This window comes from Carcharodon carcharias, chromosome 9, assembly GCF_017639515.1.
Source record: "Carcharodon carcharias isolate sCarCar2 chromosome 9, sCarCar2.pri, whole genome shotgun sequence".
NCBI lineage: Eukaryota > Metazoa > Chordata > Chondrichthyes > Lamniformes > Lamnidae > Carcharodon > Carcharodon carcharias.
Genome location: NC_054475.1, coordinates 15,349,451 through 15,421,539, shown reverse-complemented (window position 1 = coordinate 15,421,539; position 72,089 = coordinate 15,349,451). Strand labels below are relative to the sequence as shown.

Below are 72,089 nucleotides of genomic sequence, written 5' to 3'. Positions count from 1 at the left end.
GCTGCTATGCCTGTGTTCTGTGATGTGGTGTCACTGGGTTGGAGTGGCTGACTGGGTCTGGTTGATGAGTTGTGCTGTCCTGTAGGCTGGCGCTCATGGTGTTAAACGCAAAGTCAACTCCTGCTTGAATGATTAGGAAACAAGAAGCCCAACTCTCCTGCGTTCTAGATGCTGGTTAAACAGACAGCCCGGGAGTTCCTCAGCAGGGGGACACTTCTTTCAAAGAGTGACCGGCTCCCGAATGGGATCCTTGGTCAATTGGTGTTCTGCTGCTTGCCTGTGCCTTCAGACGTGAACGTTGTCTAAACAGGGTTTGTCCATCCCAGCTGGCCCCAGACCTCACTCCCAGAAGGAAGCAGTATGCTTTCATCAAAGTGTGAAGAAAAATTCCAGCTCACAAAACACAACGGAAATGCTAGTTCAGCAACCTCTCCAGCTCTCGTCAGCCTTCCTGTGGAAGCCGTGGCCATGCTGGCAGTCATCCTGCATTTAATTCTTTCCTGCGCCGCAGAGATTTTTACATTAGGAAGTAAGAAATAGGAGCAGTAGGCCATTCAGCCCATGGAGCCTGCCCCTTGATTTAACATGATCACGGCTGATCCTCTACTTCAACCACACTTTCCCCTTATGCACTGATTCCATCTTTGTCCAAAAATCTATCGACCTCTGTCTCAAAAATATATTTCAGCGAGGCATAGGAACAGGAGGAGCACAATCAACCCTTCCAGCCAATTCCGTTAGATCTCAGCTGATCTGTATCTTAACTGCATTTACCCACCTTGGTTCCATAAACCATAATATCTTTACCCAACAACAATTTATCGTTCTCAATTTTGAAATTTTGTATTGAACCCCAGCCTCAACATAAATGAGGGTCTGTACCAGGGTATATCAAAGGGTCTGTACCAGGGTATATCAGAGGGTCTGTACTAGAGTATATCAGAGGGTCTGTACCAGGGTATATCAGAGGGTCTGTACCGGGATATATCAGATGGTCTGTACCAGGGAACATGAAGCCAGGATGGAGGTTTGAGGTTGTGATCTGTTAAGTAGGTGACATGTGGTAAGCAGTGATGATGCAAGAGGTATCTGTGGTGGCAGGGATCAGTGGAATCAGCAGAATCTTTGGGAAACTGGTTTGCAAACTCCCAGCACGCTAAATGTCAAATAACCTTGGGGCAAACATTTTTCTACCTCCCACACAACTCAGACTAAGACAGACTTTCAAAGTTAAGTAGAAATTGTGAAACTGTATTGTAAATCAAGGGAGGTAATTGCTCTGTTATCAGTATTTATGTTTTTTTTTCCATTTTATTCTTTTCAAATTGAAAAGCCATTTGGAAACATCTGGAAGCAGAAAGCTGGTTGAAATCGCCGTCAGCAGTGAGTGACCTTGCAATATTTATCTTCAGTGCAGCGAGTCAGCTCCTACGTCCTGGCCAACAATCCTAGTGCAAGACTGAGGGAGTGCTGCACTGTCAGAAGTGCCGATGATAAACCAAGGGCCTGCTTGCCCTCTCAGGTTGTAAAAGGTTCCACAGCACTAAGTTTGAGAAGACTTCTTTCTGGCATCCTGGGCAATATTTATCCCTCAACCAACATCACTAAAACAGATTATCTGTTCACTATCACATCGTGGTTTGTGGGATCTTGCTGTGTACAAATTGATTACTGCATTTCCTGCAATTACTACACTTCAAGGAAGTAATTTATTGGGCTGTAAAGTGCTTTGGGTGGTCCTGAGGTTATGGAGCATGCTATATAAATGCATAATAAATGATAAGCAGATGGGATACTTAGATTTGTGAATAAGAGAAATAGAATACAAAAGCAAGGAAGTTATGATAAACCTGGTCAATGTTTATCCCTCAGCTGATGATCTGCTCATTCTGTTTCATGTTGCTTTTGGGACTACTCCACAGTTTCCTACATTGCCATGTTTTCTTTCCGTGCCCCACGCACTGTAGCTGCTGGTAAATACCCGGTTTGGAGGGGAATGCACCCTCACAGCCATCCCCAATCCAGCAGCTCCTGCTGGAAGTGGATAGTGGGAGAGTGCGGGATCTGGGAGCTGGGGAAGTGGAGAGGTTTAGGCAAGAACTTTAACCAATCATAGCCGCCTAAATTAACACCCAGCTTTCCCACAACTCCCCACGTGAACGTCTCCAGTCAGGGTCCTGCCCCTACTACAGCCCTTATCAAAGTCACAAAAAGCATCTCCCTGAACCTCTTCACCCTCCCACCTCTCTCGCCTCTTTTTAGGATTCTCCTCAAAGCCCACCTCTTCGACTAAGTTTTTTTGTCAACATTGCTGTCTTGTCAAATCAGTCAAATTTTGTCTGATTACTTCCCTGTTAACCACCTTTTTCTCTATTAAAGATGTTATATAAATGCAAGTTGTTGTTGTAGTTATAAACTCCAGCTCCAGGGAGCAGACTGAGAGGAGGGGAATGGAGCCATCAGTTTATATTGAATTACTGGTGTGGGATGGATTCCTACATCCTCCCTCCTCCTCCCACCTACTCTCCCTGAACCCTCCCTCTGCTCTTCCTCCTATCCTGCCTTTCTTCCTCCTCGGACACTTCTCCATCCCCATCCCCATCTACCTACTCCCTCAATCCACTTTCCATTACTTACTTTATTATTCTGACCCATTTACGGAGGTATGTGTTTACGGATCTGCTGAATGTTAATTTGTGATTGCAGTTCGGGACATGTACATGCACATAGACTGGGGACATGTACATGCACATAGACACACACACACACACATATATATATATATATATATATATACAGAGGCACACATACACAAACATACACAGACACATTATGGAATGCTGCAAAGAGAGAAAGGCAGGAGAGAGAGGGACAGCCAGAGTGGAGAGGAGGAAAAGGGCTAGAGTGAGTGCAGAGACAGTGTGGGGGAGGGGAGATGGTGAGATACAAGGAGTGCAGGAGAGAGGGAGAGGAGAAAGAGAGAGAGAGAGAGAGATGTAGAAGAAGGCAATAAACCCTGATGGGTCACACTCACATGTGACACACAGAATATATATTAACTTGGTCACAAGGCTCTTTAATTAATTTGTATGAGACAGGCTGGAGGAGGGGAACTATGCTTCATACAAGCTCCTTGAGTCAACGTACTACCTGACAGCTGGTTGTGCAGGCCAATAGTTTTCAGTGTGTTGTCCGTGTTCCTATCACATGAACAGTTAAGGTGCTATGGAGCCACAGTGAGACCCAGTATCAGACTGTAGAATGTAACACTTCTCCATCCCCATCCCCAGCTACCTACTCCCTCAATCCACTTTCCATTACTTACTTTGTTATTCTGACCCATTTACGGAGTATGTGTTTACAGTGAGACCCAGTATCAGACTGTAGAATGTAACACCCTGTCAGATGATCATGGAAATCTCAGGATAAAAGCAAAAAACTGCGGATGCTGGAAATCCAAAACAAAAACAAAAATACCTGGAAAAACTCAGCAGGTCTGGCAGCATCTGCAGAAAGGAACACAGTTAACGTTTCGAGTCCGTATGACTCTTCAACAGAACTAAGTAAAAATAGAAAAGAGATGAAATATAAGCTGGTTTGGGGGGGTGGGGGGGTGGGACAGGTAGAGCTGGATAGAGGGCCAGTGATAGGTGGAGATAGCTAAAAGATGTCATGGAAATGTCAGGGTTTCAGCTGTAAGAATCTCTTCCTTCTGTGGTAAATCATGGTGCTGGGATGAAGATCTATTAACTTTATTGTAGCTTCCCTTGAATATAAAAGATTAAGGGGTGATCATACTGAGATGTTTAAGATGATTGAGGAATTTGACAGGATAGTTGTAGAGATACTAATTCCTGTGGTGGGGAAGTCCAGAACACAATCTTAAGATTAGAGTCAGGCCATTCGGGGATCATTTCCAGCAGCACTTCTTCACACAAAGGATAGTGGAAATCGCTCCTCCAAAAGTGGGAGAGCCCGTGGTTTGGGGGGGGGGGGTAACTTGAACATTTCACAAAATATTGTCACGCAAGAGTATTATACAGTTTTACAGCGTAGAAACAGGCCATTTGGCCCAACTCCTCCATTCTGGTTTTTATGCTCCACACAAGCCTCCCCCATTCCACTTCAACTCACTCTATTGACAGATCCTTCTATTCTTTTCTCCTTCATGTACTTAACTAGCGTCCTGTTAAAGATATCTATGATAGTCATCCTAACCACTCCGTGTGGTAGCAAGTTCCAGGTCCTTTTCATTCTCTGGGTGTTAAGGGTTACAGAGACCAAGACGGATACAATAGATGGACTTAAGATGAAGATCAGCCATAATGTAATTGAATGGTAGAACATACTCAAAGGGCTGAATGAATTACTCCCAGACCAGTCAAGGAGAGCAGGTTCCCTTCCTTAAAGGACATATGGGGAGTCATTGGGGATTTTCTGAAAATCTGATTGCTTTAACCTCACTCTTCCAGGTATCAGATTTTTATTTCCTGGTTTTTAACTAAATTAACATTGTCAAATTCCCAAGGAAATGTTTACTAGATGGATTACTAGTCTTGGGCTAGGGGTTACTCATTGGGCAATATAACCGCTCCTCAACCTTTGCTTGAACTGTATTGCGCCATTCGATTTTGCTGGCTAGAATCATGCAGGTTTAAGTAGAGGTTGCCAACCCTCCAGGAATGTCTTCATGTCTCCAAGAATGAAAGATAATCTCCAGGACACTGTTGCAAGGAAAACCTGGGCGGGTTGGGGAAATCATTGAGACATCATACAAAATGATATTTTTTCTTTTTCTTTGAACAATTTTGGTTTAGTTATAAAAATATTAAAGATGGGGGTAAAGGGCTTGTTTGACCAGGTAGGATGGTTGGAAGTGGGAGGGCAGACTCTTTCCCCTCTCCCTTCACTCCACCTTCGGCAGCCTAGGTTCCATTGTTCTGGAATTCCCTTCCTAAATCTTTCCATCTCTCTCTCTTACTTTAAGCAGCTCCTTAAAATCTACTTCTTTGATCAACTTTTGGACACCTGTCCTAATAGGATGAGGTCATGTAGGATGAGAGGAGGCTCAAGTGAGGCATTAACACCAGCATAGACCAGTTGGGCTGAATGGCCTGTCTCCGTTGTGTATACCTGTTGTAACTTGACGTAACGTCTTAATGACTTGGTGTCAATTTTGACCTGTTTTACAATCACATTAGGTGCCTAGGGGCATATTTCCACATTAAATGTCACTGTGTAAAAACACAAGCAGTAATACTCAGACAAGCCCTTTCTTTTTCCCTGAGCACTGATGCTTTTATGGGGAAGCTGGAACAGGACATGAGGGAGAGAGGAATAGAAGGAAATGCTGCTAGGGTGAGATGAAGAGGGCTGGGAGGAGGTTTGGGCAGAGCATTAACACTGGCACAGAACGGTCAGGCCTGTTTCTGTGCTGTTCACTTGACGTAACGTGATGAAACTCTGTGTTCGAGCATTGTACCTTTCTTCAATAACCCAGGGGAGAATTTACCCCCGTCGGTGGGGGGGGTTGTGCGGGGGTGAGCAGGAGCGGACGTGAACCTGATTGGCGCCCCCGATCGGGTCCATGCCACCATTTTAGGCCCGCCCAGCGTGATGCGTGCCCGGAAGCGCTGAGCGCTCCCTATATGGGTGGGGGGGAGGTTTCCTGAGTTGGGGCCTGCGCTGTTTCACGCATGCACGTGAATGAGTGCAGAAATATAGTTTAAGTTTTAAAAAGCTAAATAAAGAGAATAAAAAATGTTAAGACATGCCCCCTCATCTGGCAGTGTCACGTGGACTGGGACATGTCAATGAATATTTAGAAAAAAAATTTATTCAATTTATGAATAAATTGGATGAGGTTCCATGAAAAATGCGAAGGCCGCCTGGGCTCTTTGCCTGCCCACCACCAACACACCCCCCCCCGCCCTCCCCCACCCCCCCCCACCAAGTTTATTGGTTTAATTAGTTTTTGAATGGCCTTAATAGGCCTTTGACAATCCGGTGTGCACACAGCCAACTTGGCTGAAAAGCTAATCTGCCCGACGTCACCCTGCGTCATTTTACGCCTTGGCAAGGGGTGCCCCGCCCCCGCTCGCCGAGCCGGAAATTCCGGCCCTAGTCACATGTTCCAAGGAGCAACTCCATGATGCCAGATGTGGAAAACCCAACAGTCCCAACATCAGCCACACCGGGGGAGGCTATGGCTGTGGAGAAACATGGGGCAGCGGAGGGAACAGTTGGAGACAGCCAGCAAGTCTGGTGGAATGCTGAGCTCTTGTGTATCTCACTGCAACAGACAGGCAGCAAGATACACTCTGTGCCAGTGAAGGTTAAATTTTCCATCCTCGACTTCACTTCAGTTTAATGCTTTTTGCATCTTCATGCAGCGGCGTCTACTTGATCTGAAACCTCACCGTATGTGACAACTGCTTATCCTGTACAGACAGATCCGTGAACACGCAGTTTGTGTGGTTGCTGAGAGGGTGTGTTTGCTGCAGAGCCAATAAGAATGCCTCTCAAATAGTCCAACCTATCGTCATGTTTCTGGGGCCCTGAGGGGTACAAGCTCTTTCACTTCTTCGTGGTTAAAAAGCTTCTCAGAGTTATACAATTTCACTTACGTGAGTGGCTGCAGTCATGGAGGCCAGAATTATTAATGGAACAGTTTGCCTTCTCTTTTAATTTCCTTTGTGAGCTTGATTGGATCAGTAACAAAACCAACTGCTGCCTTGTGTTTATTGCAAACAAATTTCATTGGAATATTGTGTATAATTGAGGATTCCTTCACATGACATCCTGATTTCTAAGGATCACTCCAATCCACACCCTACCACACTGCCCCACACCCCCCCACCCCCTCCTCCACACCCCCACCCCCCACCCCCAATTTCCTGCCTGAGCCAGATGGTTGTGGGTTCAAGTCCCACTCCAAAAACTGGAATGCAAAAAAATGTCCAGGCCGACACTCCTAGTGCGGTACTGAGGGAGTGCTGTACAGTAGGAGATGTGTCTTTTGGGATGAGACCCCTTCTGCTCTCTCAGGTGGAAGTAAAACAACCCATGGTCATTATTTTGAAGAAGAGCAGGAAAGTTGTCCCTCAGGTCCTGGCCTTCATTTATCCCTCAACCAACCTCACTAAAAAAAAAGAGTAATTGATCATGTATCTCATTACTGTTTGTGGGATCTTGCGGTGCTGAAAAGATTTATCTAGCTGGCTATAGTTCCCCGTTGCTTTCTAAATGGCAATCAGAGTCGACTTGCCAACCAATCAGCACCCTTTTCTCCTGTAGTATAAATTGTTGTGATCGTTTGAAATTTGACATTCTTGTGTTTGCCCTGGTGAGCACAAGATGAAAATCTTCAGCAACATGCCTCTCTTCTCAGTAATATTTAAATTCTGTACTCCTGTGCACAAATTGATTTCTTTCAATATAACTGTAGATCTAAAGGTGCTTTATAAATGTAGGCCCTATCCTGCATGGCAAAGTCTAGGAGTCAGTCTCATGATAGACATGGTGCTTTCTGCCTGCCTGTGATATGATGAATTTTAACTGCAATTTGGACTACAAGCCAGAGACTGGGAGTGTGACGTTTGTTCCCAATGTGCTTCAGTTGGTACTGCCGAATCTTTCGTCCTCCTCTGGTTCTCTGCCAATCATGGTTTTTCTGTATCTTAACTCCATTTTCCCACCTTGATTCTGCAACCCTGGGTTCCCTTATCTAACAAAAATCTATCAGTATCAGGGCACCAGCTGGCAGTGAGACTGCTAACTGACCGGCCGTTGAAATCTGACCATTGAACACGTATGTATGCGTCCATGCAGTGAAGTTATTTGAGTGGTCATCCTTTCATCCATGACAGATGATGGACACACAGCAAATATTCCATTTAGGTGGTGGGGGGGTATTCATTGGGTGCCCCTTTCTGATGGATGTGAAGGCCAATGCTTGACAGGCAGGATCTGCCACAAGTGCCTCATGTGAAGCTGCCAAGTGATGTTGTGAGTTGTTGTTTTCAGCACTGGCGTATGTTGCCAAGCTACTGTAGCCCACTGGGTCATCGTGGTGACACACACCTGTCCACATGAGGTGTCCCCATTTCCGTTGTTCGCCAGCTAGTGACTCACAGGTGTAATAGTCGATGTTTAGGGCCTTCATGTCAGGTTTATAAGCGTCTTTGATGTGGAACCTTGTGTGGTGGCCTTGACAACTATAGGGAGCCCACTTAGTACTAAAAGGGTTAACGGAGAAATTGAATTAAATGCTAGGCCTAGGAGAAAAATACTGCAACCTTGAAGAACACTACCATCTTGTCTGACCACTGTGTAGAATGAGCCCTGAGACATTCCATGTCTCTCTCTCTCTTGGGCTGAATGTAATCAAAGTTGTGATAACCAAGTGCATAGGCACCGCACCTGTGTTGTAGGAATGGAAATTATCTAAAACATGGATTGGTCAGTTAACGTATGCAAATAAGTGGATTGAGATGTGCAAAATTTACTGATTGGTTGTAAAATGCTTTTAAGCAAGTGTTTGTGCATTCTGCTGGGAGGCTATAAAATAGCTCTCGTTGTATTGCTCTCCCTTGTGCACAAGTAATAAATGGGGTTTCTACATACGAAATGATGCCTCGGTGTGATTAATCTCCGACACTTTCTGGAGGTTCCACCAAGATGACTAACCCCTGGGGTTGAGTCACGGAGTGCCAGTGTTAGGACCTCGCGGTTCAAGGACTCCTCAGTCCGCGGCAGCCCCATTTGGGCTTCTGGGGTTCGTTGACCTGCGATCTGCCTTCGCCTGCCTATGGCTGACTCTTAGGGTAAGTCATCTATTTAAATATTTGGGAGATTAATTTGGCCAGGAATTTAGTGAAAAAGTAGTAGTAGTATACCCAGGGGTTTGAGTCTCCTGGAGGTGAAAAAGTAGCAGTAGTATACCCAGGAGTTCGAGTCCCCTGGAGGTGAAAAAGTAGCAGTAGTATACCCAGGAGTTCGAGTCCCCTGGAGGTGAAAAAGTAGCAGTAGTATACCCAGGAGTTCGAGTCCCCTGGAGGTGAAAAAGTAGCAGTAGTATACCCAGGAGTTCGAGTCCCCTGGAGGTGAAAAAGTAGTAGTAGTATACCCAGGGGTTTGAGTCTCCTGGAGGTGAAAAAGTAGTAGTAGTATACCCAGGAGTTCAAGTCCCCAGGAGGTGAAAAAGTAGCAGTAGTATACCCAGGGGTTTGAGTCTCCTGGAGGTGAAAAAGTAGTAGTAGTATACCCAAGGGTTTGAGTCTCCTGGAGGTGAAAAAGTAGCAGTAGTATACCCAGGGGTTCGAGTCCCCTGGAGGTGAAAAAGTAGCAGTAGTATACCCAAGGGTTTGAGTCCCCTGGAGGTGAAAAAGTAGCAGTAGTATACCCAGGGGTTTGAGTCCCCTGGAGGTGAAAAAGTAGTAGTAGTATACCCAGGGGTTCGAGTCCCCTGGAGGTGAAAAAGTAGCAGTAGTATACCCAAGGGTTTGAGTCCCCTGGAGGTGAAAAAGTAGCAGTAGTATACCCAGGGGTTTGAGTCCCCTGGAGGTGAAAAAGTAGCAGTAGTATACCCAAGGGTTTGAGTCTCCTGGAGGTGAAAAAGTAGCAGTAGTATACCCAGGGGTTTGAGTCTCCTGGAGGTGAAAAAGTAGCAGTAGTATACCCAGGGGTTTGAGTCTCCTGGAGGTGAAAAAGTAGCAGTAGTATACCCAAGGGTTTGAGTCCCCTGGAGGTGAAAAGTAAGTAATTTCTGTTTTTTGTGTATATTATTAAGTAAAAATGGGTAATATGGCATCAAAGAAACCCCAGGTTCCCCCTTTGAAGGGAACCTCAAATGCTTATATGTATGTCCATTACGGTCCTGAAATTGTCCAATATGTTTCTGATTGGGTTAAATGGACTCAAGATAAAGGAGAGACCTTCCCACCAGCTGGAACTTTTAATCAGGACAGAATTGAGCGCTTAAAATATGTTTTAAGGGAGGTAGATAGTCTGCTGCTGAATTTTCTGTAACCTAAAAAAAATGAATTGGTCTAAGTTACAAGAGCTGTTTGTGCTGAAGGGAGAGAGAGAGAGAGCGGGTACCCCTAGGGGAGCAATTGACCAGCAGCAGAGAAAATGTGAGCTTTCGTCAGTTTGAAGGTCCCTATAGGTGGTGCCTTCAAGATCCCTTTATTCCCCCCACTGCTCCTTGAAGCTTCGTTTAGAGTTAAGTAGCATATCACATGGTTAGAATGAACATGATTGCATCATTTCCTGTGATAATGTATACTGTATTTCACTAACATTGCAGTTAGAATTAACCCCTTCAACTACAAGTGCCAGCACACTTGGGAGCTCTGCCTTTGAGGGGACTGCCACTTTTGTGATTTTTGTCCTACCAGGATATACCCATAATGCACAAACAGTGAAGATGGAAATTATTGTGTAGGGAAGTGTAACAGATGGAGTGGTGTAATGTTGCTCTTGTGTGTAGCAACATTCCTTTCTGAGGCAGTCTGAAATTTGCATTCAACAAATTATGTAAACTGGTTCATCTGATACTGTGTGTAACTGGAGGCATTCTGCATTAACATATCCTTTTCTTGATAATCGTAATTTATGTGGGCGTTGCTGACCTTAATGATCATTATTGCCCATCCCTAGTTGTCCCTAACAAAAACAAAAATTGCTGGAAAAACTCAGCAGGTCTGACAGCATCTGTGGAAAGAAAGACAGAGTCAACATTTCGAGTCAGTATGACTCTTCAGAATCTGCTGAGTTTTTCCAGCAATTTTTGTTTTTGTTTCAGATTTCCAGCATCCGCAGTATTTTGCTTTTATCCTAGTTGTCCTTAGTTTTGTATTTTCCTGAGTTTACAAGGTTGACGGGTGATCTAACTGGAGAGTGGTGGTCCTCCAGGTGTTCTGCAAGCTGTACCATGCAACATGCGAGGCTATAGGCGAGAACAGCGCAGAACCCTCATCCACACTCATGTGGCGTCATACATTCGGATAAAGAGTCATCGGGACTGGAAACGTTAACTCTGTTTCTCTCTCCACAGATGCTGCCAGACCTGCTGAGCCTCTCCAGCACTTTCTGTTTTTGTTAAGGACCCTGGGGTTCCATCCCTTAAAGTGAACTATTTGGGTTTTTAACTTCAGTCCAGTTGCTTCGTGCACACTCTTACTGACGCCAGGGCTTCTGTTTTGCTATTTCTAGATTTGCACACGTATAAATTGCTGGCAGAGGATTTGAATTCGCGTCCTCTTGGGTTACCAGACCAGTCACATTGGCGCATCTGGTTACATCTTGAAGTCAATATTTGTGTATTTAAGACCGAGATAGATAGGTTCTTGATTGGTAAGGGGATCAAAAGTTACGGGGAGAAGACGGGAGAATGGGGTTGAGACACTTATCAGCCATGACTGAATGGCAGAGCAGACTCGATGGGCCAAATGGCCTAATTTCTGCTCCTATGTCTTATGGTCAATAATGTGTCAAAGCAGCTCTGATTCATATTTAGCGTGTTAGTGTAATGTTGGAGGTAGTGTCCAGTTTCTGCTTGTGTAAGCATTGAGTGACAGAAGTGGAATGTCTACTTGCCAAAACAAAAACAAAAATACCTGGAAAAACTCAGCAGGTCTGACAGCATTTGCGGAGAGGAACACAGTTAACGTTTCGAGTCCGTATGACTCTTCAACAGAACTAAGGAAAACTAGAAAAAAGGTGAAATATAAGCTGGTTTAAGGGCGGTGGGGGGTGGTGGGTGGGACAGGTAGAGCTGGATAGAGGGCCAGTGATAGTGGAGATAACCAAAAGATGTCATAGACAAAAGGACAAAGAGGTATTGAAGGTGGTGATATTATCTAAGGAATGTGATAATAGGTGAGGGTAGAAAGCAGGACCATCAAGGTAAAGATAGCCCTAGTGGGGGTGGGGTGGGGGGAAGGGATCGAAGTAGGCTAAAAGATAGAGATAAAACAATGGATGGAAATACATTTAAAATAATGGAAATAGATGGGAAAAGAAAAATCTATATAAATTATTGGAAAAAAGGGGGATTGGAAAGGGGGTGGGGATGGAGGAGAGAGTTCATGATCTAAAATTATTGAACTCAATATTCAGTCCGGAAGGCTGTAAAGTGCCTAGTTGGAAGATGAGGTGCTGTTCCTCCAGTTTGCGTTGAGCTTCACCAGGCCAAAGACGGACATGTGGGCATGAGAGCAGAAAATGGCAAGCGACAGGGAGGTCTGGATCATGCCTGCAGACAGACTGAAGGTGTTCCGCAAAGCGGTCACCCAGTCTGCTTTTGGTCTCTCCAATGTAGAGGAAACTGCATTGGGAGTAGCGAATGCAGTAGACTAAATTGAGTGAAGTGCACATGAAATGCTGCTTCACTTGAAAGGAGTGTTTGGGCCCTTGGACAGTGAGGAGAGGGGAAGTAAAGGGGCAGGTGTTGCATCTTCTGCGGTTGCATGGGAAGGTGCCATGGGAGGGGGTTGAGGTGTAGGGGGTGATGGAGTGGACCAGGGTGTCCCGGAGGGAAACATCCCTGCGGAATGCCACCGGGGTGGGGGGGGGGAGGGGGTGAAGGGAAGATGTGTTTGGTGGTGGCATCATGCTGGAGTTGGCGGAAATGGCGGAGGATGGTCCTTTGAATGCGGAGGCTGGTGGGGTGATAAGTGAGGACAAGGGGGACCCTATCATGGTTCTGGGAGGGAGATTAAGGTGTAAGGTGAATGTGCGGGAGATGGGCTGGACACGGTTGAGGGCCCTGTCAACAACCCTGGGTGGAAAACCTCGGTTTAGGAAGAAGGAAGACATGTCAGAGGAACTGTTTTGGAAAGTGGCATCATCGGAACACATGTGACGGAGGCGAAGGAACTGTGAGAATGGGATGGAGTCCTGACAGGAAGCAGGGTGTCAACTTGCCAAAATCACCATGGAAACCTGAGCAGAGGAGGAGGAGTGGGGCACGAACTGCATCGGCTCATGTAGTTTTAACAATGCATTGCACTCAGAATGGAGCCAGGAAGCCAGCGCTAGGTCACTGTCTAAACTCAACCCAGAGAAGGTTTGTGAACTACACCCTGCACTGAAATTTACTGTAACCAAATCGAAATTATTTCCTGCATCTCGGTTTGTCTGTCACTGTACATTTCTCTCTCTCTCTCTTTCACCTTTTGTTTTTCCCTCTTTTGACTCTCTGCTCTGTCACTCGCGTCTTCTCTGGCTGCGCAGAGTTGGTAAAGTTTTGTTGCTGCTGTTTGGAGGCGATCATTTACCGGAATAGTTCCTGGGCTCCCTCCTGTCGGTCGCTGTGAAGTTTCAATCTGTGAGCTTTTGTTTGAAAGTCCGGCTGAGAGGGACAAGCAGTCGGTTTGGAGTGGGAGAGTTGTCCCGCTCCCTCTCTCTCAGACCCAGAGCCTGATGCTTTATGTGCCATTCGGAGGATCCCTTAACGTTAATATACGGACGAAATAAGTGGACTCCGTTTGCCTGGGCTGTTCTCAGGAGCTGTTTGGATCAGACCGGGATTTCAGCCTCTCTGGCTGATTTTTGCTGGAACCCAGTGGGAATGAAACCTGTTGCCTCACGTGGGCCACGTGTACAATTCCAGATACCGAGAATTAGAGACTCGCTCAGCAGCGCTGAGAGCCATTGGGAGAGAGCTGGGGGACTGGGGACAGTTGGTGCTTGCTGGAGGGTCAGGAGTAAACATGTTGGGGGTTGTTGGAGAGTCACATGTAATTGTCAGAGGGGCTGGAGGTCAGGGCTAATTGTGGGGGATGTTGGATAAGGGGATGCATCTCAGGGGGCTGGTGGATTGGGTTTGTGGGGGATATTGCAGGAGAGGGGGTGAATGTTATGGGCATGTTGAAGGAGAGGGGGGTGACAAAGTACAAAGAACAAAGCAGCCCTGCTTGATTGGCACCACATCCACAAACATTCACTCCCTCCACCATCGTCACACAGTGGCAGCAGTGTGTACCATCTACAAGATGCACTGCAGAAACTCACCAAGGCTCCTTAGACAGCACTTAACAACCTCACGACTACTGTCATCTAGAAGTACAAGGGCAGCAGATATATGGGAACACCGCCACCTGCAAGTTCCCCTCCAAGTCACTCATCATCCTGACTTGGGAATATATCAGACATTCGTTCACTGTCGCTGGGTCAAAATCCTGGAACTCCCTCCCTAACAGCACTGTGGGTTCAAGTGGTTCAAGAAGGCAGCTCAAGGGCAACTAGGCTCGGGCAATAAAGGCTGGCCCAGCCAGCGCAGCCACATCCTGTGAATTAATTTTAAAAAATGTTTGTTTAGGGAGGGTCAAGGGTGTTTATTTTGAAACATTATGTTTTCCTCTATTGTGGAGTTGTGATGATCTTTGTATATTTTGACAAGCGGTGAGAGTGCCGGTCAACATTTTTCACAAACCTGAGGATTCAGTGAACTAAACCACTTTCCCCAGGCAGTGGTTGGTTGAGAAGTAGTCCAAGAACACCACATAGGAAAGATCATTGAACAGAAGTTGGCCATTCAGCCCCTCAAACCTGTTCCCCTCCCCATACTTGAAGGCAGGTCTGACCCACAATGCCACAGCCCCCACCACAGGTAGGGTAAGGAGGCAGGTCACAAATCCACCCCAGCCAGACCATATCCCATGGTGGATCATACCCCATGGTGTTGGCACCAATCTGATCCACACCAGCTGGCCTACCCCTCCCCCAAGCAATCCAAGTTGCTATGGCAACATACACTTTTACCTGCATGTTGTAGCCTGGAGTTATGGAGGGTGATGGTAGAGGCTCCAATTTCTTTCCATCACACGGCTGACCAGCAGTCTCTTCCACTCTTACTTCCTGCCATTGGCCTGTGTTGGAAGCATTTGCAGGGTTGATAATCAGCCTGTTTGGCCAAGTTATAAACACACTTTCCTTGGCTATCAATTCCTGGAATGGCATTTGAACCCAGAGATTCTGGCTCAGAGGCAGAAACACTATCCACTGCGTCATGAGACCTCCCCATCCCTTACCAAACAAAAATCTAATGGTCCCATTTTTGGTGGAGAGAATTTCACTTCCCATGGTGAGGAAATGCTTCCCAACACCATTCCAGGTTTCATCCCTGATCTATGCTGAGAGTATGGATACGACAATTAATCAAGTTCTTCTATATCAGGGTTTCTGCTCCTGAGGGAATTTTTTTATTCTTTCATGGGATGTGGGCATCACTGGGTAGCCCAGCATTTATTGCCCACCCTTAATTCCCCTGAGAAGGTGCCATCTTGAACCGCTACAGTTCAAGTGGTGTAGGTACACATACAGTGCTGTTAGGGAGGGAGTTCCAGGATTTTGACCCAGCGACAGTGAAGGAACGGCCGCTTTATTTTCAGGTCAGGATGGTGAGTGACTTGGAGGGGAGCTCGCAGGTGGTGGTGTTCCCATCTATCTGCTGCCTTTCTCCTTCTAGATGGTAGTGGTCATGGATTTGGAAGGTGCTGTCAAAGGAGCCTTGGTGAGTTGCTGCAGTGCATCTTGTAGACGGTACACACTGCTGCTACTGTGCGTTGGTGGTGCAGGGAGTGAATGTTTGTGGATGTGGTGCTAATCAAGTGGGCTGCTTTGTCCTGGATGGTGTCAAGCTCCTTGAGTGTTGTGGGAGCTGCACTCACCCAGGCTAGTAGGAAGTATTCCTCCACACTCCTGACTTATGCCTTGTAGTTGGTGGACAGGCTTTGGGGAGTCAGGGGTTACTTGCCACAGGATTCCAGCCTCTGACCTTTGATGGCATTAGGTCTTCGCTGTCATTCATGCCATGAGGGGTAGCCCCCCACAACACTTGGGCCTGTGCTCCCATGTGAACCATATCATTTTAGTTGAGGAATCAGAGGACAGCGAGAGTCCAGAACCAGAAAAGAAAGCTGAGGAAAGTTATAACAATTTCACAGTCTAAATTAACAGTAATATAAAGGGCTATAAAGCTGCAAGGAGGGATTAAGTTAGACAGATCTTTATGGCCAGCATGGACATGATGGGCTGAATGGCCTCCATCTTTCTCATAAGTCTTCCTATGTTTTTATATATTTTTAACTTGTGGCCAACAGATATTGTAGAGTAATGAATGGTGATTGTGGGGTCACAACATGCACTTTAGTATGGGTCACTCTGAAGATTGGGCTAGGGGCCACGCTGAGTATTGGGCTGTGAATCATGCTGTGGGCTGGCCCAGGGGTCACAGTGAGGTCAAGGCCAGGGGTCACAGTGAAGTCTGGGCCAGGGGTCACAGTGAGGCCCGGGCCAGGGGTCACAGTGAGGTCAAGGCCAGGGGTCACAGTGTGGATTAATAAAGGATTTGCAGTGACAGTTGGAACCATTTATACTGTGTTGTTTGATGCTAATCAGTGGGTTGGTTGTCGGGTGGGAAACTGGAGCTGAGATAAAAAATCAGCTGTGACCTTATTGAACAGTGAAGCAAACTTAAGGAGCAGTATGGCCATCTCCTGCTCCTATTTGTTATGTTCTTACAAATATTCCCAGCAAAACTTAATAATTCTTGGCTCCAAGACAGAGAGGGTGAAAGCAAAAAAATCAGTCCGTAGCTAAATGTTTCTTTTGCTCCCATTGGTGAAACTGAGAGTGTACGATTGGGAAATTCACTCAAAACTCACTCACTAGAAATCTCAGACATTTCATGCAAAAACTATACCATCCAGTTCTTATATAATAGAGAGGACTGGTAATCTCTTCATTAAGAAATTGTTCCTGTTGCGTGTGGAAATAATTTTCTAATGCGTAACCTTGGTGGATATTTCTGAATGACATGGGCACACCCCCTAGTCCTGCACTGCTACAGTTTTAACTTCCAGATGAATTTATTAGACTGAGTCTTAATGCCTGTACCTAAACAAACCTGTTTAAAGTGTAACATGCTCTGTAGCTGTGAAAGTGAATCATTGTGATGCTTTAATGGAGGGTTGTCAGTTTTAAGCTATCACAGAAGGAGTGAGGACGAGAGTTCAGGAGAACATGATGTAGTGTGTGGGAGCCTGGATTACTTTACCACAGGAATGTGTTGAGAAAGTGACCGACAGATCCTGTCGGGCAAATTATATAAATATTTGAAGCAGAGAAAGGCAGAGCTACAATAAGAGGAGTGGAGGAGTGAAAGTAGTTCTGGATTGCTCTAGCAAAGAGCCAGCACAAATAGGCTGGGCTAAATGGCCTAATTTAGCACTGGAAATTCCTTTGGTTGTTCTAAACATGGTAGCGCACAGCCAGTTGGAATTTCCCACTCTCCTGTGCAAATTGCAGATACTGCCTAGACTGATGATGCAGTTCAGGCCTGAGGTTTACACCTGCATGGCACCAACATCTTCTCCAACCCCCTCCACAGCACACACACCACTTCTCCCCTGGGCAGGATGGGAAAGAAGCTTCTGCAGCATTTCTGCTGCCCAGACTCAGAGAGAGGGAGAGAGAGAGACAGAGAGGGAGTGAATAATGGAGACACAGAGACAAAGGCAAGGAGAAGGACAGAAAGAAAGACACACACACACACACACACACACACACACACATATACACAGACAATGAGACTGAGATGGAGAGATACACCATCAGAGGGACAGATCGAGACAGAGTAAAACAGTGAGAAGTGCACACAGCAACACACAGAAAGGCAGAGGGAGAGAGACAGCGAGATACACAGATAGTGAGAGGCACACACAGAGGAGTGTGGAATTGACGATTGAATAAGGCACTGGGGAGAGCATGGAAGATTCACAAGAATGGTCCTAGGGATGAGGAACTTCAGTTGTGAAGATGGATTGTAGAAGTTAGGACTGTTTTCCTTGGAGAAGGGAAGGCTGAGAGGAGATCCGATGGATGTGTTCAAAATCATGAGTGGTCTGGACAGATTAGATTGGGAGAAACTGTTCCCGCTCGTAAACAGATCGAGAGCAAGAGGGCAAAGATTTAAAGTAATTGGCAAAAGGAGCAAAAGCGACATGAGGAAAGCTTTTTACATGCAGCGAGCGGCTAAGGTCTGGAATGTACTGTGAAGGAATAAGGGTTAAATAATATGGAATTAATACATGAATATTATGTTAAAAATTACTTTGGGGAAACTCACAGTAAAACATATTTTAACAGGAGTCAAAACAACATGGTTAACTCCTTTCACAGCAATGTGAATTCACCGATAAGATATGCACAGACCTAAAAAGCAATATCCGATGGGTGTTGTTATTACACTAGCATGTAAGCATACAGTGGTTAGCCCTGATAATTAAAACTGCAATCAGATAAAAGAATGCTGAGCCTCAAATCTTATTATCTTGCTGGATACTGTACCTTGACTAAGCAAAACTGACCCACATGACCATTACTTAAGGTTTAATTTTCAAGAATAAGTTCAAAGCTATATTTCTTACAAGTTGAACGGGCATTCTCATTATAATAGTTCGACCTTTCACCAAATATGGGATATTAATTAAGGGTGGTCTATTATTGATCAAATACATATCTTCTATGTAACCACTATGTAATTGTACAACCCCAAAATTCATTAAAATTATCTCAACCCAAACTCGAATAATTTCAGATTTGTTAGACACTTTAGATTGTCTACAGATCTATTCTAATGACGCACTCACACTCAGGGATTAAGGTAATTTTACTTTAATATTTGATGGATACCCTTGCTTTCACTTAAGAATCTCAAATCAGTAACAAGTAAAGTCTAATGCTTGGGTTGCCTTATAGAAATAAGAACTAGCTATCTTCTTTTTTGGATTTATCTCATGCTGTGATTTATGCTTTTCATACGACCATCAATTTGCACTCTTTCTACTTATAATAAATTTGTGTGTACCTGAAACTTCAATTGTTTCATTTAGTCTTCTGTATCAAAGGCTCATGTATCTGATTCCTGTTCCCTCATGGTGGAGGAGTATTTACTAAGGAGTTTCACCCAGACCCTAACAATTTCTGGGAAAATTACAATCTAGCTAAAAACTAGTTGGAAATAAGTCTATCAGGAACCTTGGCTGGTTTCACTCCTTCAGCTGAGATCTGAGTAGAACTCAGAAAACCCAGTTAAGTGTATTTGAGTCTGGTTCCCTCCAGCTGAATTTGAGGGGGAATTAGTTAGGAGGTACACTGGATCTTGAAAAAACTTCAGGTAAATAGTCTTAAGATTGTAGTGTACCGCAGCACGGCCTGAGAGCTTGATGGAGGGAAGTTCAACTGAAGCATTCAAAAGGGAATTAGACTGTTAGTTGAAAAGGAACAAATGCGCAGGGTCACAGAGAGAAGGCAGGAGAATGGCACTAAGTGAAATGCTCTTTTGGAGAACCAGTGCCGATGTGATGGGCCGAATGGCCTCCTTCTGCACTGTAACCATTCTGTAATTCTGTGATCACCTAGATAGAGCTGTAGAGACATTGCCAGTCACTGAGCAATGACCCCTGATTGTGTGAATTTACCAGATTGTGCTGAGTTACCTCATCTTTCCTGGGACAGGAGTAGTGTTGCCACAGTGAATCTCAGTACCCTTGCTCTGGGATTTGGTGGGGAGTAGGGGGGCGTGGAATGGTGGGGGACTGTGAAAGATTAGGCTGAGTGCTGATGACCACCCCCGCCACCTCCCCCCCCTCCCCCCACCCCCTACTCCACCCATGACCAAAGAGCCAGGTGACACCCACTGTCTAGACCAACAATCTAGAGAGGAGTCTGACTGTCTCTGAAGGTGCTTGGGCCTCTCAGTAACCCTGTGGCAGGGAAGGTACGGCAAAGAGCTGCCTTTGATCGTTAGACTGATTTGAGATGATTGACACATTCTGCAGTTAGCTGCTCTATGCAATGACTAATTTTACAGAATTTTGGAATTACACCCTTGTTACTACTTAATGATTGGCACAGCTCACCTGAAACTGTCATCAGTGTTTAGTTTACCAGGGTCAATGGGTCTATGACAGCAATGCCTTACCTGAACTCAGCTCCTGCACTGCTGGGCCAGTGTGACGGGTGTTTAGAAATACCACAATAAATATGCATGCAAAACACCTGCTGACAGCATGTTCCTGTAGGAATAATCCCTGCCCATATCCTTTCCCACCCTTACCCTCTCAGTGATATCACTGAGTTCCTTTTCCTGTTTCTCTGTACTTACCTCACTGTTCCTGCATCATTGACTACCTCTCTTTGCAACTATTATGGGGTCGGTCATTGTTCCTCTCTTTCTCTCTCTCTCTCCCCCTCTGTCTCTCGCTCTGTGTCTCTCTATCTCTTGTCTCTCTACCTCTATTGCTCTTGCTCTGTCTCTCTCACTCTCTCATAAGAACAGAAGAACATAAGAAAAGGAGTATGAGTAAGCTATTTGGCCCCTTGAGCCTTCTCCACCATTTAATATGGTCAAAAATTTGTCTAACTCAGCCTTGAATATATTCAATGACCCAACCTCCCTCCACTGCTCTCTGTGGAAGAGAGTTCCAAAGATTAATGACCCTCTGAGAGAAGAAATTCCTCCTCATCTCCATCTTAAATGGGTGAGCCTTATTTTGAAACTGTGCTCTCTAGTTCTAAATTCTCCCACAAAGGGAAACAACCCCTCAGCTCATCCAAAACTCCGCTGTCCATGTCCTAACTTGTACCAAGTCCCACTCACCTATCACCTCTATGTTCACTGACCTACATTGGCTCTCGGTCCTGCAATGCCTCAAATTAAAAGTTCCCATCCTTGTTTTCAAACCTATTTCTGTAATCTCCTCCAGCCACATAACTCTCCGAGATCTCTGCACTCCTCAATTTCTGGCCTCTTGCGCATCCTGATTTTAATCCATGCCTTCAGCTGCCTGGGCCCTGAACTCTGGAATTCCCTCTCTAAATCTCTCCACCTCTACCTCATTTTCCTCCTTTAAGACCCCCCTTAAAACCTACCTCTTTGGCCAAACTTTTGGTCAACTGTCCCAATATCTCCTTATGTGTTTCAGTGTCAAATTCTGTTTGGTAACCGCTCCTCTGAAGTACATTGGGATGTTTTGTTGTGACAAAGGCACTATATCAATTCACATTGTTGTGAGTGCCAATGCTGACTGCCCTTATCTGTTAGTTGCAGTCTGCCCAAGCCCCCTTGAGACCCTCGGAGTCACAGATCCTGTCACTTCTGCCCTTTGATAAGGGACGGTAGGTGGAGTCTTCTGCTCAGGCCAGGAGCCTCAGTTGGAACCACTTCCTGCCCTCAACCTCACTTTGGCTGTCAGGCTGCCTGCATGGGAAATCCTCCTGGAGACAGCCAATTAAGAAGCTGCCCTGGGTCTGCCATCCAATTAAGGATAGTGGGCAGATCCCTAAGGCTGCAGGCCCAATCAATGGGACAGCAGCCCCTGCGGGAGAGGTAGAAGCTGCCTTGGAGAAGAAAGGCTAGGCTGCCTCCATCTTGAGGAACACTCTGAAAAGGTATAATGGTTGGTAAAATAAATGGTGGCCACAGCTGTGAGATCACCCCTGTGGCCCAGAGTGGGGTGGGGGAGGGGGATGGGGTGGGGGGGAGCGGTGGGCGAGGGTTAAAACAGGAAGCCTTGCCCCCCCGGCCAGCCACCAGCAACCTGTCACCTAGCACCTGGCAGGTTAGGCCCTAAGTGGGGACCTTCTCGGTGGTGACCCCAATCAGCCCAAAAATGGGGAGTTCATTAGGCAGGTTGGCTACCTGTCTCTGCCAGCGCTGACCCAGAGACGCGAATGTGTTGGGCCACTGATCCAACGCACGTTTCTCTAAAATTCTTCCTGGTCCCACCTTGAGGCTTGCCCTCCACGGAAGTGGGAAGAATCTGCCCTGTGTATCTGACCCACTTGGCAGCGAATGGGGTTATTGTCAGAGCCTGCAGTTCTGGTGCCAATGCCTGTGCACATTCTGTTGTGTTGGCCATTATTTATATAACGCAGCAGTCAGAATGAGGAATAGTGTTTTTGAGTTCAACGTTCATCAGATTCAAAATGGGGGAAATAAATATTTGTGTAAGATTGTACTTCAGCTTCTGGGAAATAAGTCAATATTTGAGTTTTGTAATAACTCAGGAGTGCAACACAATGTTGATTCTGCATGTCGGTGGAAAGGAAACTATGAGGTACAATCATAACTGATGTCTGCAGAATGTGACTTTCTTCTGAATCATAGGCAGTATCTACTGACAAAAATCAAGGAAAGTTATCCAACACTGGTTGGTCAGTATCGGCATTGAGCACTCCCACATCACAGATTATGTGGAGAGTAGAGCTCTCTTTACACCGTCTCCATCAAACACTCCCAGGGCAGGTACAGCATGGGGTTAGATACAGACTAAAGCTCCTTCTACAATGTCCCCATCAAACACTCCCAGGACAGGTACACACAGGGTTAGATGCAGAGTAAATCTCCCTCTACACTGTCCCCATCAAACACACCCAGGACAGGTACACATAGGGTTAGATACAGAGTAAATCTCCCTCTACACTGTCCCCATCAAACACACCCAGGACAGGTACACACAGGGTTAGGTACAGAGTAAGGCTCCCTCTACACTGTCCCCATTAAACACTTCCAGGACAGGTACACATAGGGTTAGATACAGAGTAAAGCTCCCTCTACACTGTCCCCATCAAACACACCCAGGACAGGTACACATAGGGTTAGATACAGAGTAAATCTCCCTCTACACTGTCCCCATCAAACACTCTCAAGACAGGTACAGCACGGGGTTAGATACAGAGTAAAGCTCTCTCTACATTGTCCCCCTCAAACACTCCCAGGACAGGTGCACACAGGGTTAGATACAGAGTAAAGCTCCCTCTACACTGTCCCCATCAAACACACCCAGGACAGGTACACACAGGGTTAGATACAGAGTAAAGCTCCCTCTACAAGTGCATAATGGCAACATAACACTGATGTTGCTGCTACCGCTTATCTAGAGACCTGGAATAATGACCTGGGGATATGGGCTCATATCCCACCAGGGCAGCTGAGGAATTTAAATTCAATTAATTTAGTAACTCTGGAATATAAAGCTTGTCTCAGTAATGATGACCATGAATCTAATGTTCTGGCAGGCGGATGGTAAATGCCAATCTTCTCAAATCCCAGACTGAAACTTGAAACAGCTGCCACAACTATTTGCAATTTGTATTTATTTTGAGATGCAGGCTTTGAATTCAGTAAAAAGAAGGCCACTGAGGCTTAGAGTGTTTTATTACAAAACTAAATTAAACCTTTATTAATAAAAAGGAAATGATTTTAAGCACATACATAGTTTTGCAAATTACTACTATAATAACTCCTAGCTCCCCTGGTTAATTTAACTCCCAGTTATACCTCCATTAAGGCAACAGTAAAAGCACAGATTTTAAAAGACCCAGGCAAAGTAACACGATATCCTGAACAGTCGAACTCAAAGTGAGTTTTCTTAACTTCTGTTCTTGCTGACAGCAGTTTGGGTACAGAGGCTGGAGGTTTTTCACACTTGTTAGATCTTAGAATGTCTTCCCTTGCACACAGCCTTCTCTCCTTCATATATATTCTCCCCTTTGAATGCAAATTCCCATTGTTTCACTATGCCTTTGGACTTTATCTCTCTAATGATAAAAATCTATCATAGTACCAATTTTACCAGTAATCTTTGGGAAAAATAAACAGTTTCTTAACTTCTCCTGGCTAGGTGAAACATTTCACCCTTCTTTTGAATTCAAGCTAGTCTAGTTTACTTAAAAATCCAAATGTTCCCATTACACCTCACATTCTAAAACATTCCCCATGTTTACCTATTTAGCATTTCAACCCTAGCTTCTCTTTTTACTTCAAAGCCTTCAGACCAGCTCTCTCTAATTCAATTAAGTCCCCCACGCACAGACACACACGCAGACATAGACACAGACCCCACTATTACTCTACAATAAATTCCGAATAACATTATGAAAATTATTAAAAGTTCCTGATGCTAGCATCAATTGTTGTAAAAACCCATCTGGTTCACTAATGCCCTTTAGGGAAGGAAATCTGGCACCCTTACCTGGTCTGGCCTACATGTGACTCCAGACCCACAGCACTGTGGTTGATTCTTAATAGCTACACAATTGCATTCAAGAAGGCAGCTCACCATCACCTTTTCCAAGGCAATTAGGAATGGGTGGGAAATGCTGGCCTAGCCAGCGAAGCCCACATCCTATGAATGAATTAAGAAAAACACTATCCCATCAGACATTCCCGGTGTAGCTTGGATTTCACCCATGCTGTACAGGCCTTGATTTTTTAAGGTGGGAATTATACCATTTCTCATATTTACGTTCTTAACTTTGGTAAGAAAGAAGCTCTCCCTTGTCTGGAGACTGGTTTCCGTGCTTTTTTTTTTGCCTTTGCTAATGTTTCCTTCACCTTTTCTTTTTCAGTCACTCTCAGCTCCAGTGATCTTTGAGGTACGAGGATGCCTCCGGCAGTGGGAGGGCGGCAGGAGCACACTCCCCCAGACGGTGGTTGGGGCTGGGCTGTAGTGCTGGCATCCTTCATTTCCATCGGATTCTCTTACGCTTTCCCCAAAGCCATCACCGTCTTCTTCAAGGAAATCAAGGACATCTTTGAATCCACCGACAGCCAGGTGTCATGGATTTCATCTATAATGCTGGCAGTGATGTATGCTGGAGGTGAGTGTGATTGAAGGTGGAGCAGGTCCTGACTCACTCAGTGAAAAGAAAGACCCTGTGCCTATATAGAGCCTTTCACTACCTGGAGCTCTTCCCAGCCACTCAAGCGCTGACTTTTTTGCAGGTTAGTCATTGTTGTAATTTAGGAAATGGCAAGCTATTGGTGCACAGCAAGCTCCCACAAACAACAATTAGGTCAATCTGTTATTTAGTGTTGCCACCTGAGAGATGAATATCGGCCCTGGGCACTGTGGAGAACTTCAACTTGCTCTTCATTGAAGAGCTGCTGTGGAATCTTTCACATCCATATGAGACATTTCTCCAGGCCCCAGTTTCACATCGCATCCCAAAAGACAGCACCTTCAACAGTGCAGCACTCCCTCAGTGCTGTTCCTCTGACAGTGCGGCACTCTCTCAGTACCGACCCCCAACAGTGCAGCACTCCCTCAGTACTGACCCTCCGACCGTACAGCGCTCCCTCAGTACTGACCCTCCGACAGTGCAGCACTCCCTCAGTACTGACGCTCTGACAGTGCAGCACTCCCTCAGTACTGACCCCCGACAGGGCGGCATTCTCTCAGTACTGACCCCCGACAGTGCAGCACTCCCTCAGTACTGACCCTCCGATGGTGCAAAGTTTCCTCAGTACTGACCCTCCAACAGTGCAGCGTTCCCTCAGTACTGACCCTCCAACAGTGCAGCGTTCCCTCAGTACTGACCCTCCAACAGTGCAGCACTCCCTCAGTACTGACCCTCTAACAGTGCAGCACTCCCTCAGTACTGACCCTCCGACCGTACAGCGCTCCCTCAGTACTGACCCTCCGACAGTGCAGCACTCCCTCAGTACTGACGCTCTGACAGTGCAGCACTCCCTCAGTACTGACCCCCGACAGGGCGGCATTCTCTCAGTACTGACCCCCGACAGTGCAGCACTCCCTCAGTACTGACCCTCTGTGTGTGCAGTACTCCCTCAGTATTGACCCTCCGATGGTGCAAAGTTTCCTCAGTACTGACCCTCCAACAGTGCAGCGTTCCCTCAGTACTGACCCTCCAACAGTGCAGCACTCCCTCAGTACTGACCCTCTAACAGTGCAGCACTCCCTCAGTACTGACCCTCCGACCGTACAGCGCTCCCTCAGTACTGACCCTCCGACAGTGCAGCACTCCCTCAGTACTGACGCTCTGACAGTGCAGCACTCCCTCAGTACTGACCCCCGACAGGGCGGCATTCTCTCAGTACTGACCCCCGACAGTGCAGCACTCCCTCAGTACTGACCCTCTGTGTGTGCAGTACTCCCTCAGTATTGACCCTCCGATGGTGCAAAGTTTCCTCAGTACTGACCCTCCAACAGTGCAGCGTTCCCTCAGTACTGACCCTCCAACAGTGCAGCGTTCCCTCAGTACTGACCCTCCAACAGTGCAGCACTCCCTCAGTACTGACCCTCTAACAGTGCAGCACTCCCTCAGTACTGACCCTCCGACCGTACAGCGCTCCCTCAGTACTGACCCTCCGACAATGCAGCACTCCCTCAGTACTGACGCTCTGACAGTGCAGCACTCCCTCAGTACTGACCCCCGACAGGGCGGCATTCTCTCAGTACTGACCCCCGACAGTGCAGCACTCCCTCAGTACTGACCCTCTGTGTGTGCAGTACTCCCTCAGTATTGACCCTCCGATGGTGCAAAGTTTCCTCAGTACTGACCCTCCAACAGTGCAGCGTTCCCTCAGTACTGACCCTCCAACAGTGCAGCACTCCCTCAGTACTGACCCTCTAACTGTGCAGCACTCCCTCAGAACTGACACTCCGACCGTACAGCGCTCCCTCAGTACTGACCCTCCGACAATGCAGCACTCCCTCAGTACTGACGCTCTGACAGTGCAGAACTCCCTCAGTACTGACCCCCGACAGGGCGGCATTCTCTCAGTACTGACCCCCGACAGTGCAGCACTCCCTCAGTACTGACCCTCTGTGTGTGCAGTACTCCCTCAGTATTGACCCTCCGATGGTGCAAAGTTTCCTCAGTACTGACCCTCCAACAGTGCAGCGTTCCCTCAGTACTGACCCTCTAACAGTGCAGCACTCCCTCAGTACTGACCCTCCGACCGTACAGCGCTCCCTCAGTACTGACCCTCCGACAGTGCAGCACTCCCTCAGTACTAACCCTCCGACAGTGCAGCACCCCTCAGTACTGACCCTCCAACAATGTAGTGCTTCCTCAGTACTGACCCTCCGACAGTGCAGCACCCCTCAGTACTGACCCTCCAACAATGTAGTGCTTCTGCAGTAGTGACCCTCCGACAGTGCAGCACTCCCTCAGTACTGACCCTCCGACAGTGCAGCACTCCTTCAGAACTGACCTTCAACAGTGCAGCACTCCCACAGTACTGTTGCTCTGATAGTGCTGTACTCCCTCTGTACTGACCCCCCCGACAGTGCAGCACCCTCTCAGTAATGCACTGGGCACGAGGGCTTAGATTTCTGTGCCCAATTCCTGGAGTGGGACTCAGAGATGAGAGTGCCACTAAACAAACCACCACTGACAGCTGTTGTGTGCCAGCAGAAGGCAGAAGCGTTTGTTGATGGAGCAAAACTGATTTGCATAGAAATTCAGATGTATGTGTGTAAAGCACTGAACCACATTTCTGGAAATAAATCTTACTTCTGCTTTTTTCAACAGTTAGAAACACAAGATTAATCCTATAGCCTCAAAGGAGGCCATTCAGCCCATAGTACATCTTACCAGCTCTTTAATAGAGTGATTCAATTAGCTATCCCTCTGCTCTTTCCCCATTGCTCTAAAAACATTTCCTTTTCCAGTTTTTATCTAATTCCCTTTTGAAAGTTATTGAATCTGTTTCCACTGCACTTTCAGGCAGCGCATTCCAAATCACATCAACTCAATGTAAATAAAAAAATTTGTTATCACTGCCCTGGTTCTTTTGTTGATTCTCTTCAATCTGTGTCCCTCTGGTTACTGACCCTCCTGCCACTGGAAACAGCTTCTCTTTATTTATTGTATCAAAACCAGCTATGATTCTGAACACTTCTATCCAATCTCTCTTTAAGTTTTGCCACTCTAACGAGAACAATCCCAGCTTCTCCAGTCTCTCCACATAACTGAAACCCCTCATGCCTGATATAATCCTAGATTTGTATTGAATTTACTGGTTTATATCAATGTTTTTGCTCCACTTGAGCCTCCTCCTGCTGTACTTCACCCTAACCCATTTGACGAATGGTAGATATTCTTTGCACCCACTCCGAGGCCTTGACATTCTTCCTAAAGTGTGATGCCTAGAATTAGACATAATCATCCATTTGAGGGCCAAACGGTGGCCCCTAAAGGTTAGCCTAATGTCCTTGCTTTTGTACTCTATAGGAATGCCAGTGGTCTTTTAGATCGAACCAGGAAAGCTAGCGGTGCTGGAGACAATGGCTTGACATCGGAAGAGTTCTGACAGAGAAACATTAGGGGAGTGGGCGGGCCCTCCACCGTGCTTAGAGTTTAGTGGGGTCCTCTCCTGTGCCATCAAGCGAGCCAGGGAGTGACTAGAGTTGCCAACACAGTCGAACGAACTTCAACAATGATGCCAAGTGAGAGCCCAAAGCCCCTGAGCTGCTTAAAGCGATTAGAATTATTTCAAGCTGATTCTGGATCGTGCCAGCTCTGGACGGATTCAGATCCCAGCCGCAATCCCCTTAGTCAAGTTGGAGCAGGGGGAGGAGTTGCTGACAGGTTCACCGTCACACTTGAGTTCCCAGACAGCACACGCCTGCTTGCTGTGTCTTCAAAAACACTATTTCTGGTTTTGTTTTTTTTTTAATCTTTAATTACATTTAACAATGTTTCTTGTTCTATTTTACTTTGGAAATGATGTTTTGCAGTGACCCACAGACGTCGGTCACTGTTGTGATTGGCAGCTTGCCATCTTCTATGGTAAAATTCCACAGTCCAAATTCTTCAGCACAGATAGAATGATCAAAATATAGAATGGCTACATCACAGTCGGAAGCTATTTGGCTCATCAAGCCAGTGCTGTGTCTTTGCAGGAATAAGATCTCTCTGTTACATGCTGTACAACAACAGGCCGAAGTCCCAATATGAGAACTTCTACTTCTGTGACCTTGATAAAATGTTCACTCAAAATTAACACCGATCCCCCTATCACTGTGCATGTGTCTGTACTCACGTGCATGTCTGTGTTTGTATGAGTGTGTCTGCCTGTGTGTGCTTGTTTGCTTGCGGGCATCTGCGTGTGTGTGCCCTTGTCTATGGGTGTCCATGTGTATGTCACCATGAGCGGGATTTTACAGCAGTGGGATTTTGAGGTCCTGCCAAAGTCAGTTGACTTTATAACAGTTCGCCGCATTTTGCGGCCCCACCCTTGCCTTAAAATTCCGTCCCGTATATGCGGGCGTGCGTGTGTGTGCATGTGTGCGGCAGTGTGTATGCGGGCATGTGTGGGAATTTGTGTATGCGGGGGTGTGCGTGCGTGCGGGAGTTTGTGTATGCAGGCATGTGTGCGTGTGGGAGTGTGTGTATACGGGCGTGTGTGCGTGCGGGAGTTTGTGTATGCGGGCGTGTGTGCGTGCGGGAGTTTGTGTATGCAGGCATGTGTGGGAGTGTGTTTATGCGGGCGTGTGTGCGTGCGGGAGTTTGTGTATGTGGGCATGTGTGGGAGTTTGTGTATGCGGGCGTGTGTGTGTGAGGGAGTTTGTGTATGCGGGCGTGTGTGTGTGGGAGTTTGTATATGCAGGCGTGTGTGCGTGCGGGAGTTTGTGTATGTGTGTGTGTGTGTGTGTGGGAGTTGTGTATGTGGGTGTGTGTGTGTGGGAGTTTGTGTATGTGGGTGTGTGTGTGTGTGGGAGTTTGTGTATGTGCATGTGTGTGTGGGTGTTTGTGTATGTGCATGTGTGTGTGGGTGTTTGTGTATGTGGGTGTGCGTGTGTGTGGGTGTTTGTGTATGTGGGTGTGCGTGTGTGGGAGTTTGTGTATGTAGGTGCGTGTGTGGGAGTTTGTGTATGTGGGTGCATGTGTGGGAGTTTGTGTATGTGCGTGTGTGTGTGTGTGGGAGTTTGTGTATGTGGGTGTGTGTGTGGGAGTTTGTGTATGTAGGTGTGTGTGTGGGAGTTTGTGTATGTGAGTGTGTGTGTGTGTGTGGGTGTTTGTGTATGCGGGTGTGTGTTTGTGAGGGAGTTTGTGTATGCGGGCGTGTGTGTGTGGGTGTTTGTATGTGCGGGCGTGTGTGTGTGCGGGAGTTTGTGTATGTGGGTGTGTGTGTGGGAGTTTGTGTATGTGGGTGTGTGTGTGGGGGAGTTTGTGTATGTGGGTGTGTGTGTGGGGGAGTTTGTGTATGTGGGTGTGTGTGTGTGGGAGTTTGTGTATGTGCGTGTGTGTGTGTGGGAGTTTGTGTATGTGCGTGTGTGTGTGTGGGTGTTTGTGTATGTGGGCGTGTGTTTGTGAGGGAGTTTGTGTATGCGGGCGTGTGTGTGTGGGTGTTTGTATATGCGGGCGTGTGTGTGTGCGGGAGTTTGTGTATGTGGGTGTGTGTGTGTGTGGGAGTTTGTGTATGTGGGTGTGTGTGTGTGGGAGTTTGTGGATGTGGGTGCGTGTGTGGGAGTTTGTGTATGTGGGTGCGTGTGTGTGTGGGTGTTTGTGTATGCGGGCGGGTGTGTGTGTGGCAGTTTGTGTATGTGGGTGCATGTGTGTGTGGGAGTTTGTGTATGTGGGTGTGGGAGTTTGAGTATGTACGTGTGTGTGGGAGTTTGTGTATGTGGGTGCGTGTGTGTGTGGGTGTTTGTGTATGTGGGTGTGTGTGTGTGGGAGTTTGTGTATGTGGGTGCGTGTGTGGGAGTTTGTGGATGTGGGTGCGTGTGTGGGAGTTTGTGTATGTGGGTGCATGTGTGTGTGGGTGTTTGTGTATGCGGGCGGGTGTGTGTGTGGGAGTTTGTGTATGTGGGTGCGTGTGTGTGTGGGAGTTTGTGTATGTGGGAGTTTGTGTATGTGGGTGTGTGTGTGTGGGAGTTTATGTATGTGGGTGCGTGTGTGTGTGGGAGTTTGTGTATGTGGGTGTGTGTGTGTGTGTGGGAGTTTGTGTATGTGGGTGTGTGTGTGTGTGGGAGTTTGTGTATGTGGGTGTGTGTGTGGGAGTTTGTGTATGTGGGTGCGTGTGTGTGGGAGTTTGTGTATGTGGGTGTGTGTGTGGGAGTTTGTGTACGTGGGTGTGTGTGTGGGAGTTTGTGTATGTGGGTGTGTGTGTGGGAGTTTGTGTATGTGGGTGTGTGTGTGGGAGTTTGTGTATGTGGGTGTGTGTGTGTGTGGGAGTTTGTGTATGTGGGTGTGTGTGTGTGGGAGTTTGTGTATGTGGGTGTGTGTGTGTGGGAGTTTGTGTATGTGGGTGTGTGTGTGGGAGTTTGTGTATGCGGGCGTGTGCGTGCACAATGGCATGAAGCAGTTTCCATAGTAATTTTCAACTGGAAATTGGTCGTGGAGCTAAGAAGGAAAAATTTTCAGACCTGTGGGAAAAAGAGGTGGAGATGAAATGGGACTAATTGGATAGCTCTTTCAGGAGCTAGCACAGGCATGATGGGCTGAATAACCTTGTGCAATTCTCTGATCATGCTAGATAATTTGGCCCTCATTGTCCTTTTGATCATTGTCTTCCTCCTCCTGTGCTGTGGTGTGGCTGCAAGAAAGGAGGGTAGAAGCTAGGATTGAGTGAGTGTATTTGTTGGAATTAGAGAGATGGAAGAGAGGAGCGGGTAGCATTTGGTGCTTTTGAGGAATGCCAGGGTGATGTTGTGGGCACTGACCTAACCATCTCCCACAACAAAAGCTGGGGACCTTGTCCAGGAGTTCTGTGCACCTCTCTCAAAAGGGCAGAGATACTTAATGTTGGGAGGGATCCCACCAGTACATCCCTGTGGAGAACATTGTGAGTTAATTTGTCCAGGAAGGACGTAAAGGGAAAACAGGAAAACTCAGCAGCCATTCAGTCGCTTGAGGCTGTTCTGCCATTTAATTGCATCATGGCTACATCTGCAACTTAACTCCATTTAAATGCTTTGGTTTTGTAACCCTTAAGACACTTCCTGAACAAATCTATTAATCTCAGCTCAGTAGATCCGAATCATCCACAAGTTTCTGAGGATGAGAGTTCCAGGTTTCCACTGGCCTTTCTGTCAATAAGTGTTTCCTGATTTTGCTCCAGAATGCTTCTCTCTGGGTCCAGATAGTCCAGGAGTGTTAATATAAAAGTATAATGGAGCATAAGTAAATAATAAAAGTACAATAAGTAAAGTAAATCTCTGATAAAAAAATATTGATAAGACACAGAATGAAGTTATTATTTGATAATTGTTGTGTAACTCCTTGTGAAGACAACTTAGGGCACAGATTAGGAGGTAGAGTTTATCAGACCTCAGCAGGCTTCCTTTGACATCATATCTTTTTAGCAGTGTCCACCTGTTTAATTATTTGGTGTTTCAAAGACCGTTTCAGATCCTATCATAGTTTCTAGTGAAATGAGGTCAAGATGGTATCACTGGTGGTTCTTGCGGAACTGGTGTCAATGAACTACAACACGATTGAACTGGCAGTGAACGTGATGTAGATCCAGAAGACAAAACACACGTAGAATGGTTACAGCAGAGAAAGAGGCCATTCAGTCCAACATTCCTGTGCCAGACATGCTAAGCACACACACACACTACATAGACTCAAACACCCCAGCCCCCAACCCCGACCCCCACCATTCCTGCCCTCCTGACCTACACACATCCACACAGCTACCCACAAACTAAACATGGACACCATCCCCCAACACGCCCTTGCCCTGGCACACCATACAGCAGGAACTGTCATTTTCTGCTTTCTCCACTTTGTTCCGCCTTGCCTCGTGCTCTCCCCCCTCCCTCACAAACATTTTGCACTTTCGATTCAACAACACAAATCACAATCCATCATTGTATTGCCTCATGACCCTGTCACGTGAAGCGAGTGTGACCATGCTGAGTGCATCAAGGCAATGGAGGCCGGTGACATTTAACATGATTGAACTATTGCCAATTCGGATCCAAGATAAGCAATATTTTTCTAAACACTGTGGAGGTCAGACAGAGAAGGGCATGTTGTTGCAACATACCCCTGATTGTATGATTGAACCACAAGCTTTTTCTGGCAAAAACTGGATTTACTTGATGAGAACAGGGAAGTAGTTACAGATTGCGTTATGTTCATACACAGGCTCACTGCTGCACTGAAGGGTTCTAACTGGAGGTTGGGAGGAGGTGTGGAATTGCTATCTGCTTATGGACTGATTTTTAAAAAATCATTCAGGGGATGTGGGTGTCACTGGCTATGTCAGCATTTATTCCCTCCAGCCCCACCAACCCCCACCTAATTGCCTGGGCATTTTTAAGAGTAAACCACATTGCTGTGGGTCTGGAGTCACATGTAGGCCAGACCAGGTAAGGACAGCAGATTTCCTTCCCCTAACCAGGTGGGTTTTTATGACAATTGACAATGGTTTCATGGTCATCATTAGACTTTTAATTCCAGATATTAATTGAATTCAAATTCTACCATCTGCCATGGTGGGGGTCCCCAGAGCATTACCCTGGGCCTCTGGATTACCAGTCCGGTGATAATACCACTACGCCACCACTCCCCTTGAAGTTTCTATTGGTTCAGATACTGAATTAAAGAGAGAACCTACATCTATACAGCCCCTTCCATGACCTCAGGACATCCCAAACCACTTTACAGCCGACTGAATACTTTTACTTTTGCAGTGCAGTCACTGTTGTGATTATGAACGAGCATTACACTAAAGGAAAGATGGAAAGTTCCTAGAAAGGTTGGAGGAGAAGGTTTCCTGGAACGTTGCCAGGAATGAGGAATTTCAGTAACAGAGGGTAGAAAAGTTGGGGCTGTTTTCCTTAAAACAGAGAAGGTTAAGAGGTGATCTAACAGAGGTTCAAGATGTCCCTGGATTGAAACCACAGCCTCCTGACACAGAGGTGAGAGTGCTACCTACTGAGTCACAGCTGACACATTGACAGCTTAGTACAGGTTGAGAATCAAAGGTCGCTGTCCATAACTGAGTTGTACTGGGGCATAAATTGATGGCCATCACTGTGATATTCAGCTGGCTGGTACTGTAAAAGGCCCCAAATGCCACCGTTAAAAAATTCAGACAAGCCATATGGGAGCTAAGGCCCAGAAGAAGTGTTTCTTTGCTGTTTATAGCCTTCATACTCCCGCAGTGCAGTCAGTACATCAAATTAGAAACATGTGAAAATCTGCAAAGTCCCTGAGATTTGACAAGTGTTTAAGAGGATCCAAAGTCCTGGTGCCAGAAATCTGGAAGTGTGTGGGGACTGGATAAGTGCTCGACAGGGCTATGTAGAGGGAGCTTTACTCTGTATCTAACCCCATGCTGTCCCTGTCTTGGGAGTGTTTGATGGGGACAGTGTAGAGAGAGCTTTACTCTGTATCTAACCCCATGCTGTCCCTGTCTTGGGAGTGTTTGATGGGGACAGTGTAGAGGGAGCTTTACTCTGTATCTAACCCTGTGCTGTACCTGCCCTGGGAGTGTTTGATGGGGACAGTGTAGAGGGAACTTTACTCTGTATCTAATCCTGTGCTGTCCCTCTCTTGGGAGTGTTTGAGGGTGAAAGTGTAGAGGGAGCTTTACTCTGTATCTAACCCTGTGCTGTCCCTGTCCTGGGAGTGTTTGATGGGGACAGTGTAGAGGGAGCTTTACTCTGCATCTAACACCGTGCTGTCCCTGTCCTGGGAATGTTTGATGGTGACAGTGTAGAAGGAGATTTATTCTGTATCTAACCCTATGTTGTACCTGTCCTGGGAGCGTTTGATGGGGACAGTGTAGCGGGAGCTTTACTCTGTATCTAACCCCATGCTGGACCTGCCCTGGGACTGTAGAGCACTCCTTCAGTACTGCACTTGGAATGTCAGCCTAATCCTTGTGCTGTAGTTTCTGGAGTAAGATTTGAACCCAACCTTCTGACTCAGGTGAGTATGATATACTGAACCACAGCTGGTACTTCTGGTGCCGTTCTTATATGGTACTGGGTGACAGTGACTGTTTAACTGTACAGAAGTTTACTGGTAGCAGAATAAATGAGCAGCCAAGGGCATTGGGGTGAGGCAAATGCCGGTTCATGTTTTGGGGATGGGAGGCGGGTTGTGTATTCGTGGTGGTGTGATGAGAGAGTGATGGTGTGTGGCCTCTCCCAGCTGAATCTGAAACCAGTTTCCCATGAAACTTCAGCCCAGCTTGTGAGCAGTGTCTGTATACAGCACTGGTCATATCTCATGGTAAAACAGGACAAATTCACACGACCTCTCATGGTGTTGGCCATGGTTGAGCGGATAGATTTCTCACTTCCAAGTCCTTTAGAATTGCATACACACAGTCAAGGCTGACACTCCATCTCTCTCTCCTCTCTTAAGGTGTGCCTTATAACCTTATCTGCTTACCTGGCTCTCTTTCAAATTCTGTCTGATAGTCGCTCTTGTGCGGAGGCATGAGGTTTGTTACTTTGTTATAAGTGCTACATAAATGCAACATATTGCTGTTAAAGTGCAGCGACTTGTTTCTCAGTCAAGTCTGCCAGTCATTTCTGCACACAGCAAGGTTCAACAAATGGCCAGTGAGAACAATGGGCTTGAAATTTTAAATAAAAACAAAAATACCTGGAAAAACTCAGCGGGTCTGGCAACATCTGCGAGAGGAACACAGTTAACGTTTCGAGTCCGAATGACTCTTCAACAGAACTAAGTAAAAATAGAAGGGAGGTGAAATATTAGCTAGTTTAGGGGGTGGGAGGGTGGGGGTGGGTGGGGGTAGCTGGGGAGGTGGTGGGGGTGCGGGGCGGGGAGTGGGACAAGAGGAGCTGGATAGAGGGCCAGTGATAGGTGGAGATAACCGAAAGATGTCACAGACAAAAGGAAAAAGAGCTGTAGAGGGTGGTGATGTTATCTAAAGGAATGTGCTAATTAAGGGTAGAAAGCAGGACGAGCAAGGTACAGATAGCCCTAGTGGGGGTGGGGTGGGGGGAAGGAATCAAAAAAGGCTAAAAGGTAGAGATAAAACAATGGATGGAAACACATTTAAAAATAATGGAAATAGGCGGGAAAAGAAAAATCTATATAAATTATTGGAAAAAACAAAAAGGAGGGGGATAATCGGAAAGGGGGTGGAGATGGAGGAGAGAGTTCATGATCTAAAATTGTTGAACTCAATATTCAGTCCGGAAGGCTGTAAAGTGCCTCGTCGGAAGATGAGCTTCACTGGAACAATGCAGCAGGCCAAGGACGGACATGTGGGCGTGAGAGCAAGGTGGAGTGTTGAAACGGCAAGCGACAGGGAGGTCTGGGTAATGCTTGCGGACAGACCGAAGGTGTGCCTGAAATTTTGTTTTCCTTAGAGCAAAGAAGGTTAAGAGGTGATCTAGTAGAGCTTCAAAATGTCTCTGGAGTGGGACTTGAACTCACAACCTTCTCACTCAGAGGTGAGAGTGCTACCCATTGAATCACAGGTGACACGCTGGTGGCTTAATGTAGTAAGTTCAACCAGAAAGAACTCCCCATTTCTTCCTCAGATTGGCAAGATTTTTTTTTTATTCTGTGCTGGGGCCTCAACTATTTACAGTTTATATCAATGACTTGGATGAAGACATCAAATGTATGATTGCTAAATTTGCGGGTGACAGAAAGATAGATAGAAAAATAAGTTGTGAAGAGGACATAAGGAGTCTCCAAAGGGATATGGATAGGTTAAGTAAGTGGGCAAAATTTGGCAGATGGAGTATAATGTGGAAAAATATGAGCTTGTGCACTTTGGCAGGAGTAATAGAAAAGCAGCATATTATTTAAATGGAGAGAGATTGCAGAACTTTGGGGTACAGAGGGATCTGGGTGTCCTGACACATGAATCACAAAAGGTTAATATGTAGGCACAGCGAGTGATTAGGAAGGCAAATGGAATGTTGTCATTTATTGCCAGGGGAATTGCAATAACGTGTTGGTGCAGACTCGATGGGCCGAAGGGCCTCTTCTGCAGTGTTTGAGTCTGTGATTCTGTGAATGGAATATAAAAGTAGGAGTGTTTTGCCCCAGTTGTGCAGGGCATTGATGAGACCACATATCGAGGACTGTGTACAGTTTAGTTCTCCTTACTTAAGAAGGGACATAATTGCATTAAAGCAGTTCAGAAAAGGTTCACTCGACTGATTCTTGGGACGAGGGGATGAAAGGTTGATGAAAGGTTGGACATGCTGGGCCTGTATCCATTAGAATTTAGGAGAGTGGGAGGTGATCTTATTGAAACATATAAGATCCTGAGGGGACTTGACAGGGTGGTTGCTGAAAGGATGTTCCCCTTGTGGAAGAGACTAGAACTAGGGGACACAGTTTAAAAATAAGGTACCTGCCATTTAAGAAGGAGAATTTTTTTTCTCTCAAGAGTTTCATGAGTCTGTGGAACTCTCTCAGCCAGAGACCGGGGAAGGCAGGGCCATTGAATACTTTAAAGGCTGAATTAGATACATTCTTGATTGACAAAGGAGTCAAAGAGTATCGGGCATAGGCAGGAAAGTGGAGTTGAGGCCACAGTCAGATCAACCATGATCTTATTGACTGGAAGAGCTGGCTCAAGGGGTGGAATTGCCAACTCCTGCTCCTAATTCGTTTGTTTGTATTCAGAGAAAAACATGGGTGTTCTACCAAGTTCGCTGGCCAATATTTATCTCTCAAACAAATTCACTAAAAAAAAACAATTATATGGCCATTGCTTTTTGTGGGATCTTGCCATGTGCAAATTGGCTTCTGCATTTTCTACATTACAACAGTGACTACTCTTCAAAAGTACTTCATTGGCTGTAAAGCACTTTGGGACATCTCAAGGTTGTAAAATGTGCTATTAAAACACAAGCTCTTCCTTTCTTGGTGCTATCACAAGCCACAACAGTTTAATTTTGTCAAAAAACATTAACCGTGAATTTCCACTTACCATAATTTTGGCAAAAGGTCCAGAGAAATAGCATTTAACCCCCATCACTTCCGCTCTCCCAGTGGGTCAATGGATCAGTAGCGTGTGGCAATGAGTTCACCTGAACAGTAAGTCGGGAACCCAGTGCCAGTTCTAAGTCCATAATGTTCATCTAAAGATTAAAAGGACTTACATTTCTATAGCACCATTCACGATCTCAGGGTATCTAAAAATGCTTTACAGCCAATGAAATACATTTGAAGTCTGGACACTCGTGTCATGTAGGAAATGACAAAATTACACACACAAAGCAGAGATAATGGTCAGTTAATTTGTGGGTTGCAAGAAAGGACCCCCCACTATCGGATATTTTATGCCAACCAGTTGGGGTCTCAATTTCACATCTCAGCTGAAAGGTAGCCCCTCTGACAGTGCAGCACTCCTTCAATACTGCACTGGAAGTGTCAACCTGGATTTTGTGCCCAAGTCTCTGGAGTGAGACTTGAACCCACAACCTTCTGACTGAGTGGCGAGAGGGTAATAGCCACTGAGCTGTGGCTGGGACCATGAGGGGGTGGGTGAAAGGAAAGGGGGATGAATGGATTAGAAACAGGATGGGTAAATGTGCATTGGACTATTTTCTCTCATGGAAAGTAAACAGCAGCATGGGCTGAATGGCCTCTTTCCATGGTGCAACCTCTTTGTATCTTTTTTTTCTTAGGACTTTTATTTTCATGATACATGTTTCAGGGTTACCCAGGGGCATTGAGCAACTTTCTCACTAGATCTTGAGTTTCTCCTGATATCCAGGAAATTTACTGGACTGAAAAATTTCATTCATGCCATTTACCACTTACATCCTACATGCTGGGGATCTCCTCGGGAGTACCGTGCGTTCTTCCTGACCCTTATACACCCTGAGTGGGCAGACTCATTTAAGCTAATTCCTTGAAGTGGTGACAGGACAGGTCTGGATCAACAAGCTTGGTTTGTTTGATGCTGTGACAGGAGAGAGAGAGAGGGAGAACACTGTGTTAACTATTTCTGTCTGATTAGGGTATAGAGGGTTATGGAACCAAGATGGATAACTAAAGTTAAGTTAGCGAACAGCCATGTTCTCATTGAATGGTGGAAAAGGCTAGAGGGGTTGAATGGCCTTCTCCTGTTCCTATGTCCCTAATTGCGGGGGCTCTTGTCTCAGTGAGTGTGTGATCAGATGCTGTGGAAGAACTGAAACTTAGAAGAGCACCTCTTGCTTTACAAGCTTGATCTATCCATTTCCAACTTTTGCCGCCCCTACAATATCTGACTAAGAATTAGTGCTCAGTTAGTGAGAGCTTGGAATCATCTCAGCACCTCACAAACTTCCAGCTGACTTCAGAGAGGGACTCCCATCACATCACACTGGACAAATGCAGAACGCTGACTCCCCTCATCCCTTAGGCTCCCCATATTAACCAATCGATCTTCTATCCTCCTTCAGGTCCTATCAGCAGTATCCTGGTGAACAAATATGGCAGTCGGCCAGTGGTGCTAATGGGTGGGCTGTTGGCGAGCTCAGGAATGATCATCGCTTCGTTCTGCAATAGCATTGTGGAGCTTTACTTCTGTATAGGAGTAATCGGGGGTAAGTGTCAAATCATTCCTTGGTACATGGCTCTTGTGTCGTTCCTTGTTTAAATACTGAACCAATGGTCTGTGAGTATTAATGTACTAATTACATTTCCAGCTGACATACTATGGTTTGTTACTGAGAGTCTGCAGCAACTATCAGATTAATACTTACCAATTTTGTCAACCGTTCAGTCCTGTACAAGCATCTGATGCTATCACTGCTGGTCGCAGAATGCTCCCTCCCTGTTGTAGCACCAGAAACTCCCACCAAACCAAGAGATTACTGTCCCCAATAACATCATTAGGACTTAGAAACTGAGCTGAGAGTGGCTCATCCTGTTGGTGGATGTGAAAAGAGGACGGTTTGGTGCTTTGCACTCAGTGACTGTCTCAAACACACATATTTCCTAGGATCTGCATTAGCTTCACTCTTGCCCTTAATCTATCCCTTGTGCTCTCTCCCTCTGTTTGGTATCCCTTTCACTCTCTGCTCTCTGTCTCTCTCTGTCTGATTTTGAACAGGATGTAGTTGACAGATTTATACCTAGTGATGCTTACTGGCTTCTAACACCAGCCACTTCCGCTGACAGTTTATAAGAAACTTGTGTCGCAATGACCTCAGGTGATGACCAGCAGCCAAAGTCTCAACACTTTTTATCTAAGATTGTCATTAAAATCTGAGCAGCATTATTGTAAAATTAAAATATTTACTGATTTCCCTTTTAAGGATATGCTTGTTTTATATATTTCGCTCTCAGCCGTTTTCTTCCTTGAGAGTTTCTAACCATTATAGGAACATAGGGCAGGAGGAGGCTATTCAGCCCTTCAAGCCTGCTCCACCATTTGATAAGATCATGGTTGATCTAGTTATGTTTTCACCTCCACTTTCCTGTCTGCCGCCACCACCCACAACTCTTAACTCCATTTTTTTCCTTATTCTTTCACAAGACATCATTTCTTGCCCCTCCCTAATTGCCCTTTAACTGAGTTGCTTGAGAGGCCATTTAAGAGGGTACTTAAGAGTCAACCGCATTGTTGTGGGGTCTGGAGACACATGTAGGCCAGACCAAGTAAGAATGGCAGATATCCTCCCTTAAAGGACATTAGTGAATCAGATGGGTTTATTTTATGACAATCGCTGATAGTTTCATGGTCACCATAACTGAGACAAGCTTTCACTTCCAAGTTTATTAACTGAATTCAAATTCCACCAGCTTCCATGGTGGGATTTGAACCCTTGCCCTCAGAGCATTAGCCCGGGCCTCTGGATTACTGGCCCAATGACATTATCATCTCCCCTTGTCTATCAAAAGTATGTCTAACTCTGCCTTGAATAAATTCTGCGACCCAGTCTCCACTGCTCTCTGGGGAAAAGGATTCCACAGACTCCATTCTGCAAGAAAAAATTTCTCCTCATCTCCATCCTAAAAAAGTTCTTCTTAAACTGTGTCCCCTAGTTCTAGTCTCTCCCCTAAGGGGAAACATCCTTTCAGTATCCACCCTGTCAAGTCCACTCAGGACCTTATATGTTTCAGTAAGATCACCTCTCTTTCTTCTAAACGCCAATAGGTATTGGCCCAACCTGTTCAACGTTCCTTCATATTAGCCAGTGTACCTGACCTTCCCCGAGTCAGAGTGCTTAATAGTCACTGCAGTCACTCCACGTAGAGCGGAACTCTCTTCGATAAATTCTAGGCCCTTTGTGAAGTTCTGTGTTGAGTTTATTGGTGCTTTTTGAGTACTGGCAGCACTTTACAACTTCTTTATTAAGCTCTGGGTTTAGGCTCAGCCTCAGGACCATATTCCTGATTATGCGGGGAGCAAATACCTGGTGCACATCCGTGCTATGAAAGGGCTTGTATTTATACACCAGCTTTCACGAGCTTAGGAAGCCCCAAACTGCTTTACAGCTAATGAAGTACTTTTTGAAGTATAGTCACTGTTGTAGGAAGCATGGCAGCCAATTTGTACACAGCAAGTTCCCACAAACAGCAATGTGATGATGATCAGATAATCTCTTTTAGTAATATTGATTGAGGAATTAATGTTGATCAGGACACCAGGGAGAGCATCCATGCATATCTGGACTCAGAGGACACACTCCCCTGTATAAGAGATTCATTACAACAACTGCTTGCAATTTTATAGCACCTTTGATGTAAAATGCCCCAAGGCCCTTCACAGGAGCATAGTCAAACAAAATTTGAGCCTGATAAGGAGGACAGGTGACCAGAATTTAGGTAAAGAGGAAGGAGCATCTTAAAGGAGAGAGAAAGCTATAGAGAAAGAGAGAGAGGTTTAGGGAGGGAATTCCAGATATTAGAGCCTGGGCAATTGAAGGCACAGTCATCAATAGTGGTGTGATTAAAATCGAGGATGTGTATGAGGAGTAGAATCGGAGGAGTGTAGAGAAGTCAGAGGGTTGAAGGGCTAGAGGAGATTACAGAGTTGGGATGGGTGTGGGGATCATGGATGGATTTGAAGTTAAAGATGAGAATCAGGAATGGCCAAGGGACCAGAATTGGAGTGTAATTCAGATGAACACACATTACTTTAAAACATCTTTTGCTAATTTTAAAACCAAGTGTGAATTTACTTGGAGTAACACTAAGTAGCAGCTGATTAACTTTTAAACAACATTTCCATCCAGGGTTCGGACTCGCCTTCAACTTGCAACCGGCGTTGACTATGATTGGCAAATACTTCTACAAGAGACGCCCCTTGGCTAATGGACTAGCGATGGCTGGAAGCCCAGTGGTCCTCAGCACATTGGCTCCTCTTAACCAATATCTCTTTGACAACTACTCATGGAGAGGAGGTTTCTTGATCCTGGGGGGGATCCTGCTCAACTGCTGTGTGGCCGGAGCCCTCATGCGCCCCATAGGCCCTCTGCAGACCAGTGCATCCAAACCACAAGTGGACGCCAAGCTTGAGGCTGGCACGAACTCTGACCTTCTGACCAGTGAACCCAAAGCAAAGCTCAGCATTGTCCAAACCATCAGCAACTACTTGGACCTGTCACTTTTCAAACACAGAGGCTTCCTGATCTATCTGTCTGGCAATGTCATCATGTTCTTTGGTCTATTCGCACCCCTGGTCTTCTTGTCCTCTTATGCCAAGAATATGGGCATTGATGAGTACAAAGCAGCCTTCCTCCTTTCCATCCTGGCTTTCGTGGACATGTTTGCTCGACCATCCATGGGATTCCTGGCCAACACCAAGTGGGTGAGGCCAAAGATCCAATACTTTTTCTCATTCTCCATCCTCTACAATGGTGTCTGCCACATCATGATGCCCTTGGCAACTGACTATATTGGCCTGGTGATCTACACCATCTTTTTCGGGTTTGCCTTTGGCATGCTGAGCTCCGTACTGTTTGAAACCTTGATGGACATGGTTGGGGCACAGAGGTTCTCCAGTGCAGTTGGACTGGTGACCATAGTGGAGTGTTGTCCAGTATTACTGGGACCTCCGCTCCTAGGTAAGATGGGTTGTGTGTGATGTCACGGGGAAGGCCAGGAGAAAGGGGAGGGTGTTGGAAGCTAGTGTCAGAACACAGAGGAGGCAATTCAGTCCATTGTGCCTCTGAAAGAGTGTCCAAATTGTCCCACTGCCTGTGCTCTTTCCCCTTAGATTTGCAAATGTTTTGTTTTGTAGTAGTGACCCAATTCCCTTTGAAAGTTATTATTGAATTGGTTGCACTGCCCTTTCAGGCAGCGAATTCCAGGTCACATTAACACACTGTAAAGAAATTTTTCCTCATTTCCCCCCGCCCCAGATTTGTTGCCAATCACCTTAAACCTGTGTCCTCTGGTGACTGACCCTCCTGCCGCTGGAAACGGTTTCTCCTTACTAATTACTACCATCGCTTCATAATTTTGAACACCACTATTAAATCTCCCCTTAATAACTCTACTCAGAGTAGAACAACCCCAGCTTCTCCAGTTTCTCCATGTAGTTGAAGATTCTTTGTAAAATAGCAAAAGCAGTTGAGGCAGAACCAGAGAACTGGGCCCCTTGGACAGTCACTTTACAATTAGACCCAAACATTTCTGTAGTCATCATGGCACAGAAGGAGGATATTTGGCCCATCAAGTCTATGTTGAATGCCTGTGGAGCAACCCAGTCTGCTCCCATTCTCCTGCTATTTCCCCATAAACCTGCAAGTTTATTTCCCTCAAGTGTCCATCCAATTTCTTTTTGAAATCATTATCATCTCCTCTTCCCTACCAGGCAGTGAATTCCAGGTCATTGACACTCGCTGTGTATGAAAGTTTTTCCTCACATTCTCCTGTGTCTTTTACCCCTGTGTCTTTTACCCAGATCCTTAGGCCTGTGGGGGCAGGGGTGAGTGGGTGAGAAGATAGGGTTGGGGAGAGCGAGCAACTATACAGTGGGGACATTGGGAGAGGAGGAGGTGACTACGCTGTGGGCAGGGGGAGAGATGGGGTGGGGGATGGATCCCAAATATGTTTGCCTGTTGTCTTGTTGCTGAATCACAGGAATGACATATGATGCAGAGCTGTCTTTTTGTTGCAGGCTTGCTGAAGGACGCGTACAATGACTTCCGCTATGTGTATTTCGCTTGTGGAGCAGTTTTGATCGTCGCGAGTATCTACCTGTTCATTGGCAACGCAATAAATTACCGTCTCCTCGAGAAGGAGAGGCAAGCGGAGGAGCAGAAATTGAAACACGAAGCGATGGTTGACTTCAACGAGACCAAACCAGACATTTCATCCACGGGGCAAAAATATCAAGATGGAATAATGGATCAGGACACGGATATTTAAGGGTGGGAAGGCTTCTGGTTTATTTTATACATTTGGTTTCATTGGGATTTCTGCCAGCCCCCCATTTCACCACCCCCCACACTTATATTTCTGGAGGGGTGCAGTGAAAGATTGATGGAGTGTTGGCTTCTCCCATCATTGGCCATTGCCTCCATCGTCCTAGGGTTGCCAGCACTCTGGAGTTGCCCTGGAGTCTCCAGGAACTGATCTCCTGGACAATGCTCTGAGCAGTCAAAAGGAAAAAAAAAATCACAAGGGCATTAAAAGATTTATACATTTTTATCCTTCCTTTGCGTATTTTTATTTTATTAGTGCTAAAAAAAAATTGGAGATGGAGATAAATGGGTGTTTGGGCAGATGGGGCACGAGGGTTTGTGTTGAAACCTCCAGGAATATGTGCAATCAATCCCAATTGTGATTGGGAATGAGACAGATGCTCCTCTTGTTTTGGGTGGGCATTGGGGCTGGAATTTCCCAGCCTCTCGTGCTGGTGGGATCTCCGGTGCCATCGATGTGAACAGAGATTTTTAATGACTCGCTGACCCCGCTACTGGGGAACCCGCTGTGGGGGGACTGGAAAATTCTGGCCTGTGGGTGGGCTTTAGACCCTCTGGCCCATCCAGGCAGACCCACACATCAGTGATATCTTGTGTATCACTATGAGGAGAATTTTTATCACTCGGAGGGTGGTGAATCTTTGTGGAATTCTATATCCCAAATGTTGTGGGTACTTCATCATTGAATGCATTTAAGGCTGAGATAGACAGAATTTTGGTTTCTCAGGGAACCAAGGGATATGGGGATCAGGTGGGAAACTGGAGTTGAGGCAGTAGATCAGCCATGATCGTGTTGAATAGCGGAGCAGGCTCGATGGGCTGCTCCTATTTCTTAAGTTCGTAGCCAGTCTCCATCTCACCCCAAAACGATTGACCTCCTAAGAGAGGTGAAAAACCCGATTTAAAAACCCTCAGCTGATTTTGGGGGAAAATAAATCTGGGGAAGTTCCTCCCTGACCCCACCATGCAGATCATGGAGTAATTTAGGGAGTTTCCATGGGATCTGAGAATTCCATACAGTGCCTACGTCTTGTACGAGCTGATCTTCATCCCAGCCAGAAACAGGTCCAGCTCTCGCTTGCAGGGTTACAGTGAATCGGTGTCCACCACACGGAACAGTCCACACTTGGAAAAGACCCACCTCCTGAGCTTGAAACCTGGGGCTTGTACATCTTAAAATTGTGACCCCAACCCCCGCATTGACCATTTTATGATGCACCTCAGACCTTTCACGCAGTGAGCTCTTTGCAATCCCACCCCATCAATCCCACCCTGGATGAACACAGAATCCGCCTGCCTCACAGATCAATAATATAGCAATAGAACTATCTTAGCACCAGGGATTCTCCATGTTAATCATTGTGTTGAGTGGATGTCACCCTCGGATAATTGGACCTTGCCAGCTCAGGTTGTTGTACACAAGTAAGTAGACTACTGAAAGTTACAATTAAAAATGAGAATAGTTTTTCAGCCCTGCTCCACATCAAATCTGAGGATGAAGCATAACCACATGCACCCCCCCCCCCCAACTCTGTGTGCATTTCTGTTGGGTGGGGAGGTGGGCGGTTTCTGATGAGTCATGGGTAACAAGGAGAGGTCACCTAATCAGTTCAATGAGTGCTGTAGTAAACACACCAAGCTGATGAACAGGTTAGAATTAAATACAGTCATGGAATTCTTTCCAAATAACCAGTCCCATGGGCCTTGTTAATTGGTAGCCCTGAGGGTTAGGTTGAGAATCACTCACTTGGTCTTACACTGGAGTCACAGAGAGATAATGAACTAATTGGGTTTCTCATGTTTAATTTATTTGATGCTTTCCTACAGATTATCAGTTGCTGGAATTCATTCCTTGCTGAGGTGGGTCTCGAACTTAAAACCTTATGTTTGCTAGACAAGTACCAGAACTACTAAGATACATGGAATTTACAGCACAGAAACAGACCATTCAGCCCAACTGGTCTATGCTGGTGTTTATGCACCATATAAGCCTCCTCCTTCCTTGCATCTCATCCTATCAACATATCCTAATCCTTACCCCCCCCACCCCACATGTTTATCCAGCTTTCCCTTAAATGCATTTAACTATTCACCTCAACTACTTCCTGTGGTAGTGAGTTCCACATTCTCATCACTTTCTGGGTAAAGAAGTTTCTCCTGAATTTCAGATTTGGTCTACCTCACAAATGGAAACATATTCTATAAGTTTCTTGTATTTAAAGACCTCTTTTGGGCTGCCCCTTAGACTTCTCTTTACAAGATAAAAGAGCCTAATACTGTTCACTCTTCCCAGATGGTTATAACCTCCCTGTTCTAGTATCACCCCCATAAATCTGTTTTGTACCTTCCCCAGTCTGTCTATATCCTTTCTGTAATACGGAAATCAGAACTGTTCATGCTTCATTAGGTGTGGCCTAACCAAAGTTTGAGATAACGTCTCCGTTTTTATATAAAAACATAAGAATGCTGTCCCTCTAGAAATGAACCCAGTGCTTGGTTTTTACACTTTATGGCTTTTTTATTGTACTCATCATGGGCAGCTTGAAAATTCAGTTTTAAACAAAATCTGTAAATGAGTAACAGCGACTGTGAATCTGTTAGATTGTCATAAATAATATTCCTTTAGAGAAGGAAGCCTGCTATCCTTACTGGCTCTGGACCTCTGTGTGGCTCCAATCTCATACCAATGTGATTAACTCTTATCTCTCCCCTGAAGTGACCCAGCAAAGCTACTCTGTTGTATCAAATTGTTATTGGTAGTTTAAGAGGGAGGCCCACCACCACATCATCAGATTAACTAGGGACACAGCGACACGGGTCCTCAGAATAAAAGTGAAGTTAATGATTACAACCCAGTGAGGAAGGGCAGGCTGATCAATGTGGTGGTACAGAATTATTTCATCAGGGATGGGTATATCTGGAGTTTATCTTTCATTACACTACAGCACGTCTTTGTTCTGTATATCCCTCAATGTGGCTCCAAGGAGATGGCAGCACATTCCCTATCTCCACTCCACTGTCATTTATTGAGCCCAGGCAGGCTTGAGGGATCAGGAACTAATGGAGTAGGTCTTTGTCTCATCCATGGGCTTCATCTTTCAACTCCAGCCAAAACTAACTGATGGACAACCAGCATCAGCTACTATGGAGGCAAAAGGAGCAATAGGAGATCAGGGATCCCTATTCCTGCAGTGTGTCTGGGATTTCCCCATTCCCACAGTGTGTCTGGGATTTCCCCAATCCCACAGTGTGTCTGGGATTTCCCCATTCCCACAGTGTGTCTGGGATTTCCCCATTCCCACAGTGTGTCTGGGATTTCCCCATTCCCGCAGTGTGTCTGAGATCTCCATTCCTGTAGTGTATCTGGGATCCCATTCCCGCAGTGTGTTTGGGGTTCCCCCATTCCTGCAGTGTGTCTGGCGCTGTTATGATTGGATGATAAACTAAAGTCCCATTTGCCTGGCTGGGCTTGAACAGTGAAGCTCTGTGTCCTACCCAGCCATCATCCTTCTGTACCCAGTAACCCCTCAGTATCTACACCCATCCTCGAAAACTCCTCAGTATTTACACCATTCTCCACTGTCCTTCATTATGTGTCCTGTGCAGTATTTGGTGCAGTACTGTGAGTGGTGTGAAACTCGAGATGATTTAATGCTCTGTGTGGTCTCCTGCTCTCGTGAGGGATGTACATTCACTACCTCATTTTTTTCAGAAACAAGACCAGAATCGACTCAGTTCCTTGGAAGGCGTGTGTTTAATGTCCAACAAGAGTTATTTTGACAACCCTTTGTAATATCCGTCCAATATTCCTGTGTGTGACAATCAATGTAGATTTATTTTTGTTCTCATTTACCAGAAGTTGAATATAAAATCTATGAAAATGATGTTGAATTTGTATAAGATATTTGTTATGTCACAGTGGGGGTATTGTGTGCAATTCCAGGCATTCTGTGGTACGAAGGTTATAGAACCATGAGTCTATTGGAGATTCATGACGATCCATTGGAATTGGGCTTTGGTAATGGACACCTGCAGTGTTGTGGGTAGTTTTGGTCCTTCTTACCTCAGGGAGAGCAGCAAAGGTTCATAGGACTGGTTCCTGGGATGAGGGCATTGTCCTGTTAGGAGAGATTGTGTAGACTAGATCTATATTCCCTTGGAGTTTAAAAGAATGAGAGGTTATCTAATTGAAATATATAAAATTCCTGAGGGGCATGACCGGGTAAATGCTGAGAAAATGTTTCCCCAGGTTAGGGAATCTAGAACACGGGATCACCGAGTCAGAATAAGCGTGGCCATTTAGGACTGGGATGAGGGGAAATTTCTTCAAAGGGTTGCGAATATTTGGATTTCTCTATCCTAGTGAGGTGTGGATACTCAGTCACTGAGTATATTCAAGACAGAGGTTGATAGGCCTTTAGGTAGTAAGGGAATTAAGGGGTATGGGGTTTTAGTGCAGAAAGGTGGAGCTGAGGTAGGAGATCAGCCATGATCTTGTTGAATGATGGAGCAGGCTCAAATGGCCTCCTTCAGCTCCTCTGTCTTATGTCCTTATTAATTATACACAGAATGAATGATTGGAGTTATAAAGAAATGTTAAAAAAACTTGGCCTATTTTCACAGGACTAAAGAGAGTAAAATGGGTTTTAATAAAGGTTTCCAACATGACTGAAGGTTTTGAGAGGGTAGAAGGTGTCAAGTTGTTTCCACTGGCTGGGGAAATAAGGGGACACAGACCGAGGATTCTCACCAGCGTAACAGGAATATACAGCCAATTAGTTATGACATCTGCTGACCAATCAGGAATCCTGCTTTGCTGCAGCATCTAACCAACTACTTGAGAAGGTACATGGTTCTCTTTCACCTTCTCCTCTGGGCCTAACGTTACATGAAGCAGCCCATTGCTGCTTTTTTCCAACCAGCTGATTGCACGTTTTACACCAGGAGGTCATTAACCTTACTCACAACTACCAGGAGATCCAGCCAGAGGTAACCAAGAGGTCATCACTCATCTCCTATCAGACAGGAGGATCCTCACTCGATGTCAACCTAATATTCAAAGTCCAGAACTCACATCTCCGCTCACCAAAAAAGAGGTAACACCCAGAAAACTGTCCAGGATGGTGAAACGGTGCATATAATAAAAACATCTGGGGATCAAAGACCCAACCACAACAACAACATTTATATAGCACCTTTAACACCGTAAAGGGTCACAGGAGTATTTATCAAACAAAATTTGACATCAAGCTGCATAAAGAAATATTAGAGCAGGTCACCAAAGCTTGGCCAGAGAGGTAGGTTTTAAGGAATGTCTTAAAGGAGGAGGAAGAAGCAGAGAGAGATGTAGGGAGGGAATTCCAGATCTTAGGGTCCAAGGTGGTGGAAGGCATGTCTACCAATGGGAAAGTGATTAAAATAGGGGATGCACATGAGGCCTGGAACGGAGGAGAACTGAGATTTCAGGGGAGGGTAGGGTTTGATGGTTACAGAGGTAAGGAGGAAGGGGTGGGTTGTGGATCTCAGTAAGAGCATAGCTGGTCAGTGGGCAGTTTATGCTGAGCTTTCACTGTGCTTCCCCCAATGACTCCGATAAATCACTGTGATCTTCATGTGTTAAACTCAAAAGGTTGATGGTCTGTAAAGCTGAATATGTAAGACAGGTGCCAAAGTCTCTAATCTGGCAGCTTGTGTGAGCGATCTCTCTCTCAGCCAAATTCCCAACAGTTGCTGCATTGGTAAATGTAGAATGAGAAGTTTAGTGTGCTCGGGCCTGAAACTGATGTGAGGTCTTCTGTGTCGTCAGTAAAGAGCCTAATGTCTGCTTGAGGCTCTGTATAACAAATTGGTTTGCCCTGTGCGCAGAAAGGGCATTTCCATTCACAGAAACCAGGTCTACAAGCCTGAACTGAAGTTCCTTAAAGGGCTGCTGCAGGCTGATCACTACCAAAGAGGTAAATGTTTAAAAAACATTACCAGTATGTGGAGTCAGAACGTGCAGGAGTCCCGGCCACATTTAAAATCACAGACTTGTAAAAAGCACCGCCCCCTCTTCCAGTCTCCCCCTTTTCCAATCCCCCTCTTCTCCCTCTCTCAGTCTCTTTTCACTTAGTTCCCCCCTCCCTCACCCAGTCTCCCCCTCCCCCATTTTCCCCCTCCTAGTGCCCCCTCTCCCTATCCCCCTTTCCCAAAACCCCGCTCGCCGTCTCTTCCCTGTTCCACCATGTTCCAGCCTCACCTCCCCCACGCGCTCCTCTGCAAGCCTCTCCTCCTCTTCCAGGCTCCCACTATCTCCCAGTTCATCCTCCCCTCCCAGAACCTCCCCACCTACCCCACCCCCACCCCCCCTCCCCCTTCCTAGCTAAGACCAATCTGAGATTTTGCTACTGGTCTCGCAGCAACCCAAATTTCAAATTTTGTCGATGAACTGCCGGAGGAAGCCCAGTTGTTGGCTGTAGCTCTCACCGGTCAGAGGCTCTAATATCGTGTGTTGCTGGGCATTACTGCCCAGGCTGGCACAAACCTACTTCAAGGCCAATCGTTTTTAGCACAGCGAATCTGGAAAATATTACATACATCTGTTTCTATTTTAGTGTTCAAGCTATCCCACAAATACTTTAAATTCTGTTCCTGTGCCAAATAGCTCCACTTGAATCAGGAGCTCAACGCAGAAAACAACTGGCACCAGACTGGTATCTTACTCTCAGTAACAGCGCTGGCATCACCTTCAAACTCTGATGTCCCCAACTGAGGGGAGACTTGCAGAGGAGTGAGTGGAGGAGGTGAACAGGGAAGGGACAGAGAGCAGGGTTTTGGGAAAGAGGCATAGGGAGAGGGGGATACTGAGAAATCGGGATGGGGGGCGTGGAATTCTGATGTCCCTCTTTTCTATTTTAATGGGAAAAAGAGTTGATGAAGAAAAAGAACAACTTGCATTTATATAGCACCCTTTACAATCTCAGGATGTTCCAAAATGCTTCACTGAAGGGTTTTTGAAGTTTAGTCACTGCTACAAATGAGGAAAAATGCCAGCAAACAATTTATACACAGCAAGCTCCCATTAACAGTTATGAGGTAAATGACCGGATAATCTGTTTTAGTGATGTTGGTTGAAGGATAAGTATTGAGGGGTTGGTTCTCAGCACGAATCCTGTTGACTATTAGAAGGTGCTTAACCTGGTGGCCTGATGTTCAGTATGAGAATGACCACTATCCCAAGTTTAGGGTTGTAGGACTATTGGTAGAGAGCATCGGAGTCAGGGTGGGGTGGACAGCAATTTGAGCAACAGTACCTTTGTTATCCCTTGTATATTACAGGCTGTTCAGGGAAGCCCAGACTCATTAGTGCGAATGCCCATTGCTATGAGAGCTCATTAATGGCATTGCCCATTGTGGAGTGCAGCTCGATTATGGTATTTCCCATTAGTGAATCTCAATAATGGTATTGTCCATTGGGGGAAGCTAAATTTTGGTATTGTCCATTGGGGGGGAGGTTTGATGATGGCATTGCCCATTGGAAGGGGGTGCTCGATGGTGGTATCGTCCAGTTTGAAGGAGCTCAATCATGGTATTGCCCATTGGGTGGGGGTGTGGGTACGCGATGGTGGTATTATCCATTGGATCACTGGAACTGGTTGTAGAAATGCCAATTAGATGGAATTCTCCTTTGGGATGAGTTAGCCATTAGTGAGAATTTCAAAAAGGCTAATCCCATGGCTCCAATTAGCTACTTCAACAGCACCTTCCAATTTGCAACCTCTACCACCTAGGAGGACAAGGGCAGCAGATACATGGGAACGCCACCACCTGGAAGTTCCCCTCCAAGCCACACACCATCCTGACTTGGAACTATGTCGCTGAGTCAAAATCCTGGAACTTCCTTCTCAATAGCTCTGTAGGTGTATCTGCAGGTAGACTGCAGCGGTTCAAGAAGACAGTTCACCATCATCTTCTCAAGGGCAGTTAGGGATAGGCAGATGAAATATAATGTGCAAAATGTGAGTTTATCCACATTGGTAGAAGGAACAGATGTGCAGAGTATTTCCTAAGTGGTCAGAGATTAGAAAATGTAGATGTACAAAAGGACCTGGGTGTCAGTATCCATAAGTCACTGAAAGCTAACATGCAGTGCAGCAGGCAATTAGGAAGGCTAATGGAATTTAGCTTTTATCGCAAGAGGATTTGAGTGCAGTAGTGAAGTCTTGCTTCAACTGTATGGAAGCTTGGTTAGACCGCAACTGGAGTATTGTGTGCAGTTTTGGCCCCCTTACCTCAGAAAGTATATTATTGCCGTAGAGAAAGTGCAATGAAAGTTTACCAGACTTGCTCCGGGGATGGCAGGACTGTCCTATGAAGAGAGATTGGGGAAACTGGGCTGGTATTCTCTAGAGTTTTGAAGAATGAGAGGTGATTTCATTGAAACCTACAAAATACTTAAAGGGATAGACAGAGCAGATGCAGGTGAGATGTTTCCCCGGGTTGGGCAGTCTAGAACTAGGGGACACAATTTCAGAATAAGGGAGAAGCCAATTAGGACCGAGATGAGGAGAAATTTCTTTACTCAGAAGGCTGTAGAGTCTTTGTATCATCCTCACCACTTGCCTTCCCACCTATTTTTGTGTCATCCACAAACTTGATGATAGTACATTCACTTCCCTCATCCAAGTCATTAATATATATTGCAAACAATTGTGGCCCCAGCACTGATCCCTGTGGCACTCCACTAGTTATAGGTTGCCATCCTGAAAATGCCTCCCTTATCCCAACTCTCTGCCTTTTATTAGTTAGCAAATCCTCTATCCATGCTAATATACTACCCCCCACACCATGGGGTCTTATCTTATCAAGTAGCCTTGTGTGTGGTTCTTTGGAATTCTTTGGAATTCTCTACCCTAGAGGGCCGTGGAAGCTCAGTCATTGAGTATGTTAACGTAGAGATGGATAAACTTCTGAATAACGCTCATGTAAAGGGTTATGGGGATAGTATGGGTAAAATGTATTGAAGTGTTTGATCAGCCATAATCACATAGTATGTATTATGGCGCTGTGGATGGTAAATGCTGAGTTGCTCAAATCCCAGAGGGAAAATTGAAACAGCTGCCACAACTGTTTTGCAATTTGTATTTTATTTCAAGATATGTGCCTTGAAATCAGTAGTAATAAGCCCACCGACACCTAGAGGTTTTTTTTACAAAACTAAATGAAACATTTATTAATATAAGAAAAGATTTTAAGCACATATACAGGTCTACAAATTATTATAATAACTCCTAACTCCCCTGATTAATCTGGCTCCCAGTTACACCCCCGTTAAGGCAACAGTAAAATAAAATAGATTTCGGCAGACCCAGGCAAAGCACACCATACCCTGGACAGTGATAGTTAAAGTGAGTTTTCTTCACTTCGGTTCCTGCAGATGGCAACTTGATGCATAGAGGCTGGAGGCTTTTCACACTTGTGTTAGATATTAGAATGCTTTCTCCCTTACACATAACCTCATCTCCTTTATACATGTTTCTCCATTTTTAATATAAATTCCATTGTTCCAATAGGTCTTTGCAACTTTACTTTTCTCATGATATAAATCTATTCATAGTACTAATTTTATCAGTAACCTTTGGGAAGGAATCCTTAGATTCTGGAAAAGTCCCAGAGGATTGGAAAACTGCCAATGTAACACCCTTATTCAAAAAGGGAGAGAGACAAAAAAACAGGTAACTATGGGTCAGTTAGCTTAACATCCATCATTGAGAAAATGTTAGAGTCTATTATAAAGGATGTAATGGCAAAGCATTGAGAAATGCACAATATAATCAAGCAGATTCAGCATGGCTTCATGAAGGGGAAATCATGCCTGACAAAATTTATTAGAATTCTTTGAGGAGGTAATAAGTAGGATAGATAAAAGGGAAGCAGTAGTATATTTTGATTTCCAAAAGGCGTTTGATAAGGTACCGCACACAAGGCTACTTAATAAGATAAGAGCCCATGGTGTTGGCGGTAGTATATTAACATGGACAGAGGACTGGATGACTAATAGAAGACAGAGAGTTGGGATAAGGGGGGCATTTTCAGGATAGCAACCTGTAACTAGTGGAGTGCCACAGGGATCAGTGTTGGGGCCACAATTATTTACAATATATATTAATGACTTGGATGAGGGAAGTGAATGTACTATTGTCAAGTTTGTGGAATTCACAAAAATAGGTGGGAAGGCAAGTGATGAGGATCACACAAAGAGTCTACAGAGGGATATAGACAGGTTAAAATTTGGGCAAAAATTTGGCAAATGGAATATAATGTGGGAAAATGTGAGGTTATGCACTTTGGCAGGAGCTGAATATTATTTAAATGGAGAAAGACTGGAGAAAGCTGCAGCACAGAGGGATTTGGGGATCCTTGTGCATGAATCACAAAAAGCTAGCATACAAGTTCAGCAGGTAATAGGGAAAGCAAATGAAATGTTGGCCATTATTTCAAAGGGAAAGGAGTATAAAAATAGGGAAGTCTTGCTAAAACTATACAAGGCACTAGTTAGATCTCACCTTAAATACTGTGGACAGTTTTGGTCCCCTTATCTAAGGAAAGGTATACTGACATTGGAGGCAGTCCAGAGAAAGTTCTCTAGGTTGATCCTGGGTATGGAGGGATTTCTTATGAGAGATTGAGTAGGTTGGGTCTGTACTCATTGGAGTTTAGAAAAATGAGAGACGACCTTATTGAAACATATAAGATTCTTAAGTGGCTTGACAGGGTAGATGCTGAGAGATTGTTTCCCCTTGTGGGAGTGTCTAGGACCAGAGGGCATAATCTCAGAGTAAGGAGGCATCCATTTAAAACAGAGATAAGGAGGAATTTCTTCCCTCAGAAGGTAGTGAATCTGTGGAATTCTTTACCACAGAGGGCTGTAGAGGCTGGGTTGTTAAGTATATTCAAGGCGGAGATAGACAGATTTTTAATCAGTAAAGGAAACAAGGGCTATGTGGAAAAGGCAGGAAAGTGGAGTTGGGGATTATTAGATCAGCCATGATCTCATTGAATGGTGGAGCAGACTCAATGGGCTGAATGGCCTGCTCCTGCTCCTATGTCTTATGATCTTCTGGTCAAAAATAAACACACTGTTTGGCCTAGCTTCTTATGGCCAGATGTAACATCTCTTTGAAATTCCTCACATCTCACATTCTAAAACTTCAGCCATGTTTACGTATTTAGCATTCCAAACCTAGCTCCCCTTTTGATAACTCAAAAGCTCCAGACCAGCTGTCTCCAGTTCAATTAAATCCCCTCCTACACACACACACACACACACACAAAACCACACAGAGAAACTAATTCAAACCCCTCTATTAACCCACTTTTACAATAAATCACAATAATATTCTTATATTTTCATGACAAATGGTGGAGCAGGCTCAACGGCTGAATGGCCTTCTCCTGTTCTTAAGTTCCCAACAAATGCTGGCCTAGCTAGCGACACCCACATCCCATGAAAGAATGAAAAAAATCGCAATGAGACCTAATGTTTCAGGATAGATATTTGCACAATGGACCACAAAATATTAATAAATAAAACACAGACTAAGGCTTATGATTACATAGTGCTGTTTTTTAACCTTTGTTTTTCTAGCTGTGGCAGTTTAAAATTTACAGAGTGCAATTGGAAACAGAATGCAATGATCGGAACCCTTAAGCACAGAACGTTTGTACGACCACCACTTAAGCTACTTCTGCTCTTCCATGAGCTTTTGAAAATGAATTTTGTTCCCTGTGCTTTTGACTTGATTACTTACCACCAGAGTTTGTGAAATGTTTCTGTATATTCACATCCAACATGTGCTGTACACATGGAAAACTGAGTGACACTGGACAATATAAGCCAATAGTTGGTACAGTTTGAGCTTGTGGTGAGAAGAGTAGGAACGGTGGAAGGGCAGAGATTTGGCCGTCCATATAGAGTAATCGATAATAGCTAGTGGACAGGTACAAAAAAAAATAAAAATGTTAATGGAATTGTGACATTTTTCTCAAAAGAGGTTGGAATAAAGAAGTGATGGAAGTGATACTGCAGTTGTATGGAGTGCTGGTTAGACCACATCGAGAGTAAAAACAGAAAATGTTGGAAAAGCTCAGCAGGTCTGGCAGCATCTGTGGAGAGAGAAACAGAGTTAATGTTTTGAGTCGGTATGACTCTTCAGAGCTGCAGAGAGGTTGAGATGTGGTGGATTTTATACTGCTTAAGGGGGGCGGTGGAGCAGTTGGAGCAAAATAGAAGGTCAGGGGTAGGAGGGAGCTCAGGAGAGATTTGACGATGATTTGACACAAGACAAAGGGAGTGTTGATGATAGTGTTAAAGACTAAGGAGGGTGTTATAATAGTGGCCTCAAGGTCAGATGACTGAATGTGTAAATAGCAGAACAGAGGTCAGTGCTCTCTAAAAGCAAAACGTAAGAACAAGTTACAGGCTGGTTCTGTGGGGGGAGGGGGCTGGGGGGAAAAAAAAGAGAAAAACATTTTTAAATGATCAAAATGGAGTACAGAGTTTATGATCTGAAGTTGTTCAACTCAATGTTAGGTCAGGAAGGCTGTAAAATGCCCAATCGGAAGATGAGGTGCTGTTCCTCCAGTTTGCGTTGGGCTTCACTGGGACATTACAGCAGGCCAAGGACAGAAATTTGAGCATATGAACAAGGAGCAGGAGTAGGCCATTCAGCCCCTCAAGACTGCTCCACCATCTAATAAGAATCTCGCTACCTCTGCCTTAAAAATATTCAAAGACTCTGCTTCCACCACCTTTTCAGGAAGAGAGTACCAAAGACTCACGACAATCTGGGTGAAAAAATTTTGCCTTACCTCTGTTTGAAATGGGCCACCCCTTATTTTTAAATGGCCCCTAGATTTTTCCACTAGAGGAAACACCCTCTCCACATTCACCTTGTCAAGAGCCCTCAGGATATCATATGTTTCAATCAAGTTCGCCTCTTACATTTCTAAACTCCAGCGGATACAAGCCCAACCTTTAGAAACATAGAAACATAGAAACTAGGAGCAGGAGTAGAACATTCAGCCCTTTGAGCCTGCTCTGCCATTCATTATGACCATGGCTGATCATCCAACTCAATAGCCTGCTCGCGCTTTCTCTCCATATCCTTTGATCCCTTTCCCCCCAAGAGCTATATCTAACTCCTTCTTGAAAACATACAATGTTTTAGCCTCAACTACTTTCTGTGGTAACGAATTCCACAGGCTCACCACTCTCTGGGGGAAGAAATTTCTCCTCATCTCAGTCCTAAATGGTCAACCCCATATCCTCAGACTGTGACCCTTGGTTCTGGACTCCCCCACCATCGGGAACACCCGTCCCTGTTCCACCCTGTCTAGTCCTGTTAGAATTTTATAGGTTTCTATGAGACACCCCCTCACTCTTCTGAACTCCAGCGAATATAATCCCAACCGACTCAATCTCTCCTCATATGTCAGTCCTGCCATCCCAGGAATCAGTCTGGTAAACCTCCGTTGCACTCCCTCTATAGCAAGAACATCCTTCCTCAGATAAGGAGACCAAAACTGCGCACAATATTCCAAGTGTGGTCTCACCAAGGCCCTGTATAATTGCAGCAAGACATCCCTGCTCCTGTACTCGAATCCGCTCGTTATGAAGGCCAACATACCATTTGCCTTATTTACTGACTGCTGGACCTGCATGCTTACCTTTAGCAACTGGTGTATGAGGACACCCAGGTCTCATTGCACATTCCCTCTCTCAATTTATAGCCATTCAGATAATAATCTGCCTTCCTGTTTTTGGTACCAAAGTGGATAACCTCACATTTATCCACATTATAATGCATTTGCCATGCATTTGCCCACTCACTCAGCTTGTCCAAATCACACTGAAGCATCTCTGCATCCTCCTCACAGCTCACCCTCCCACCCAGCCTTGTGTCATCTGCAAATTTGGAGATATTACACTTAGTTCCTTCATCTAAATCATTAATATATATTGTGAATAGCTGGGGTCCCAGCACCAAACCCTGCAGTACCCCATTAGTCATTGCCTACCATTCAGAAAAAGACCTGTTTATTCCTACTCTTTGTTTCCTGCCAAGCAGTTTTCTATCCATCTAATCCCCCAATCCCATGCGCTTTAATTTTACACACTAATCTCTTATGTGGGACTTTGTCAAAACCTTTCCTCATACAACAATCCACCCATTCCAGGTATTAGTCTAGTAAACCTTCTCTGAACTGCTTTCAATGCATTTACATCCTTCCTTAAATGAGGTGACCAATACTGTACACTGTACTGCAGATGTGGTCTCACTAGTGCTCTGTACAACTGAAGCATAACCTCGCTACTTTTGTATTTAATTCCCCTCACAATAAATGATAACATTCTATTAGCTTTCCTAATTACTTGTTGTACTAGCCTTTCATGTTTCATGCATCAGGACACACAGATCCCTCTGCACCTCAGAGCTCTGCAATCTCTCACCATTTAAATAATATGCTTCTCTTTCATTGTTCCTGCCAAAATGGACAATTCCACATTTTCCCACATTGTACTCCATTTGCTAGATCTTTTCCCAGTCACTTAACCTATCTATATCTTTTTGCACCCTCCTTATGTCCTCTTTACAAATTACTTTCCTACCTGTCTTTGCGTCATCAACAAATTGGCAACCATCCCTTCAATCCCTTTATCCAAGTCATTTATATAAATTGTAAATAGGTGAACTGATCCCTTGGCATACCACTCATTACATCTTACCAACCTGAAAAAGACCCATTTATACCTACTCTCTGCTTCCTGTTAGCCAGCCAATCTTCGATCTACGCTAATGTGTTACCTCCCCATACCATGAGATTTTATTTTCCGCAATAACCTTTGATATGGCACATTATCAAATGCTTCCTGGAAATCTAAGAACAGTACACCCACCAGTTCCCCTTTATTCGCAGCACATGTTACTTCCCCAAAGAATTCCAATAAGTTGGTTAAACACGATTTCCCTTTCACAAAACCATGTTGACTCTGCTTGATGACCTTGAGCTTATCCAAGTGCCCTGAAATAGCTTCTTTAATAGTAGCTTCTAACATGTGGACATAAGAGCAAGATGGTGAATTGAAATAATATGAGAGCATCTGGAGTAATGTGTTTAGTTCTGCACACTGCACCTCAGTAGGAAACACTGGCATCAGAAGGATTAAGTTAAGAGGATATATTGCATAGGCTAGGTTTATATTCTTTTGAGTGTAGAAGATTAAGGGATGATCTCATTGAAGTGTTGAAAATTATCAAAGGAGTTGCTAACGTAGATAGGGAGAAACTGTTTCCTCTGGTGGGGGGAGGTGGGGAGGAGTCCAGGATAAAGGGGCATAACCTTGAAATTAGAGTTAGGATGTTGAGAGATGATGTGAGGAACCACTTCTTTCCCCAAAAGTCTAGTGAAAATTTAGAACTCTCTCCCCTGGAATTGAGACTGGGTGGGTTGTGGTGGTCGATGTGGGGGCGGGGCGGGGGGGGGGGGGGTGCGGGGGGCGGTGGAGGGGTGGGGTGGGGGTTGCCATGGTGGGAGGGGGGGATTAATTGAACATTTTAAAATGGATTTTTGTTGGATAAGAGTATTAAGGGGTATGAAGCAAAGGTGGGTAAAAAGTGCTGAGATCCACCACTATCTAACTGAATAATTGAATAGGCTCGAGGGCTGAATGGTTTCCTAACATTTTGTTCCTAAGAATGGTAGAAGTTTCAAGCTTCACTTACAGAAGTTTTAAAACATGAATGCTTCAGGTGCCATGATGCAGTTGTACCTCAGTGCACTGTTTTCTGGTGCAAAATGGGCACAGGTTTTTGGAGAGCAATGTTCTGCACCTCAAAGATGGTGGAAAGACCTCCAAAACCTCATCTTTCAGGCGCCCTTGATGGCTGCCTAAAACGGATTTAAACCCCAACACTGTCTTGTGGCGTTGTCTTTTCTCTTTAGGTTTATAACTTCATCTTCACCTGAATCCGCCCCCTCAGCCTTTTTAGCATAAAGCACTGTCTACAATCCTAGTTATTTGATTCACTAGGACCGGTTTGAGTCACATCTGTCCCAGTGGGACAATCCCCTTTCCTCAGTGCTGATGTCACTGCCCCATGAACCGAAAACCCTGTCTCCCACTCTGGGTCATTCATTTAACTCTCTGGATTGTTTGACCTGAAGCCAATTTACATGTGGCTCGGGTAGTAATCCAGCAATTATTACCTTTGAGGTTCTCCTTCTTAATGTGAACGTTAGGTTTCATAGATGCTTCCGCAGAATCCCATTCCTAGTTCTACCCATATTGTTGGTTCCTACATGGACCACTCAAACAGGATCCTTCCCCTCTCACTCCAAGTTTGCCTCCAGCCATGAGGTGATTTCATAGCTTACAGATAATGTCCCAGACACTACCATCAGCAGAACAGATCCAGTAGAGGTGGCGGCACAGTGGTATGCAGTCGGGAGGGAGTTGCCCTGGGAGTCCTCAGCATCGACTCTGGACCCCATGAAGTCTCATGGCATCAGGTCAAACATGGGCAAGGAAACTGCCTGCTGATTACCATGTACTGCTCCCAGCTCAGCTGATGAGTCAGTGCTCCTCCATGTTGAACATCACTTGGAAGAAGCACTGAGGGTGGCAAGGGTGCAGAATGTACTCTGGGTGGGGGACTTCAATGAAAATTGCCCAGGTATGTCCTGTACACTAATAGCAGGACAAATCCAATCTGGCCAATTACTGCCCCATCAGTCTACTCTCCATCATCAGTAAAGTAATGGAAGGGGTCACCAACAGTGCTATCAAGTGGCACTTACTTAGCAATAACCTGCTCCCTGACGCTCAGTTTGTTTCTGCCAGGGCCACTCAGCTCCTGACCTCATTACAGCCTTGGTTCAAACATGGACCAAAGAGCTGAACTCCCGAGGTGAGGTGAGAGGGACTGCCCTTGACATCAAGGCAGCATTTGACCAAGTGTGGCATCAGGGAGCCCTAGAAAAACTGTAGTCAATGGGAATCAGGGGGAAAACTCTCCACTGGTTGGAGTCATACCCAGCACAAAGGAAGATGGTTGTGGTTGTTGGAGGTCAGTCACCTCAGCTCCAGGACATCACTACAGGAGTTCCTCAGGGTAGTGTCTGAGGCCCAACCATCTTCAGCTGCTTCATCAATGACCTTTCTTCCATCATAATGTCAGAAGTGGGGATGTTCGTTGATGATTGCACAATGTTCAGCACCATTTGCGACTCCTCAGATACTAAAGCATGTCCAAATGCACCAAGACCTGGACAATATCCATGCTTGGGCTAGCAAGTAACATTCATGCTACCCAAGTGTCAGGCAATGGCCATCTCCAACAAGAGAGAATCTAACCATTGCCCCTTGATGTTCAACCGCGTTACCATCACTGAATCCCGCACTATCAACATTCTGGGGCTTACCATTGACCAGAAACTGAACTGGACTAGCTATATAAATACTGTGGCTACAAGAACAGGTCAGAGGCTAGGAATCGTGTGACGAGTAGCTCACCTCCTCACTCCCCAAAACCTGTCCGCCATCTACAAGGCACAAGTCAGGAGTGTGATGGAGTACTCCCCACTTGCCTGGATGAGTGCAGCTCCAACAATGCTCAAGAAGCTGGACACCAACCAGGACAAAGCAGCCCACTTGATTGGCACTACATCCACAAATCAATCCCTCCACCACTAACGCACAGTAGCAGCAGTGTGTACCATCTACAAGATGCATTGCAGGAATTCATCAAGGCTCCTTTGACAGCACCTTCCAAACCCACGACCACTACCACCTAGAAGGACAAGGACAGCAGATAGATGGGAACACCACCACCTGAAGGTTCCCCTCCAAGTAACTCACCATCCTTACTTGGAAATGTATCATGTTCCTACACTGTTGCTGGGTCAAAATCCTGGAGCTCCCTTCCTAACAGCAAATGTGGGTTTACCTACACCACATAAGAACAGAAGAACTAGGAGCAGGAGTAGGCAATTCAGCCCCTTGAGCCTGCCCCACCTTTCATAACGATCATGGCTGATCTAATTTCGGCCTCAACTCCAATTTCCCGCCCTCTCCTCACAACCTTTCAACCTGTTACTAATTAAAAATCTGTCCATCTCCTCAAATTTATTCAGCGTCCCGGCATCCACTGCACTCTGAGGTAGTGAATTCCACAGATTCATGACCCTTTGAGAAAAGTAATTCCTTCTCATCTCTGATTTAAATCTACCACCCTTAGTCTAAAACTATGGCCTCTCATTCTAGAATGCCCCACAAGGGGAAACATCCACTCCACATCTACTTTTTCAATCCCCTTTAGCATCTTACATACCTCAATTAGATCTCCTCTCATCCTTCTAAACTCTAGCGAGTATAGGCCTAAACTGCTCAATCTCTCCTCATAAGACAAGCCCCGCATCTCCGGAATGAATCTGGTGAACCTCCTCTGAACCACCTCCAGTGCAACTACTAAATAGCCAAATGGTTATGGTACTGGGTTTGTAACCCCAAGATCAAGAGTTCAAATCTCACAATGGCAAACTATGAAACAATGTAATTTCATCTGAAACAGATGGAAACAGGTTTACTCAAAAAGATTATCAAGAGTTCAAATCTCACAATGGCAAACTGTGAAACAATGTAACTTCATCTGAAACAGATGGAAACATGTTTGTACTCAAAAGAGTTACATATTAGGCTTGGCCTAAATAGCCAAGTGGTTATGGTACTGGGTTTGTAACCCCAAGATCAAGAGTTCAAATCTCACAGTGGCAAAACAATGTAACTTCATCTGAAATGGGTTTGTACTCAAAAGAGTTACATCCTTCCTCAAGTAAGGAGACCAGTGCACAGTATTGCAGGTGCGGTCTCACCAATGCTTTGTACAGTTACAACAACACTTCCCTATTTTTATACTCTATTCCTTTATGGACTGCAGCGGTTCAAGAAGGCAGCTAACCACCACATTCTAAAGGGCAGTTAGGGATAGGCAATAAATACTGACCTAGCCAGCAATGCCCTCATCCCATAAATGAATTAAAAAAAGTAATCAAGGCACTAGGCAGGCAAAACAACTTTCGGAGCTCTCAGTTGCAACTGCAGAGAAAAATACTTAGCCCCCTGATTACAATATCTTCTATAACCACCAAATTCCTTTCAGTCCTCCACTTGAATTGCCTTTTGTAACACAATGTGGTGAGTTTCATCATCCACCCTGTAGACTTTGCCCTCATCCACACAGGAACAAGAACCTCGTACCTGTTGTCCATTTACGTAAGAACTATTATTGAGGCAGGAGAGTAACGAACCTTTCAGTTCAGATTTGTTGCAATGCACTCACCTCTGGGTTAGTATGTATTCAACCCTCACCCCAGAGGCTTGTGCCTGTCATGTAGGCTAATAATCCAGTGAAGTACAAAGGAATCAATGCACTGTCTAAGGTGCTTTAGTGCACATGAAACATTAAAGCACATCTCCCTCTCGAAGGAACTCACAGTACTACTTGAAGAAGAGTAGGGGAGTCCTCCCTGGTGCTCTGGTCGATATTTATCCCTCATGCAGCACATAAAAAATAGTCTGGTCATCACTGCATTGTTCCTCGTGGGATCTTACTGTGTAAAAATTGGCTGCCACATTTCCTACATTGCAACAGTGACTGCGCTTCAAAAGGTACTTCATTAGCTGTAAAACAAACTGGAGCATCCTGAGGTTGTGAAAGGCTGTACAGAAATGTAGTCTTTCTTCCCTCGGGTTTGGGAGACGTAGGTATGCCTGTGACTTTTGTAGAGGTTACAGATAAGAGAAGCTTGAATTCCAAGAGCTAAAGAGGGGATAACTGTCACCTGCAGATCCAAAACAGGTTATTCCAGTTTTTAAATGACTAAAGTAAAACAGCAGTTAAAAAAGTGTGTTAGAGCTTAGAAAGATATGGACTGTGAACTCGGGCCAGTTTGGCAGGCTGTCAATGAATGTAAGAGTAAATGTGTGCATAAACATTAGAAGTACTTAGACTGGTGACTGATAAGGAACTAGAGGTGGAATGCAAATAGTCCCATGCAGGAGGAGCACGAGCCGATGCAATAGTGTGAGTATGAGCGGGCAGGAAGCAATGGAGTTTCACTGCACGGCAGATTCACTGTTGGAATAAATCAGGCGTGCAGCAGTAGATGGTGAAGGCACCAGGCAACTAAAGCAGTGGAGGGAAAGGAGGGACAGCAGCCATGGTGCCTCCATACACTCACTGCCCTTTGTCCTTCTAGTCGTTGCGAGATCATAAAGTCATAATCCAAGGTAAACTCTGAACACATCAAAGGGGATAAGATAAGATAGATTATTGGTTTTTTTAAACATCACCATAGTAGCAGGTGCTGAATTGACATGTTGAAACAATTAAAGCAAGTAATTAGAATTCAGAACTTAGCTATAGACAATCATTCAGATCAAAGATTTAAAGTAATAAAACAATTGCACAGTTACAAACATTATAGTGTACAAATAATTAAAATACGCTGCAAAATGCTGATCTCCTTCATTTACAGAATTGAAATGAAAGGTCTCCTGCATACTGCATTTCATTTTAAAGTCCATAGATCATAAACTGTTGGGTTGAGTTCCTTTAATTCTGGATCATTTACTTACTACTCATGAGTTTTATAAAGAATGGATGGAACTTTGAATACATTGGACAAAGCAAGATTCTGAATGTGGGGAGATGGCAGAGATGTGGGAGGTCTAAATTCATCACAGCGGCAGGTGCTAAAAATCACTCGGTTTCCAAGTGATTGAAACAAAGAAGGCAAGCTGGAGACTGAGGGAGGATAAAGAGTTCGAATTTTACAATTCTGGTGAAGAATGGGTTACAGACAATGTTTTGGTTCTTTATTTTAACAGAATGAGTGTACAGGGAAGAGGGCGAGTGTTTGGGGATCCAAGCCCAGAGGAGAACTGACAAGAGTAATAAAGATAAAAGCCTGCAAGGCTGCAGTGGTGAGGTGGCTCCCTATTTACAGGCCTGTCTGAACAGGAAAACATGTGGGTCCTGGGAATCAAGGGAGTGTTGTGGTGCCCTTACCTGAAAGCCATTTTTCAGGCCCAAAATGAGTGGCTTTTGGTTGAATTGCCCATCCATAGTCTCTGCTTCAATTGCTATCACCAGCAATGCATAAGTAGGGACAGGATGAGGCCATTCAACCACATGAACCTGTCTCATCATTCAATGAGCTAATGGCTGATCTGTATCTTAACTCCATCAACTCTCCTTGGCTCCATATTCCTTAATAGCCTTGGCTAGCAAAAAGCTATTGATCTCAGTCTTAAAGTTTTGAATTAACCTAACACCTGCTCTTTGTGGCAGACAGCTCCATCTTTTATCATCTTCTACCATTTTTTGCACAAAGAAATGTTTTCCAACTCCTCTAAAAATGGTCTAGCTCTAGGTTTGCTTGTCCTAGATTCTCCCACCAGCAGGAAAAGTTTCTCAGTATCTCCTATCGATTCCTTTCAAAGCCCTAAAATCCTCATCAAATCACCCTTTAATCTTCTATATTCCAGGAAATACAAGCCTAATTTGTATAATCTCTCCCCATAATCGAACCCTTGGAGCCCTGGTAAATATGCTCTGCTCTCTTTCCAAGCTCAGTATATCCCTTTCTACGGTGCAGTGCCAATGGACTGTATTAAAATGCTTTTCCTGCTAAATGTCATATATTTGCTCATGTATCTATGCCGCATGTTCTAGATCTTCTGCAGATCTCCCATCCTAGAACACTCACAGCTACACTTCTCTTGTTCTAGAACATTTGAATCTAGACAACACCTCCCCCAACCCTCCCGTTCTAGCACCTTTGTTTCTACCCTCCCGCCATTCTACAATCTTTGTATCCATGCCACCTTGTTGTAAAACCTTTTCTATTCCCCCTTGTTTTAGAACCTTTCAATCACTGCAAACAGTTCATTTCTGTCTACTCTGCCCCTTTCCCTTTATAAATTTGAACTCCTCTATCAAACAACTCTTAATCTGAGTATTGCTGAAAAAAGAGACATTTTTCATTGAAGCTTTTCGTCTTGCACTCAAGAGGACAATTCACAAGAAAATACCAATGTCAGGGGAAACAACAAATTTATACTGTATGAGAAGAGAGCGCTGATTGGTTGGCAAGTGGATGTTGGTAGAGGTGTTGCCATGGAGAATGCACCAGTTGATTGTGACTGACATTTAATTGCCAAGCATTGTTTGAAATTTAAACCAGGCAGCTTGATTCTGATTGATCAAGGCATTGTCCTGGGGAATGACCAAACGAATGGCTGCCACTTATTTTGTTTAGCTGAAACAGGCCTAATGTGTATACATGTTCTTTCTGTCTGCAAAGAACAGGGTCCTGTGTATTAATATATTTAGCTTCTAGCATGCAAATACACCACATTACAGTCATACTGACAATCTTAAATTGGGTGTCAGAGTAAATCTTAGCACACTAAAGATCATTTAGCAAATGTTGTCCAACTGTGGAATCACATCTAATGTTGGACACTGTGTTTTGAGTTTTGCAAGCACTGGCTGGTTGGGTATGATCTATACCCTGCACATTGCAAACAATGGAAGGGCATGCTGTTTGATGTGATCTGCCAGTCTTTGGGACATACGGCCTACATACATAGCATCACACTGGCACTGAAATTCATATACATCACTCATTTGTGTGATAGGCAGATGATTTCTTTGGCTTGACAGCAGCACCCTGTTAGTGGCGAACACCACTCATGTTGCTACTGCTTAGTAGCAGCATGAAACAGCTAGCTTCACCTGTTGCTCAAATTTTTGAGATACTTTGCCTTTCCAGAGCAATCTGAGGTAGACTGAGCACTTTTCAGGGCTGAAAGTGATGGCCTTAGGCCCGTTCATGAGATTGTGCAATATACAGCGCGAAATGATCTGATCAGGGTTGCCATTATCCTGCAGGATGTCTTTGATGCACCCTATTTCAGCATCAAGCTTGCATGGTGAGTAAATAGCTCGGGTCCTAATTACAAGGCTACTGATAAGATCAATCTTATGGCACATGAAACTGTAAGAATCCCAAAGCGTATATTGACCAGTGAAGATTGGTTTGCAGTAGACCATGGTAGAGAACCCCCTGACAGATTTTGTCAAGGAAAGTGAGTTCATTTGACTGCTCCATTTCAAAGGTGAATTTGAGCATAGGATGGAGTCCATTAAGACATGTAAGGGAATTATTACATGCAGCTGTGGATTTAAATACATCAAACCTATCATCCACATACTGGATATATGCGAGAGGTAGGAAGTTGGGTGTCATTCCATCGGAGACATACGGAACCCAACAGAGATGTTTGCGAGAGCTGGGCTTAGAGGGGATCCCATGGCAACGCCATCTATTTGTGCATACATGGTGTTATTAAAATAGAACTCAACTGCGTGAGTTGCTGAGTTCATAAGTTCACTGAACACTGATTCATGCAATGGTGGTGCGTCTAGATCACCATGATATAGTGCTGCAGCACAAATATCTATGGCTTCCTTAAGTGGAACATTGGTGAATAGGCTAGCAATGTCAAATGAGCACATGGACACAGCATTCTATCAATATGCAAGTCCTGAATGGTCCTTGCAAAGGTGAAGGAATCCTTCACTGTGTATGTGGAAAACTTGGTCAAAACTGTTTGCAACAATTCGCCCAACTATTTGGCCAATTCGTGTTGTACAGAACCAGTCACAGATAAGATAGAGCATAAAGGGACATCACTTTTATGTGTCTTGGGCAGCCCATATATACACGGAAGCGGTGAACCGTGAGGACGAATCCTGTTATAAATATCATGCGGTAGCTCATCGCTCTTACACGAGTCCAGCAAGCACTTTTTTTAGCTTACGTTCAGGCAAGGCTGTCCAGTCATGTTGAGCAACAGGTCCAATGGATACAAATTTGGACCTGTCATTAAGAATGGCATGCATGGTTATAGTCACGCTTGTTAGGATGACTCTTCCTGTCCAGTTGTCAGGTTTCCTGTTGTGTGTGTCTGGGTTGGTCTTAAGGCCTCGCAACGCTGTAGGACATTCACGTTGCGTGTGAAAATCAGACAGGTTGTTCGGAATCCTGCAATATTAATGTGCTAGATCAGCTAGGCACGCTTTCAAGGATTCAGCACCATCAGTGGAAGCTGGTTTGTGGGGCTAATTGGGAGTAGAGGAGTTCAAACCTGGCAAATACCCCTTCCTGTTTGATTTGGCATGAAGGTACACCACAATTGAAACCTTGCACAAGAACAAACTCCTGGCTTTCTGAGAGTACATGAGAGATTTGCTAGGTGTATATCAGGAATCTCTTGCTATTCTAGGAAGTATCCTAGTAAATCTGCTCTGTATCCTCTCTATTGCTTCAATATTCTTCCTCCAATACTGCACACAATACTCTAAGCTTGACCATTCTACTGTTTAATCGATATTGCCATTACAGCTTTCTTCACCCTTAGAATTTTTCATTGCTGAATAGTTAAGTACCATCTGCATGTTTGGACACCCCGCCAAAGGACTAACCTATGCAGTGACTCGTGGGATGAAAGAGGGATTAGGCTGAAGGCAAGGGTGGGGGAGGAGAGAGGGAATTCTGTGTCTCACTGTGAAGAACAGTCTTGGACTGAATTAATGGAGCTTGACTGGACATTGTGAAACTGGACCTTCAAAAGTCAGCATCTCAAGAAGAGGGGAGAAAATAACACACAGCCAAAAGATTGTGATAACGTCATTGCACTCACTGACGGTAAATATTAAAGCGCACAGGGAGTGAGCAGGAAAGTGGGATTTGATTGGATGAGGCATTAAAGGGAACAGATAGTTAAGGGGAGAGTGAGATTAGGCTGGATGGGTTATTAAAGGGAGTGGTGAGTAAACAGAATTAGATCTGGTAGGTTTATGAACCAAATCCCTGGTACAAACTTGATCAGCTGAATAGAATCTTTCTATGCTGGATAATTGATGGATTTTTTGTTGGCGGAGCAGGGGGATGCGGGTAGAATTTATGCTCTACTTTTGCTCACTGGAACTTTAGGCACTTGAGAGATAATGTTCTGACTTCTCAAACTGGCGGTTGAAAAATCAGACACATGCAGCCTTTATATTCTAGTTTGTGCTGCTGACAGAAGAGGAAAGCTCCCAGGTCATTCACTGATCTCACATTTAACCGGGCGGGCGCAGTTATTGTTAAATCACAACTTGATAAGCACATTATGGTGAAAGGGTTTAAACCAATAATCCTACAATTGCTGTGTAATTACATTGCAATAAACAGTACCATCCCATCAAGGATAGTTTAACTGAGTGTCTTCATGCCCCAATAAAACTCTCAAGCGTTAACAGGTATTTTTATTGTTTTGCTATGAACGAAGAACAAATGTGCATCTACCGTAATAACCTATGTATACCTGCCCAAGGAGATATGAGCACTCCATAGGTGGGATCAAACTTGCCAAGGGGATGTTGAAAAGACCAAGTGGACTTGTCACTCACTAAACAGAAGTGAGACAGCAAAAGCAAAAATGGCTGGGATGGGATGTGGGGCTAAACCATTGGAATTCAAATCCTCATTAGGCAAAGGGATAAAGGATTATGGAACCAAGGCAGGGTAGATGGAATTAAGGTGCAGTTCAGCCATGATCTAACTGAACTCCCATGCACTTTAATATTTGTTATCAGTGAGTGCAATGATGTTATCTCGATCTTTTGGCTGTATGTTATTTTCTCCCCTCCCCTCCTCAAGACTTTTGAGGGATGGTTTCACCATCTCCAGTCAACCCCCATGATCTAACTGAAGGTGGAAAAGGCATGAGGGACAGAATGGCTTCCTCCACGTCTGACCCATTAAGCCATGGAGAGTGTTTCTGTGTGACCGGACCTTGAGGTACTGTGTGTAGTTCTGGGCCCTGCAATATATGGTGTTGGAGTTGGGGGTGCGTGGGCGTGTTTCAAGTTGGGACTCCTGGAATATGTTGTAAGGAAGTGGAGCCCTTTTCGTCACAATTTTAAAGCTGGGCTTTCAACTAGAACAGGGATAATGGGGGGAAAGCCCATGTTAAACATTGAAACCTGCTGGGCTGTACTGCCTTAGAGGTGAAACTAGATCACAATGAAGTAACACAAAAAGGACATGTGTCGTTAAAAGGAAACATCTGTCTGAGGCCTTAACAAGATTGCACAAAACACAATGGCCCTCATCAATAAACTGGGGTCACCTGTTGTACCATATTTTCCATAGGACAGTCCCGGAATTTGCCCTCTTGTCCCACGTCCCGAGTGTGGGCTTCCCAGAGTGCTAATTTTCCTGGATCTCTCTCCTCTTGTCGCTGTCTGGTCATGGTTGGTGTCTGCACATCCGTGGCCCAGAGCTGGCACAGTGTGCTTTGCAGACACAGCTACCCGGGGGCAGATGGCACCGCTCTCCTCCCAGCTTTGCCAGGTGGGGGCGTTGAGGGAGTCTGTGGGTGGTAGTCCAGAAATGTGTGGGGGGATCGGGGGGGTGGGGGGTTGGCGGGGAGCAAGTTATGAGGGTCCAGGGGGCGTTGTGTGAGTCCGGGGGGTGGGGAGTAGTGCAAGTGGGAGGGTGAGTTGGGGGAGTCGTGTCTGGTACTGGCAGCAGCACTTAAGCCCGACTTATGGCGGGGAGGGTGATGGGGCGGTTGGGGGGGTGGTGGGGCGTGCGCCGAAGTCAGGCTCAGTGGCAGCAGCAACCCTCTCAAGCCCAAATCTGGAGGGCAGGGATCGGCACAGACCGAGGGAAGGGTCCAACACCAAATTTTTCTTCCCTGAACTAGTTTGGTAGTGAACAGCTTTTCACAGCCCTGATTGGTTCACCTTTCAGTGCCCTGATTGGCCATTCGATCAGAATGCTCTGATTGGATAATCAGGGAATACAGTGATGTGCTTCAGTGTAGATGCGGTCTTGTGCGTGCGAGTGGTGGGTCAGAGTTCAAAAGAAATCACGTCTCACAGAACTGGATAAACTGGGGGGAAAAGATCCCTCTGAAGGGGAAATTGAAATGGTTGTGAAATAATCCACGTCATGGTGCTGGAGGACACACCTTCACGGCATTTTTTGAATGTAACTAAGCATTCACCTGATTGGCTGTTCTCGGGGGAGGGGGTTAGGGCGAGGGTAGAGGTGGCCAGGGGCCTGAGGTGGAGGGGAGGGGTCGAAGCAGGAGAAGAGGGAGGCCTGGGGAGACCTGAAGAAGGGACAGTGGGGGGTGAGCCAACAGATAGTTTCACTGATCCCATCTGCATCCCCTTGCTCCACATGCCTCAACAGATCCGTCCTCATATCTGGTCAGCGCTGCCCCAGTCCTCCGGCGAAGTGTCCCTTACTTTTCACCCAGGTTGGTCACCCTGCGATAAGCAATCCTAATCTGCCAGCCAGGCTGTTGAGATTTGATCTAACCAGACAAACAACTGGTCATGTGGCCTTCAAAAATTGGAAATCATTGAAAGCAAATGTAAATAAGAGATGAGCAGTGTCATGTGTGTTTAAGTTTGAAGCAGAACATGATCATTGGTCATGATGATCTAATGGACTCTCATCGATAGGCCAGTGAGGCCTTGGTGATGTAACATTCTGTTCACCTTTGTAAGGAAAAGATATGAAGGAAGTTGTGAAAGCTAATTTCAGTAATGCAGCCCAGGAGCCAGAATGGGAACTGCAGATTAGTAGCTTCAGGTCTATGTGCGCAGGGACGCACTGAAGCTTGGGACAGAGGCGCAATGGGGAAAGGCCACAATCTGATGCATTGTTTGTCCAGGGGCTGGAAACTGAGTAGAACCCCTCAGGCTGTATGCTTGACATGATGTCTATATTGTGACTATCAAGAGTATTACAATTGTACTGAGGCCT

General features: G+C 45.3%; 1 protein-coding gene across 2 annotated transcripts; it reads left to right on the top strand.

Moving 5' to 3' along the window:
• Nucleotides 1-12,893: 12,893 nt before the first annotated feature.
• Nucleotides 12,894-48,037, top strand: LOC121281771 (monocarboxylate transporter 1-like). 2 transcript variants are annotated; one of them, XM_041194734.1, is made up of 6 exons: nucleotides 12,894-13,072; nucleotides 24,424-24,675; nucleotides 39,177-39,320; nucleotides 41,958-42,788; nucleotides 43,847-44,099; nucleotides 47,866-48,037. In XM_041194734.1, the coding sequence occupies exons 2-5, from the start codon at nucleotides 24,459-24,461 to the stop codon at nucleotides 44,095-44,097; spliced, it is 1,443 nt and encodes a 480-aa protein (XP_041050668.1). In that variant the 5' UTR covers nucleotides 12,894-13,072; nucleotides 24,424-24,458; the 3' UTR covers nucleotides 44,098-44,099; nucleotides 47,866-48,037. The 2 variants fall into 2 exon arrangements, with proteins under 2 accessions (XP_041050668.1, XP_041050669.1); XM_041194735.1 differs by lacking the exon at nucleotides 12,894-13,072 and having other exon boundaries at nucleotides 24,665-24,799; nucleotides 43,847-48,037.
• Nucleotides 48,038-72,089: the final 24,052 nt, after the last annotated feature.

Coding starts and splice junctions, on each gene's coding strand:
- LOC121281771 (XM_041194734.1), top strand. CDS start 24,459: ATGCCTCCGGCAGTGGGAGGGCGGCAGGAGCACACTCCCCCAGACGGT. Junction 24,676..39,176: donor GGCAGTGATGTATGCTGGAG/GTGAGTGTGATT, acceptor ATCCTCCTTCAG/GTCCTATCAGCAGTATCCTG. Junction 42,789..43,846: donor ACTGGGACCTCCGCTCCTAG/GTAAGATGGGTT, acceptor TTTTTGTTGCAG/GCTTGCTGAAGGACGCGTAC.